Source organism: Nuphar pumila, chromosome 13 (assembly GCF_984573655.1).
Source record: "Nuphar pumila chromosome 13, dmNupPumi1.hap1.1, whole genome shotgun sequence".
NCBI lineage: Eukaryota > Viridiplantae > Streptophyta > Magnoliopsida > Nymphaeales > Nymphaeaceae > Nuphar > Nuphar pumila.
In genome coordinates, this window is record NC_143261.1 from 6,313,247 (window position 1) to 6,385,335 (window position 72,089).

Here is a 72,089-nt window from a genome sequence, read left to right on the forward strand (position 1 = left end):
ATGTACCCAACTAATTATCTTTTTATTTTTCATGAAATTAATGTAACTAATTAGGTAAATAATAATAGTTATCAAGTTATTTTGCAATTAATTAATTTTAAAATTTTTATATTATTAAAATTAATAAATAACTCAGACCAGTCAAGCCGATTCAGTAGCCGGCAGGCCGACCGAAACCTGGTCCACGTATATAACGGGCTGAGTGCCAGTAGCTAATGAACCCAAACCTAAAACCTTGACCCAAACCCGGCCCATGACACATCGAGTTGTCTTGGCCCATCGAGTTGTCCAGCCGGTTGCCCACCCCTACTTTGAAGAAACAATGGCACCAACTTTTCTCAAATGATATTATAGTATTGACTTAGTGCACATATGCCATAAAAAAACCTCTATACATAATAATTTCCTAATGTGGCATTGTAGTGAAGAAAAAAAAAGTATTTTAGTGGCATGAAACTCTGGACCTCAAGGGGTTTACCAATTGGAGGCTTGCCAATTTGCAATGGGTGCCGATTTTTTTTTTTTTGGAGTAGCCCAAAAAATCTTACATGACTAATTGCTTGCCTCAATGATAAAAGTCCAAATTTCTTTTGTTTTATTTATTGATGTGGCCCTAATAATTTTTCAAACGATAAATAGCTTTGGCTAGTGCACATGATTGTCATGAAAACCGACTATGGAAACTTTTTGTATATCATAATCTCCAAGAGTGTGAAGTCTTACGAGGGTGAATGCAAGCCTCATAATCATAAAAGACCAAATCTCTTATGTATTCATACTGACGTGTTTGGATTTGATCAATTGGTTGCCTGCCTTAAGATAATGACAAAAGGCTGAGTAGAGATGGCAGTGGATCAGGGGAAAATGGGGGTCTGCCCCGCCCCGCCTTGGACCGAGGATATGAAACGGGGATGGAGGTTAAAATCAAAACCCATGCAGGGATATAGGCAAGGGATGGACTTACGCTTTTTCTCGACCTGTCTCACCCCGTTTGGACCAAGGATGGAGGGTATGAAACATGGATGGAGGTTAAAATCAAAACCCATGAGAGGATGGAGGGGGGGATAAACTTACGCTTTTCCTGTCCTGCCCTGCCCCACCCCACCCGTCCCCGTCCCCGTCCTCGATCGCTGCCTTGCCCCACGCCGCCCCATCCTTGATCCTTCTTTAAAAATGGCAGTGGACCGAGAAAAAATAGGCCCTGCCCCGCTTGAACCGAGAATGAAGGACATGAAACGGGGATGGAGGTTAAAATCAGAACCCGTGCGGGGATGGAAGCAGGGATGAAGTGTAAGATTTTGAGACAGGACTTCTTGGTTCCATCAAGGTTGTTAAATGCGATGAGGCGAAGCAAGGCGTTGAGCTTGCGCTTCGCCTCTGAGGCGTACGCCTCAGGTACTGAGGCGTACGCCTCTCACAACTGGTATGAAAGTGAAGTGGTGGGAGGGGAGGCAGGGAGCGGCGGTGGAGCAGCTGGCCGGCACGTGGCGGTGGATCCACCGGCACTTGGGGTTAGCACAGCCGACGAATCGGGCGGAGGAGGAAGACTTGGGGATGAAGGAGGGGGTTCTGGAGGTTGATGAAGGGCAATTTGCGCATCACAGCACGCCTCAATACCTTGAGCGTGCGCCTCGCCTCTGAGGCGTACGCGTACCCCTCTCACAACACTGGGTTCCATCTTATAGACAATTTTTTCTTCCATTGTCTACCCATTCCTAGAAAATATTTTGACACTCTTCCATTGAGAATAAAGTACCTGAAAAGACGATGAAGGTTTCACTGGTGCAATCAGTATTTGGACCTGCAACAGATGAGAGATAAGTTGATGAAAGACCGAATAAGCACCTCAAGATGAGAACTAACATGAGACTAGAAAGCAAGAAAGGTGGGAGTTGAAACCTTTGACTTTGTTCTAGTTTGAAGGAAAACTCAGAGAGATAGAAACCCTTTCACGTTTATGATAAGAGGTTGGGGCGAACAAAGATTAAGGCCGTACCCAGGACTTGAAACACTTAGAACTTGCAAACGACTTTTCAGTGCACTCAGTCACTTTTTCTATGACGCTACTTCTCTACATCCAATTTGTTTGATTTCAGGACAAGATGGTTGTCGTCTGAGGCAATGCATGACAATCTCCTGGCACAAGCATCTGGGAACATGATCTCCAGTTAGTGTTAGAGAAGAATCTTTAGATGTTCTGAACAAGGCCCAACCTACAGTTACTCCAGGTCAAATTCCATGCCACCTTTTTTAGGTCAATAAGGCAACATTGTTTAACCACTTTTCAGATTTCTTTCCTATTGTATCTATTTCTTCTCGTTATTGCCCTCTTTTTTCTTCAGCAAAGGCCGTGGCATTGAAGGAAGTAGCCAGTAATGAGTCAGGAGAGATGGACGATCCTCCGCTATTTCGCCAAGGCAGACCACAAGCTTTTTCTATGGCAGTTTCTCCTAAACTCCAGTAAGGATCTAGAGAGGGGCCTGGGTGTCTGCTACAAAAGCAATGCCCATGGTAAAGAATTTTCAATTCCATGGCATTTCAGCAAGTTCCTAGCTTGATTGATGGTTTTTTCCATCATCACCGCTAAAGACAATGTCTTCTGCATACACTAGAAGAAGAGTTGTTCCTTCGGCCCTTCGTTCGATGAACACGAAGTAGTCTGCATGGCACTGCATGAACCCAATCTCTACCATAGCCCCATGAAATCTCTCAAACCGCACTCTAGGAGACTATTTGAGACCAACTTTCCTGAGTTTGCACATTTTGCCTTCCTCCCCCTTATGTGTTGTCGCCAACTTTAATGTTTGTTGAATCATCAATAAGGCATTTTGTCTTTCATCTATAACTCCTTTCAATCTAAATTCTCCATATTGGTCGATAGTGAAATGAGAGTTGGGGTGACCATGCCATCAACAAGGCATTCTATTGATTTACTCTGGCACCTTCCTTATACTATTGATTAATCGTAGACAAGATCGATAATTCATCTGCAGCCCAAGTCCTATAAGCAAGGTTTGCAAGAGAATTTGTCCACCCTATTCTTTCTAAGACCCCCTTTCTACTACTATTGTAGGGATCATTGGATTACAGCCTCTAGCTAGATTCCTAACAGCTTCCCTTTATGAATAGGAAAGAATTATTGCCTTTTTTATAACACAAGTACAAGTCTGGTGCGCATAATTGATACCTGCCATCCATACTCGGAGAAAGGGACCGAAAGAGCCTATTTATTCTATGTTGGTGGATATCTTCTACTGGCACAACCAAGATAATAATTAGCCTTATTCCAAATTCTAAACACAAAGTAGCATCTAGTGTTGCAGACAATGTTGTTAAAATCAGATCACTAGGTGATCAGTTTTTCAAAAAAAAAAATTGATAAAATCAGTTCAAATTGAAATGAAGTGGATCTTTTGTAATTGAACAATTTCAAAGGTTAACTTTTTCTTTAACTTTACTTTTTATAAATATATTTTTAAAACTATATCACTAAATTGATTTAGGGCAGAAGCGGCACACTCGAGTCGATTTTTCTTATGCAACAAAAAAATGGCTGATTTTTGAAGGGGCCAAATCAACTCTTGTATTGATTATTTGAAAGACCAATTTGATCTGATTGGGCCAATTCAGATCCATTTCAGTAACAACAACAACAAAGACATCCCAACTTTATCACTTTTGGGATTCTCTTAGGTTATCTTTCAGTTCATGCAGTGACTGCAATATCCTGAAATTTTACTTTGTAGACTATCCAATATGATGCTAATCTTTCCTAGCTTGGTCACATGGTACCAAAATTTTAAAATTTAAAATTTTCTTGAACCAAGTAAACTTAATGCAATTATAAGACAGATACCAAGGAATTAAATGGTGAAAAAAAGGGACATCATATATTCCTAACACTATGGTTACATTTGGCATCACTACCCTTTGGGCATAATTAGATTGTGCTAAAAGCATTAAGCTGCTAACTCCAATAGAGAAATTGAATTTGGTGAACTTCCCAATTTTTTAGTACCCCAAATTGTGAGAACTTCCTGAATTTTCAGTATTCCAAATCTAACCCCAAGTTCACATTTTATTTTTTCTTAATATTTAACAAGGGGAAGCCACGTGTCAGAAGTGGGCTCGGGAAAGATTATCATTCTGTCATATGGCTCACCCTTCGGCCACCCTCTTCCTACACGTTGATCTTAAAGGCAAGGAATATGCATCCAAGTATTGAACTCTTGATGTCTTTTAACTTGAATGCTTTAAGCCAGTCCACCTAATTAGGTGTGCCGAACACTTCTAATAATAGCACCTTCCACTATTGGCCATGGGTCTTTCAGCCAATGATACTAGAAAGCACTTGATTGCACTATGAGAACCTTTTATCAATGTTGTCATAATCATATCAGATCCTGAATTGATTTTCAAAAGGATTCAGTAAATTAGCCGATTTCAATTCTAAACCGAAACGAATTGAACCCATTTTTTATCCAGCAAGCAAATGATGTGTCACAAAACATTAATCTAACGTTTACAAATATTTTAAAATACGATGAATTAGCTTTGTTTTATATCATTTTTTGGCCAATACAAGTCAATTTACAACTGACAACATTGCCTTTTAGACCAAAAGTGTCAATACGAACAATATGACCAAATGCTGCCAAATGTATATTTTTGCTCTATGTAGATGATATGATAATTTTTTAGGATAGACAAGATCATGATTGAAAATGTGAAAACTCGCACTGACAAAAACCTTTGAGATGAAGATTTTAAAAAATTTAAAATACTTTTTGGGACTAGAGGTTGCATACTCAACAAAAGGTTAATTGTTAACTCGCGGAAGCTTGTAATCAGAGTGCAAGAGAGCAAGAGAGAATTGAGGGAGAGAAATTGCAATAACAAGAAGCAATCACAACGAGGTTGAACAAAAGAAAGCTCAATGCATTTACTTCATTCACAATTTTGCCCGCAGGCTATTACAATTCAAGTATACGGGCTGCCCCTTCCGAGTATTGATTCACCTGAACCGGGCAGCTTACATTAGACTCAACAAAAGCAAAACAGACTCTAAGCGCAACTGTACACTGTAAGTTGCAAGGGAACACACTCCCCCCTTCAAATCATGCGCCGTCCTCGGCGCCATCTGTTTCGTGGTAAGCCCTGACTTCAGTCGGGTAGTGGTTGTTCATTCGGAATGCAGGCTCCCACGTTGGTTCCGCTGTTTCCTCCCACTGCACCAAGTATTTCTTCGCTTGTCCCAAGTAGTTGACCTTGTGGCGAAGGATCTGACTGAGGTGCTTCTCGGCCGGTTGTGCTGCCGGGGCCCTCTGCATGATGGGAGCGCGTTGTGGTGCACTGCGTTTCGGGTCTTCATCATCTGGATGGAACTGCTTGAGGTTGCACACGTGGAACATCGGGTGCACCTTGAAGTATGGGGGCAACTCTAGCTTATACGCCAACTTACCCACCTACTTTGTGATGGTGAAAAGTCCCTCATACTTTCTGAGTAGTCTGCGGTGCCGCCCGCGGAAGATGCTTGTGCGACCAGGATATAACTTCACCAACACCTGGTCCCCAACTTGGAACTCTGCGGGCCGACGGTGTTTGTCCGCCCACTTCTTCATTCTCTTTGCCGCTTTGTGTAAGAATGCCTTCGCCAACTCATATGGCTCGTGCCAGTCGCAAACAAATTGATAGGCAAAGGATGGCCTTCCCTTTTCTTGTGCGGCAAGAGTATGCGGGGTCAGTGGCTGCTGCCCCGTAGCTATCTCAAATAGGTTGTGGCCAGAAGACTCGCTCTTCTGCAGATTATAACAAAACTGTGTCACATCAAGGAGCTTCACCCAATTTTTCTGATTGGCACTAACAAAGTGCCTAAGGTACTGCTCCAGTATCCCGTTGATGCGCTCTGTCTGCTCATCTGTCTGCGGATGGAAGCTTGTTGAAAACAACAAATCAGAGCCAAGTAGCCGAAATACTTCACGTCAGAACTTGCCCGTGAAGCGAGCATCGTGATCACTCACAATGCTCTTTGGTATGCCCCAATGCTTCACCACATGCTTTACGAACAACTCTGCAGTCTTCTCTGCAGGGCACTCCTTGGAAGCTGGGATGAAGGTGGCATACTTTGAGAAACGATCCACCACGACCAAAATAGAACCGAGGCCTTCTACCTTCGGCAAACTAACAATAAAGTCCATAAAGATGCTATCCCAAGGACGTTCTGGAATTGGTAGAGGATCAAGGAGACCGGCAGCCTTTTGATTTGTCCTCTTATCTTGCTGGCAGATGAGGCATGTCCGCACATACCCCCTCAACGTCGTCTCTCATCTGCGGCCAATAGTAGCCGCGCTCAAGGAGTGCTAAGGTTCGCTTCTGACCAGGATGGTCGACCCATAATGTATCATGACACTCCTTAAGTAGTTCTCGGCGAAGGCTTCCCCATCGCGGCACGAAGATGCATCTCTCTTTTGTTACGAGGATGTCATCCTATAGCCAAAATCGTCGAGTCTTCCCTGCTTGCGCCAGAGACACAAGGTGTTGTGCAGTCGGATCCTTCTGCATACCTTCGCGGATGCGACTCAACAATGCGCCCTTCAAGTGCACTTCAGAAGGTTCCGCGCGCGCAGCTGCCAGTTCAACCCTACGGCTCAAAGCATCCACCACAACATTGGTCTTTCCGACCTTGTACTCCAAGGCAAAGTCGAACTCAACAAAAAACATCTGCCATCGAGCTTGTTTAGGCGTCAACTTCTTCTGCGTCTGAAAATAGCTCGTGGACACATTATCAGTCTTGATGACAAACTCAGCACCCAAGAGTTAGTGCCGCCATGTCCTAAGGCAATACACAATAGCGGTCATCTCACATTCATGCACTGTGTAACGCCTTTCTGCATCTTTCAACTTTCGACTCTCATATGCGATCGGATGACCATCTTGCATAATAACTCTGCCAATGGCAAAGTCTGAGGCATCTATGTGGACTTCAAAGAGTCTCGAATGATCAGGCAGTCGCAACACTGACTCCCTCACCAAGGCTTTCTTTAAGTCATCAAAGGCATCTTGGCATGCTCCTGTCGAGAGCCATACCCGATTCTTCTTTAACAAATCTGTGAGGAGCGCAACAATGAGGGTATAGCCTTCGATGAAATGTCGATAATAGTTTGCTAAACCAAGGAATAACCACAATTCTGACACTTTGTTTGGCGAAACCCATTCTTGGATGACCCTTATCTTCTGCCCATCTATACGCAGCACACCACGCTTCACAACGTGGCCAAGAAAGCTAATCTCCTCTTGCCCGAAGAGACACTTCTCTCGTTTGACATAAAGGTCATTCTCCTTTAGCACCTGAAACATTGTTCGCAAGTGCCCGACATGTTCCTCCATGTTGCTGTTGTAAACCACGATATCATCCAGATCGACTACCACGAACTTGTCTAAGTAAGGGTAGAAGATCTGGTTCATCAAAGTCGTGAACATGGATGGAGCATTCGTCAGCCCGAATGGCATTACTAAGAATTCGTAAGCACCATAGCGGGTGACGCAAGTTGTCTTCGGCTCATCACCTTCAGCAATCCTCACCTGCCAGTAACCCGATCGCAGATCTAGCTTCGAAAAGATACGGGCACTGCCTAGCTGATTGAACACGTCCGCTATCAATGACAATGGGTACTTGCTCTTCACCGTGACCTTGTTCAAAGCACGATAATCCACACATAACCGTTTATAGCCATCTTGTTTAATCTGAAAGAGGACTGGGGCACCAAATGGGGCTTTTGATGGACAAACAATGCCTGCATCCAACATCTCATCTAGCTGTCTGCACAACTCCTTCAGCTCAGCTAGCCCCATATGATATGGAACCATTGCGGAAGGATTCACTCCTGTGGTCAGCTCAATCTTGTGGTCGACCTCACGTCTTGGCAGAAGACGCTTTGATAATTCCGGAGGCATCACCCCCGAAACTCCTCCAATAGTGGGGCTAGGGTCAGCGACACTGCTGCTTCTACCTTCCCTTCTTCTGCACGCACTGCAACTAAGAATGTCTGCTCCCCATGCTTGACACCCTTCTTCAGTTGCATTGCCGATAACACTGAAGACTTGCCTTTCTGTGTAAGGCACTGCACTGTGTGGGACAAGTCTAACCCCATGATCGTCAACGTGTTAAACTTTGGCAACATCATAACATTCTGGCTTCGCAGAAACTCCATACCCAAAATCACCTTGAAATCGTTCAGAGGCACCATAGAGAAGTTGTCTTTGCTGACCCAACTCCCCACTTGAGTAGCCACATCTCTTGCTTCACCAAGGATGGGCTTGGCCTCAGAGTTTACTATTTTGATGGTCCTCTGCTTTGGCCCAGTTTTCAAGCCCAATTGTTTTGCCTCTTCCCGCGAGACAAAGTTGTGTGTGGCCCCAGAGTCTATCATTGCTGAAGTAGACTTTCCATTCATAATGACTTCTACGTATATAAGTTCCTTACTGACCTGCATGTTCTTAGCCGTGCAGCTTCTAGTTACGTTAATCAATCGCATGACCCCCATCCTTGGTTGCATTGATTCAGCGTCACTGCATTCAGTATTGCTGCATTCTTTCTGTGCAACATTGGCTTGCCTGTCATCCTTTACGAGGTGCTTTGGGCACTGCCTGACGATATGTCTATCACCGCAGAACCAGCATGTCACAACTGCACCCTTGTTGTTGTTGTTATGCTTTGTGAAGTTTGGTTTATTTTCGGATTGATGGCGTGTCAATGCCTCACCGTTATCATTGCGCTGCTCACCCTTCTTGCCCCTGTGGTCAGGCTTCTTCTCGACTTTGGTTGATGGGGTGAAAGGCTTACGCTGAGTGTCAACTAAGCGCTCGACCACCACATTTGCATCTTCCAAAATACGGGGGTTGTTCCTTTCCACTTCAGACTGTGCCCATGGCTGAAGTCCCGCAATGAACCAGTTGAGCATGTTGTCTTCTAGCATATTGGGTAACTCCAGCATAGGCTTCTGGAGCGTTCTGATATATTATTGCAACAAACCAGAGTGTTTGAGCTCACAAACCATCCGGTATGCCTGTCTTTGCGCATTTCTTGGCATGAAGTAGTTACACAACTTCATTTTGAAGTCATCAAAGGTGTCTATCACACATTGACCCCTCTCCATGTCATTGCGCTTCCGCCTCCACCACGCAATAGCATCTTCATCAAGTAATGTTGTTGCAGCCTTAATCCTCAAATCTTCAAAGGTCACATTCTGGATATCCAAGTAGTCTTCTACTTGGAACAAGAAGTTCTCAATGGCCTTGCTGTCATGAGAACCATTGAATTTTGTGGGTCTTGGCATATCAATCCTTGATGGCCTCTCACCACTTCCGCCATTTAGGGTCACCGTTCGCTGCAACGTACGGTTCTTCAACTGAAGCTCCCCTACTTTAGTCTGCAAATCGGACATTGTAGTCATCAACGAAGTGACCTGCCCCATTAATAAGGTTACCTGCTCTTGCAGGCTCGCCACCACATCATTCAGTCCATTGATTGATTCACATGTGCATGAAATCGCTTCCTCATGCGAATTCACCTCTTCCACTAGCTTGTTAACAGTTGCAACCAACTCTTTTTGGCCCCGAGGTGAACCCATCTCTTCAGCTTCGGCAACTGCCTTGCCTTTGGTATTGCGCAAGTTTTGATAAGGTGCCATGATGTCTTGCTCACAAATTACAGTCTGTCGGTGTGTCTGTCGACACCGACCCCAGAGTCCCTTCCCCAGTACGAGAACGAGATCTGGTACCACTTGTCACAGGCCTATTTCCTTCAATGAGCCAGCACGACGTGACGGTCCCTCCTCACCGCCGCAAGCCTACTTGTTAGCTCGCTTGCCGGTAACAGAAGCTTGTAATCAGAGTGCAAGAGAGCAAGAGAGAATTGATGGAGAGAAATTGCAATCACAAGAAGCAATCACAACGAGGGTGAACAAAAGAAAGCTCAACGCATTTACTTCATTCACGATTTTGCCCACGGGCTATTACAATTTAAGTATACGGGCTGCCCCTTCGGGGTATTGATTCATCTAAACCGGACAATTTATATCAGACTCAACAAAAGCAAAACAGACTCTAAGCGCAACTGTACACTGTAAGTCGCAAAAGAACAATTGGGGTGGTGAGCTTAATGATGACCCTGTAGTGTACATAAAAGGTTAATTGTTAACTCAACATAAGTATGCAACTGATCTGATTAACAAGGCAATGCTAGCATAAGATAAGAAACATATTGACACACTCATGAAAGCCAATTATAAGTTCGAGCATTGGAATGGTGAGCTTCATGATGACCCTATAGTATACATGCTGTTGGTAGGAAGTTTGTTTCAAGGATAAACATCACTTTCGTTGTGCATGTGGTAAGCTAATTTATAAGTGCTCCTAGGTCATTAGATATATTAGTGGCACAATGCATTATGTTCTATTCTTTTCAGTTTCATTTGCTTTGAAGTTAAAAGTATATTATAATTCAGTTTTTTTAGGAGTTTCTCAATTTCATGGAAAGGCAATGATAACCCTTGTGTTTACAACTATACTCAAGAAATGCATATATAGATTATTTGAAATCTGATTTGTGTGCACGATACAAATGAAGGCATGGGTGACAACCACACTAAAAAATTTTTAATAGGTGGTTTGGACAATAGTTCAAATGGGGTTTCCATGTTGATGGTGGTTGAACTTGAAGGTAACTGATTCATGAGGTAAATAGCAGTTTGGACAGCATACGGGGCAGTATATTTGAGGCACCTTGGATTGAGCAAGAAGAAGGCTGTGTTAATTATGTGGCGATGCTCAGCACTACCATTTTGCTCATGCGTGTGTGGACGAGATTCTATGTACCACCGAGGTGGTATCCCATGTGGTAAGCGGTGTCCAATGCCAAGTTGAAGACCCACGATCGAATACCTCTACCACATTGGGGCATAAGAGATATTTGGTAGGGGTCTGCCTAATTAACCCCAGCTTGCCTTTCAAAAAAAAAAAAATCCAATCCCACACGAATTGAGATATTGGGACTCAATTTAGTTGCAACAAGAACACATCAACAAGAAGAAAATTCCCTAACCTCCAAAAGCAGCAAAGTCTGTTAAAATGGTTGTCATTTCCAACCTCCCACTAGCAAAAAAAAAATTGAAGTTTTCAACCTCCCACAAAAGTGTGCTTCGACTTAACCACAACGATTTGCCATTGTTTGTCACATAAGTGGCAATTCAACACCAGTTTTCCTTTCTCCCTTTCAATATTAATCGCCAATAGTCATGGGGCCCATATCATTATTAATGCACCAAAATTTCTATGATTTAAAAAGCAATTTTTTTGGTAAAAAAACACAATTAAAGGGTCTATTTGTAGCAAATTGAGTTGAGTATGTCAAATACATGTAATTGAGTAGAAACAATTTTCACCTGTACTTTGTCGGGTAGCAGAAGCACGTCACCTCGTGTTGTTACGTTGCAAGTAGTGGTCTCCTTAACCCCAGTTCAAAACATTTTTCGTGTACCTATGCCTCTTTAGGTTGGCCACGTGTTCCTTGACACTTGCAACTATACGTGTGTGAGTGTTTTTTCATTTAGTTGACCATTCAAATGGCGATCTATATGCTTGATTTTATAGAAAACACTAACACACACACAAATGGCGATCTATATGCTCTGGCGATCCAAACAGATTCAGTTGATTTCATCCAAACATAACTCTTGGGCATGTTTTTTGACAGCATGAAATCAACTGAGTTATGTTTGGATCTTAATTTATAGTCTTGTTTTGGATCTTATTTTATATCGGATCTATCTCATATCTATATTAGTTCTTGAGTCATGTTTGGATCATAGTTTAAGATTGGATCTATCTTAGATTAGTAGCAAGATTAGGATTTTTAGGGTTTTCCTCTCTTTATTATAAATATTTATTGTAGAGAGAGACTGAAAGACATAAATGAATGATTTATAAAAGATTTTTTGTTATTTTCTAGAGTTTTATGTTATTTTTCAGGTTTTTCTAGTTCTAATTTCGTAGGTATGCTAGAGTACTGATTCTTACGGAGACCAGAAGTGTTTCACTTGTCCGCTACATCAATTTGGTATTAGAGCATCAGTTGTTTCTCTCGATCATCGCTTTATTGTAAAGTTCGAGGGAAGATCTTGTTAGAAAAAAATGACGATTCATCTCGATTTGTTTTATCGAATGATTTGAGGGCATAATCCCGACAGATTTTGGAAGATTAAGAAAAGATCCATGGAAGATCATCAAATATGTATGGAGCGTCTTAAGGATGATTGACAAGAAATGCATAAGGCTCTTGATCAAGTGAAGAAAGACATGAGCGAGATATAAGATCACCTGATGTCATGGACATACTTCTTTAATAGATCTGCGCGGCACGACGGTCCTTCCTTACCGTCGCAAGCCTTTCGGTCGTTCACTTGTCGTTGCAGAAGCTTTAATAATTGAAAGTGTAAGAAAGTGAGAGAATAGAGAGGGAAATAAATCACAATCACTCAAAAGCAATCACAACGAGGGTGAACAAAAGAAAGCTCTTCGCATTTGCATTCATTCACATTTTTGTCCGAAGGCTCGTTACAATTCAGATCTACGGGCTGACCCTTCAGGATATTTTTTTCAACCTGAACCAAAGTACATGGCTGGCCTGAAGAAAGTTGCAAGTGACTCAACACTTTACATCAAGACTAAACCAAAGCAAAATAGACTTTAAACACAACTATACAAAGTAGGTCGCAGGGGAATAGACTCCCCCCTTTAAGTCATGTGCCACCCTCGGTGCCATCTGTTTTATGGTAAGCCTTGACTTTGGCCGGATAATGACTCTTCATCTGGAATGTTGACTCCCATGTCGGCTTCGCTGTCTCCTCTAACTACACCAGATACTTCATGGCTTTGCCCAAGTAATTGACCTTTTGGCAAAGGATCTTGCTAAGATGCTTTTCAACCCGTTGTGTTGTAAGGGCGTTCTATAGAATAAGAGCTTATTGTGGCATGCTACATTTCAGATCTTCCTCGTCCGTACAAAACAATTTCAGGTTACACACATAGAACACCAGGTGCACCTTGAAGTTTGGAGGCAGGTCCAGCTTGTACGCTAGGTTGCCCACTTTCTTGGTGATGGTGAATGGTCCCTCATACTTTTTGATCAGTCTGCAGTGTCGTCAATAGAAGATGCCTATGTGATTCGGGTAGAGTTTCACCAATACCTGGTCTCCAACACGAAACCCAACAGGACAATGGCGCTTGTCTGCCCACTTCTTCATCCTCTTGGCCGCTTTGTGCAGAAATGCCTTTGCCAGCTCGGTCTGCTCATGTTAATCCTGAACAAACTGATAAGCAAAGGATGACCTTTCATTCTCCTACACAACTAGAGTTTGCGGGGTCAACGACTGCTGTTCCGTGGCTATCTCGAACAGGTTGTGGCCTGAAGCCTCGCTCTTCTAAAGATTGTAGCAGAATTGGGCCACGTCTGGGAGCTTTACCTAGTCCTTCAGATTGACACTAACAAAGTGCTTGAGGTATTACTCCAATAGTCTATTGATACACTCCGTCTGCTCATCGGTCTCTAGATGGAAACTTGTTGAAAATAGCAGATCAGAGCCGAGTAGCAGAAACACTTTATGGCAAAATTTGCCCATAAAGTGAGCATCACAATTGCTCAAAATGCTTTTTGATACACCTCAGTGCTTCACCACATGTTTGACGAGCAACTCTATCATCTTCTCTGCAAGGTACTCTTTAAAAACTTGGATGAAGGTGATGTATTTAGAGAAACGGTCCACCAACGCCAAGATGGAGTTAAAGCCATCTACTTTTGGCAATCTAACAATAAAGTCCATGAAAATGTTTTCTCAAGGACGTTTTGGGATAGATAGAGGCTCAAGGAGGCCGGCAGTCTTTGAGTTGGTCTCCTTGTCTTGCTGTTAGATGAGGCACGTTCACATATATCCCTCTGCATCATCTTTTATTTACGGCCAATAGTAACCGTACTCAAGGAGTGCTAAGGTCTGCTCCTAACCTGGATGACCTGTCAATAAAGTATCATGACACTCCTTAAGTAGTTCACGGTGAAGGCTTCCCCACCGCGACACAAAGATGTGTCCCTCTTTAGTCACAAGGAGGTTGTCCCGTAGCTAGAATCGTTGAGTCTTTTCCGCCTGCACCAGAGAGACAATGTGTTACACTGTTGTGTCGTGTTGCATTCATTCGTGAATGTGGTCCAACAATGTGCCTTTCAAGTGAACTTCGAAAGGTTTCACCAGCACATTCGCCAGTTTTGCCTTGCTACTCAGGGCGCCAGCAACAACGTTGGTCTTCCCCACCTTATACTCTAAAGAGAAGTTGAACTCAGCTAGAAATATTTGTCATCGAGCTTGCTTGGGTGTCAGCGTCTGTAAATATCTCGTGGCGACATTGTCCGCCTTGACAATGAACTCAGCACCCAGAAGATAGTGCTGCTAGGTCCTGAGGTAGTGCACGATGGCCATCATTTTACACTCGTGCACTGTGTAGTGTCTCTCCGCATCCTTTAGCTTTCGACTCTTATAGGTAATTGAATGGTCCTTTTGAAAGAGTACTGGGGCGCCAAAGAGTGTTTTAGCATGATGAATAATGTTTGCCTCCAACATCTTGTCCAGCTGTCTACACAGCTCCTTCAATTTAGATGGCCCCATACGATAAGAGACCATGGTAGGGGGCTTTGCTCTAAGGGTCAATTCTAACTTTTGATTGACTTCACGTCTTGGCGGCAGACACTTTGGCAGTTTCAGAGGCATCACTCCCCGAAACTCAGCCAATAGTGGGGCAAGGGTCGGTGACACTGTTGCTTCCACATTTCCTTCTTCAGTGCGTACGATGACTAAGAATGATTGATCTCCACGCTTGATACCCTTCTTCAATTATATAGCAGATAGCATTGAAGACTTACCTGCAAGAGTAAGGCACTGCACCATGTGTAAAAAGTTTGGCCTCATAATTGTCAATGAGTTGAACTTCGACAACATCATCACATTTTGGCTGCGAACAAACTCAATGCCCAAAATCATTTTGAAGTCTTTCAGGGACACCACTGAGAAGTTGGCTTTGCTAGCCCAACTCCCAATTTGGATAGCTACATCCCTTGCTTCACCAAGGATTGGCTTGGCCTCAAAGTTCATCGTCTTGATGGTCCTCTTCTTTGGCCCAAGCTTCAAGCCCAACTACTCTGCCTCTTTTTGTGAGACAAAGTTATGTGTGGGCCAAGAGTCTAGCATTATCGTACTAGACTTTCCATTCGTAATGACTTTCAGATACATGAGTTCTTTGCTAACCAGCATGCTCTCGGCTACACAACTTCTAACTATGTTGATCGTATGCATGTCTCTCATCCTTAGTTGCACGACCTCAGTGTCACTACTCTCTGTCTGCACTACATTAGCCTGTTCATCATCTTTCACGAGGTGCTTTTGACATTGCCTGACAATATGTCTCTCACCACAGAACCAACAAGTCACAACCAACCCTTTGTTATCGTTATTGTCGTGCTTTCTATAATTCTATTTCTTGTCGGAATGGTGTTGGGTCAACGACTCACCTTTATTATCGCGTTGATCCTTTTTCTTGCCTTTGTGGTCCAGTATCTTCTCAACCTTAGTTGACAGAGTGAAGAACTTGCGTTGTGTATCCACTAGTCACTCTATCGTCACATACACATCTTTCAAAGTTTGAGGATTGCTCATTTCCACTTCGTACTGTGTCTAAAGTTGTAATCCCACAATAAACCAGTTGAGTTTGTCTTTATCCGGCATATTGGGTACGTCTAGCATGAGCTTCTAGAACATCCTGTTGTAGTCGTGCAAAGCTCCAATGTACTTGAGTTCTGCCACCATCTGATAAGCTTGGCGCTGTGCATTCCTTGACATAAAATATTTTTGTAGCTCACTTTTGAAGGCTTCAAAGGTATCAATCACACAGTGCCCCCTTCTCATGTCGCTATGCTTCTGTCTCCACCATGCTAGCATTTTCGTCGAGTAGAGTTGCTGCCGCCTTCACCCTAAAGTCTTCGACCAATATATTCTAAATGTCTAAATAGTCTTTCACTTGGAACAAATTTTTTTTTGGCCTGGCTATCCCTGAAACCATTGAATTTAGCTATCCTCGGCACATCTATCTTTGATGGCCTATCGCCATTTCTGCCATTGAAGATAGTTGTCCGCTACAGAGTGTGATTCTTTAACTGAAGCTCCTCAACTTCAGTCTGCAGGGTGGTCACTGTCGTAGTCAGCGAAGTAACCTGTCCCATATCAGCATGTTTACTTGCTCTTGCAGGCTCGTCACCTCGTCGTCCAATCCTCTGAACAACTCAACTACGTGTAAAATCACTTTGTCGTGCAAAAATATTTTACTAAATATGCATGGTTAATCAATATAACATTAAAAAAAAAGTGAAGAAAGAGAGTCATGGTAGAGTTCTGGCCATGGAGGCGAGGCATTGAGCACAATGAAAAGGCATCATCACAAGATAGAGGAAAGGGATTAACATTAACAACTTTTAATCTATTAAAATGACCAAAACACTATCAAAAGTGGCGACGTTAAAGATTCATAATGTTAACTCTAAATTAACTAGAGGTCCACACATTTCAAAGGGGTCAGTTGCACTATAGTCCACATGAAGCACTTAAAGTCTAAATAGTTTAACAGCCAGTGGACGACTCTCTCTGTTGTACTTTAGCAGTGATGGAAAGAAAATGAACTCAAGAGACGATAGCTAATTAAACAATGGTGTTAGAGTGAAAGTTGCCTCCGAGAAGGTACTCAAAAGGCATGAAGCGGGCTGTATCGAATCAGGCTTGTATCGATTGGTATAGGTCAGTTTCAAAAAACAAATTTAATTCAGAATTGATGAAAAAATAGGAAAAACTTTAAATTTTCAAAAAATTCCAAAAAAAAATCTTAAAAATAAGAAAAATCAGAGGGATATAAGTTTTAAACTAAAATTCATAAAAAATAAAAAAACTTAAATCTTTAAAAATAAGAAAAAATCAGAGAGAGATAAGTTTTAAATTAAAATTCATAAAAATAAGAAAAAACAGAGAGAGAAGAGCAGGATGAGGGCACCTCTATTGATCGGCGGCACCTTCTCTGCCGCGGTGAGAGTGCCTCGCAGCCCTCACCAGCCACCGAGAGGCATACCACCACCTCGTCCTCACCGATCAAGATGGAATCATTTCGGCCTGAATCATAATTTTCAAAATTTGTTTGCTTAATTACCTATGTGTTTTAATTTGTGAAAAAAAATTGTTATGAGACTTCTTAACTGCCTATGTGTTTTAATTTCTGAAAATTCTTCCTGTGAGGTTGCTTAATTGCCTGTGTTTTAATTTGTGAAAAAAAATATTGTTATGATACTTTTGAACTGCCTACGTGTTTTAAATTTCTGGAAATTCTTTTTATGAGGTTGTTTAATTGCCTATGTGTTTTAATTTGTGAAAAAAAAATCTGTTATGAGATTTCTTAATTGATTATGTATTGTAAATTTTTTGAAAAAGCTATTATGAGATTGCTTAGCTGCATAGGTGTTTTAAATTTTTAGAAAAAATTTTGTTGTTAGGTTGCTTAACTACTTATGTGTCTTGATTTTCTGGAAAAAAAAAATTATTATGTAATGCTTAATGCCTATGTGTATTGATTGTTGACAAAAAACTGTTTTATGAAAATGCTTAGTACCTATGTGAGTTGAATTTTGAAAAAAAATCTGTAATGAATGCTTAACTGACCATGTATCTTGATTTTGAAAAAAAAAACTGTTATTAGATTGCTTAATTGCCCATGTGTCTTGATTTTCTGCAAAAAAAAAATGTTATGTAATGCTTAATGCCTATGTATATTGATGGTTGAAAAAAAAAACTTTGTTAGGAGGATGCTTAGTACCTATGTGTGTTGAATTTTGAGAAAAATCTGTAATGAATCCTTAACTGCCCATGTGTCTTGATTTTGGAAAAAAAATTCATTAGATTGCTTAACTGCCCATGTTGTTCTAAACTGGGAATATACCCTATTCTTAGAAAACATATATGAAATTTATAATTTAAATATTGGACAGTTCCTTTATTTTGGCGGACATTAATGAAACTAAAGGCCCAAAGGTTGTAGCATTAAATGAATAACGAACACATTTCTTATGTTTTGAATGAGTATTGAACTTAGTTTAAAGTTTTTGTGATTTTGTTACTTGTTTTTGTGATTGTGGATGGATTTGGTTGATCTTTTGATACCTGGTCCTTAGTTGGTCACATATTTTGTATTGGGATTCATGAACTTGAGTTTTAGGAGGTTTCCCAAGTTTTCTCTTATAGCATATTTGGTTGCATCCTTTAGAATCACTTTCTTATGGGCATGAGAGTGATTCTAATTTTTAAGGAGCAACCAAACTGTGAAAACATATGGCAAGAATGTCATTTAAAAAAAAAAGTTTTGAAGCATCTAATTTTTTGTTACCTATTAGGTTCACTTTTCTTTTATAATATTTAGGATTTTTTTCAATTGCATGAAAAAGTATTTTCAATTGCATGAAAAAGTATTTTCAATCATAAATACTTATTACACTGACTAGGCAGCGACAATAGGTATGACAGGCAGAGCCAGCGTGACTAGGACAGACTATGATACTGGGGCAGTTTTTCCAAGGTTGTTAAATGCGATGAGGCGAAGCGAGGGGTTGAGCCTGGGCTTCGCCTCTGAGGCGTACGCCTCTCACAACATGAGACTCTCAAGTATCTGTGGTATATCTAAAATATCGTAAAAATATGTGGCATTTTTGTAGGGATGTTAATGGATTGAATTTAATGCGTATTCCACTGCATCAGAACGACCTTTGTTTAATGATCAGATTTGGAAAGCTGAAACCCCATCTGCTAATAATCAGATTTCTTTTTTTATATTTACCTTAGGCACATCACTGCAACGCCTCAGTACCTTCAGCGTGCGCTTCGCCCCTGAAGCGTACGCTACACCTCTCACAACACTGAGTTTTTCTGTGTAGTGCATGCGTGCAATGCTATGAAAATCGAATCAAATCAGCTGGTTTGAATTGAATCAATGGCCCAATTTTGCTTTGTTGCAGGGCTTGATTGGGGTACTTGCAAAAATTGCCTGATTTTCGGTCAGAATCAATTTTCGGCATGCAAAAGGAGAATATGCACAATTTTACTGAAGAAAGTCTTCTCCCTTTTTCGTTTTCAGTTTTTTGCATTTTTTCATTCTTTATAAAATTCTATTTTTTTTATTTTTTTCTTATTGTGAATAAAATTTTGTTAAATAGATCATTCTATTCAATACCGGCCAATTTTCTGAGTTTTCTCTTAAAATGAATTGGATTCAGAAACCGTTGCTAACCACTTTGGAAGTTTGTTTGACAATGGTGCTGCTATTCCATGCCCAAACTCACCCAGCAGGCTGCGAACAGATATCAAGCAATCAGGGGTTCACCAAGTACAGGGTCGAGTTTGGTTCACGCACGCCCGTGCGTGTGTGTGTGCGAAGCTTGACCTTGGTGCATGCATGCCTGTGTGGTTTTTACTTTGTGTAAACGATTTATAACGAAAAGTAGCTGACACACAGCATGCTCGACTGAGCATCAAAATATATAATGAAACCACAACAGAAAATACAACAATTATTAGAAGCTTCTTGCTGCATGGGGAAGCTCGCTTCAGAAGCGGGAAGCTCTTCACTTCCCCCCAAAAGAAAGAAGGTTTTGATAAACCCACTTCTAAAATATGGAAACTGCCAATTGGTGGCAGCTAAGGATGCAAGTCCAGAATCTCCAAAATGTATGGTTTTAGCAAATCCACATGGTTATTTGGGATAAGTGAAACGGTTCAGCTGAGGATCTACCACTACTTTCACTTGTGCAGCTGATTGGAATGCAGCTGAAAAGCTGAAATTAAAACTGGAAGAACATTGGCAAAGGTCGTAGAAGCATTCACAAGTGTAGAAATTGGTAACTACCACCTCATCCAGGTGGAAAGTGAAACTGGAGTCATAGTGGAAAGCTTGCTTCCTCGTTTGTAAATCAATTATCTTTCAATTCTTTAATGTTTTGTTCTCGCTTCTTATTACTTCTCACTCACTTCCCCCGCCCTTCTTACGAATTTTATATTAAAAAATACTATGTTTTTAAAACAAGCTAGCATGTTGGTTTTATACCATTTTATACTTGTGTTTATGTTGTTTTTTATTTGCTTTCTGTTCGAGATTCATATTGCTTTTTATGTGTTTTGTTTTTGTTTTTTATGCACTTGCATATTCGCTTCACAACCGTATCTTGCTTCCCCGCTTCTCGCATCCATTTCGTTTTCTGGTAACTATGAAAAATATATATCAAATGAACAGGCACTGTGAAGGCCACCATCATTGCAGAAGGAACAAAAACTTGAGATTAATTTATACATGTTGTTTCAAGCAAACAAAAAATGAAAAAAAACGAATAGACACAAGAGTTCAAGAATTGACATCATTCCCTAACTTGCAATAAACTCGGGAATATTGCTCTAAGCAATTTGAATGATTAACTACACTGTAGCAATCCAAATCTGATTATTCTCATCATTATTATCACAAAATTTCTTTTTTTTTTCTTTTTTGATCGAACGTATATGGTAGCAATTCCACTCGGGATCGTTTGTGATTTCAGTGCGGCACCCACATTCAAGAGCTAAACAACTCAATCGATTTTCTCCGAAACTCTATGTTTAATATCAACAACAATGTCTATTTAGGACAATCACGGCCACTCTTGCTCAAAACCAACTTGGTGTCCAACTACTCTTGTATTCATCACTTAGAACTACAATCAAACAACACCCCACTTACCAAAAACCACATCTTTGATCTTTCTAGCAGACACCCACATCCCCAATTCCAGAGAAGATGAAGCAAAAAGGCTGAAATTTTGCAATCATTTACCGAAAAGAACGTTCAGAACGCTTCGGAATACCTGTCCCCTTTTGCTCAACTGCTCCCTGGCGGCCGCCTCGTCCAGCTGGAACCCCTTGGCCTTCATCCGCTCCAGCAGCTCCCGCGCCTCCTCGACCTTCTCCATCCGACAGAACGACTCGAAAACCGCCACGTACGTCGCCGGACCCGGCCGGATCCCCTGATCCAGCATCTCCACGACGTACTTCCCGGCATCGCCCGGGCGGTTCGCCGCCGCGAGCCCCCGGACGAGGACGTGGTAGGTGTAGGCGTTGGGGCGGACGCCGGCGGCGAGCATCCGCAGGTAGACCTTGAGGGCCTCCTTGGGCTGGCCAGCGTTGGCGTAGGCCTCGATCACGGCCGTGTGGGCGACGACGTCCGGCATGTTCCCCTTGTCCTTGATCACGGCGAAGAGCTCCAGCGCCTCGTGGGTCCGGCCGTCCCTGGAGAGGAAATCGAACATCTTGATGGCGTTCGGGGTGAGGCCCTCGGTGCGCATCCTGTGGAAGACCTCCTGAAGGTTCTTGGGGTCGTCGGGCTCCTCCACGACGGGCTTCTTGCTGAAGGGGTCGTAGGGCGGGGGGAGCTTGCCCTTGTCGATCGCCTTCGTCTTCGCCGATCGATCGCTGCCGGATTCGTCGTCGGAATCGGAATCGGAGAATTCGATGCGCTTGCTCGGGTTTCTCCGGGATGCCTCCGTTGAGAACCGCCTGAAATTGGGGGAAAACCCTAAACCTAACCCTAGGAGGGGTTTTCCAAGGAGGAGGGGACGGGGAGAGGGAAGGAGGCAGGCAGAAGGAGAGTGACGGAGGAAGAGGAGTTTGCAGAGGCAGAGGGAGAGGAGGGAGGGTTTAGGGTTTTGGAGGAGAGCCATGGTCGTTCTTTCTTTGCAGGAGACGACCGGTTCGGTGTTGGGTAGAGAGGGTTTGTAGGGAGGGAGTGTTGCTGTGACAAATATCCCGAGATTTATGAAAATATCGCGATAAACTAATCAGTCTTAAATCTTTATTTTTGGCAATATTTTTAAAAAAATATCGAGTTTTTTCCTAAAAAAACTAAACAACGTGTTTTAAACGTGTTATTTTATATTTTTATTGGATCCCACTCCCTCCTCCGCCAATGCCCACCTCATTTGAGAAAAAGTTGTACATCAAGCATGGCTCACAGGACCGCTCGGTGCTGCCTGCTCACTCTACCCCCTACAAATATTGGATTGTTCACCCACCAACAGGAAACAGGGAACGTGAGCTGGGTTTAAACCCTCACGAGATAAGCTAGTTTTTACCCTGGTGATCGCACCATGATAGTAATCGAACTTAGTACGATAAGAACCGTTGATTCACACAATTGGCAATCATGATGCTTAGTTGAAAAGCCGGTGAAGCGAAGCTACAGTGTGCCAGATTATGACTGAACGTCTCTAAGTCAAAATCCAAGTCAAGAAGCGGCGATTGTTCCTATCGTCCGTATGCCGACCCGCAGTAAGGGCCTCATGCTTCCAAAGGCTGTCATTGGTATGCTCCTATGTGGCTGATGAGCCTTGCAGGTAGCCTTGAAATGTAATTCCTCTTGGTCGGCGGACCGAGTCATTTGCAGGCAACTTAAATAAGCTATGGGTATTGTAAGCGACAGAGTGACCTTGCTGCCACAATCAATTGATATTTAGCTTCTTGTCGTATCGATTTGTCCCTCCCTCCCTTCTTTTTACCACGCGAAACAAACTCTTCTCTAGTACTAGAGGAGGTTTTTGAGAACTTAAAGAGTGCCTTAGTTGGGGCATAACAACGGCTAAAGTCTCGTCAATGTGAAGTTTTCGGGTAATAGAGTCTAGCCCACTTGGTGTGAGCTAAGTAATATCCACCCTTTTGGCACATGTTGCATGATCGCAACACTTGCTTGTCCCTTGTATTTTTAGTCTAGGTCATGGTTTGCTGGTCTGCAATACTTGTGCGCACAATTATAACACATGTTACATAGTCGCAACACTTGTTCGTTCCTTACGTCGGTAGGTAAGATCATGGTTTCTATCAAGTTAGTTTTCAATCATATTACCAGAAATAAAACAGGCCCTGGATCCGAAATCCACGAGCGAGCAGCAAACTATTTGTGAATTATCGGGTGAAGCAGTCCCGGGTCTGGATATTGTCCGATCCAAAATCCAACACAATCTCACAGTCATAACGGGTGTGGGCCATAGACGTCACAGCTGCTTCACTACTACGCAATGGTCAAGGTCCAAAATAACCCTTAGCTTTCTATCAAATTACAAAATATTGCCCTTCACTGGATGCAAACGTTTTTGAATCAGGAACAGCTAAGTTAAATACATAGCTTCAGATTGAAATCGGATCCGGAAGAGCAACCATAATTAATCCGGCCCATTTGCATCCCTACTCACAGAGTAGCCCGTTTTCCTAGCATGGTTGCACCTCGGTTACAAATATCGCGAGATTTATAAAAATCTCGCTATAATATCGCGACAAATTGCCCAAAAGTTTAAAAGGGCAATTTCTCGCAAGATTTAATAAAAAACATAAATATCATGATTTAAACGTGATATTTACGTTTTAAACAGCTATTTATCATGAAAAAACCATGTATTTTTTTTTAAATATTTTTTTATTGCCAAGCTTTTGCTGAAAATGCGAGATTTATGAAAATTTTCCAATTTCTCAGGATTTTTTGAAAAAAGAGATTTTTCCATTTTTAACGTTTGTCACTACCGTTGCATTCAGAATTGGATCATGGATTAGGTAGGATTCAAATCCCGGCCCACACGGGTCTAAAGTTGAAATGAGGTGGATGTGGCTCGGACCCATGGTTGAATGGAGTCCTTATCCACTTTCATTAAAGTGGATTAATAGTGACAAACTTAAAAAAAAGGAAAAAATAACGACGACCAAAATTCCACGAGAAACTGAAAATCTGCATATTCGTTAGTTTTTATGGTAAAGAAATATAAAAATAAAATTCTCAGAGTATTTAAAAGAACAAATAAAATACAACAACAACAATCCATAAGAACAAATAAAATACAATATAAAAAATAGATTCACCAATTTTTAGCAAACGCTAGCTGATAAAAAACATACATTTGTATGTTTTGTATGAATTTTTTTGTGATAACGTGAACATATCGTAATATTTAGTGGTTTAAAACTACAACCTAAAATATTGCATTTTTTCACAATATTTTTAAAAAACATCACCCTATTTATCATTGCGAGGTGCATTCAGTTTTCGATGAGAATGGATGGCATCATCTAACATATGATGGGATCCATCTTACAATCAATCTTGGCCATTCAATCAATGACTAGGATTAGTCCAAATTTTCACCTAAAAACGACTGCTTGTTATTTGGAGGGGTCCAAAACTTAGAGTTGTCAAGGGGTCAGGTACCTGACCCATCAAGGTGTACTAAAAAACCCATCCAAATAACAATTTGTCGAGTTTTTTCGGGTCGAGAAAATGAGATGCTAAACCTAGATCCGCATAATTTCAGATGTCCCTATTCCTAAACTTACATGTAAAACATTCGGGTCGGGTCGGGTCGGATACCCGATACAAACTTGACCCATTGACAGCTCTAAGTTGGATCTGATCATCTGACGTGCGATTCGCTCTGACCTTCAAAGCCCGTTGGAAGAAGGAACCATCTCCGTAAACATAATCAAGATCGCGAACCCTCTTTGGTAAATTCGCATTTTCCGCATCACCTACACATCAAAATGCTTATTCGTTGGGTTGTCGATGAGAAGGGGCTGACTGAGAGAGGCAGAGCAGGGGAAGAAGGTAGGAGGAGGAATTTTCGGAAATTGCCGAGATGGGCCTGCTCTCCAACAAAATACAAAGAGGCCGCCTCCAACCGGGAGACCACATTTACTCTTGGAGGCGCGCCTACATCTACGCCCATCACGGTATACATCTCGTTTTCTTGTTCCCTTTTCCTTCTTCTCAGCGATCTTTCATCGTCGTCTCGATTTTTTTTCTTTGATTTCTTATTTTTAATTTAAATTTGTTGGGATCTAACTTTGTTTTTGAGAATAAGGGAAGATTAGAAACGATGGATTTTTTTTCGAATTTTTCTGTTATATAGTCAGCATGCGGTTGGGCAATTAGGGTTTCACGTGATTTTGTTTGGTTTTGTTATTTTATGAAAGTTTTGGATCCACCCGCTTAGACAGAAGACTGGGATAAGTTGGGATATCACATTATGGAGCACAATGCAATGTCCCCAACTTATCCCCATTTATCCGGATATGTTGGTGCATCCGAAGATCTCCTCTTAAATAAACCTCATTTTGATTGGGATAGAACTTAATGCATTGATGGTTAATGCAAGAACGCGGGTGGGGTCTTTTTTTTTCTGATAATTTTTTGATATGCTATTTGGCTTTGAATGGTTTTGATATTTATTGGTTGGCTGCATAAAGATATATTGCTTTGTTTTGTATTTATTATCATCTTCCGTGAATCTATACACCATTGGCTGAAATGCTGGATTCTTTTCCTTCCCCCCCAAAGAAATGAAGAAGATATGATTCTTTGTTATGTCCTTTCCTTCTAGTGCATATAAATTTAGCAGCAAATTTTCAGATATTGGAGTTACCTTGAAAACATCACAATATGGTCATATTTTCAAACTATTGCCGTGTTGAAAGAAAAAAAAAAACTCAAAAGTAACAAGAAACTATCTCGATATTATTGTCACATTTGTCATGTTACTTAAGAAAAAGCCATGCAATTAAACATGGCTATTTTCTCATTTTCTTTTTGTTATGGTTGAAATAAATGTCGGTTAACAAAAATTTGGTGGTAAAAGAAATAGGACTCACCTGGATTTCACAAAACCCTTTCCAAATTAGTTTAAAAGATGTGGGATGTGTTTTGAGCCTTGGCCGCCTTATCCATGAGAAGGTAAAGCAGAGCCAGATTTTTCAGTCTCCGAAGCATGAAGCTTACTGCCGAGCTAGTTCAGATTCGGGATTTCCACCCTGCAGAATGGATTATTCAATAAAAAAATGTGTATAAATTTTTATGCAGTAAACAATGGAAAGGGGCGTAACAAACACTAAAAACAGAAGAACAAACTCTCAAATCGAGATAGGAAAATCACTTTTTCAGACTTTGGGGTCCGTTTTATCTTTTAGGCTCCTTCGGTCTAACAACACTTCCTCGTAGGTACGATGGTTGTTGCAATGACTCCGACAACACCTCCACATGGGTATGGCAGTTTAGGGATTGAGTCGAGAGAAGGACAAAGTGAGGAAAAGGCTAGGGTAGGCATTTTCTCTAGGGTCAGCACTCAGACAAGGGATTTTCAGATCCTCAAGGCTCTAGGGGTCAGCCCCTATTTATAAGAATCATGGTTTTTTTTGTTGTTGAGAAAATCAGTTTTTTCTTTTTCCTTGTAGTATATTTTTGATATATCATAGGATAACATATGATGACCTGAATTTTTTTCTATATATGTATGTATGTGCATAAATAAAATGAAGAAACTTCCCTGTAGTTCTTATCCCCTGAAATGAACTTAATGTTGATCAAATGTATTTGTCCAAGTGAATTTTAAACATGTTTTGACTATGGTGATGTTGGGGGTACTTTGCAACCAATCACTGTTGTGAAAAAACAACATTGAGACAATAATGAGATCTTTTGCATCCTTTGTAGCACACAACTATCGACCAATTTAATCTGATCTGGATGATGCACTTGACTCTTTTTAGTGCACAATATCATCATGCTTTGATTTGTAGGGACATCACTAAAAACTTCATTGTCTGCCGTCAACCCAGTTATTCTAAAATAGAGCTGCTTTTCTGACCCAAGTTGACTCGGTCAAGGCTTTTGGTAGGGTCTGTTAGACATCCTTCTTTGTCACGGATCATCTTGTGGTGAATGACATAATATTGCATGGTATTTCTTGGAAGCTCAGCTGCAGAAACTACTTGCCATTACAGGGTCTTAACATTTGATGTCGCATCATCGATGGTGGCTCTCCACTTTAATGTGTCAAGCATGAATCATTTATGAAACCTAAGAGGGAGCAGGTAAGAAGTGGCATTGAAAGAAAATGGAAAAGCATAAAACCTTATTATTCCGACCCCAATTGTTTTGGGATGAAGGCGTAGTTGTTGTTGTATAAAACCTTATTATTACTTAAGTATATATTGAGGTGTTTTTCCCACAAAAATACCCAATATATGCAGGTTTTACGAGAAAAAATATTTTCAAAAGGGAAAAAAAGAGTTCTGCATTTCAACATCAATGAAATTATGATTTTATATTGGTGGCAGAGAGCTTCTCGTAAAGTTTCAAAGGCATGAAAGAAGTGCATGGTTTCATGCTTCTCAAGCGAGTTTCCTAGGTAGCGAGCTTCTGGGTTTTTTAGAAATTTTCAGTAACTATGCTATTGGCATTTGCCAGCTAATGTGAGCGAGCATTAGCTTCCAGCTATGTCACAGGGACTCGGCAAACTGGGTGTCGCACTCGCGTCGATGCGACACGACGTGGGTGCGCATGCGGGTGCAGCACCCAGTGCGGTCAACGGGACCCTGGGTGCGGTCAACACACCCAGGGTCATCACTGGATCCTCTAGGAAGTCCACTCAAAGATAGCAGAATCGAAATAGCGAAATTCTTGGGTTATATATATATATATATATATTGCCGCACCCCCGCACCCAAGTTTTTTGAAAGTGCCGCACACATGCACCCGCACCCATGTGACATAGGCTTCCAGTTATTAATGCTGGATATAAATGTGGCAGATTTGTGAACAGTGCTGAATAAGTAACAATTCAATCTAGCCTTATTTGTTAGTGTGCCTTCATCCCATTGCATTGTGAACTTCATGTAAGAAGAATGATTTGGATATAATGTTCCTCTTAGGAGGATTAAATCCAGATTTGATTCGTGGATAAATGATCTTAAGATATGTGAACAATCAATTCAATTCCGGCTAGAAGGTTGGATACAACATGTGTTTGTAGACTGGCTCTTCTTTTGTTCTCAATACAACAGTACTTCCTATTGGGTTGTCATTACCCCCTTCCCCTTGATATCATGATCCTTACTGCTACAAATTTTACAGTTTGTTTTGCAAGGTGGTGGCTCAGTTTGTTTTGCAAGGTGTTGGCTTTTCGAGTGCATCTTTTCTGAGTTCTTGATTGTTGATCTAATCCAGGCCATGATTCTCTCAAAAAAAGGAAAAAATGAGGGCATGATAAAGTAAATGAAATGAGATAGATTCTTGACTGATCAGATTGTTAGAGTATTTGCAGTGTAATAGTGACATAAATCAATTTTTTTTTTGAAAATATTGTCAAAATATCACTACTTTCTTAGTCATTTAAAATGGTTAAAATATCACAAATTTGTGAAATTATCTTCATGATTTATTATTGCACATTCTCTTAAAGTTATACTACCACCGCTTTTTGTTATGCTTGTTTCTTTATGTGGTTTAGAAATCACCATGCTGATGATACATTGATGACCCCTTTAATAGCTTTTTTTAGGGATCCTACTACTATGTCTTTTTTACCTTATATTCTTTTTTATCTTATCACTATAGACATAGAAAACAGTAGAATTAAAGGGTTTAAAAGCAAGCTGCAAATGAAAATCCGTGCTCATAAATATTTGTAAAGAAGGTGCCACCCTTTATTATGCTATTAGGGGTGGGCCAGGCCTGGGCCACCTTTTCGGGAGCCAGCTTGGCCTGAGCTGGGCTTAGACTTGTCCTGTTTATGGACTATGGCTTGAACTGTCAACCGGCTGGCTGACCCAGTGAAAAATTGAGACAGGCTGTGTATCTTTCCCTTTTGATGAAGGGCCAGACCTGCGAGCAGCCTATTGATGAGCTTTAATTAATAATAGTCAAGATGAAGAAGTATTCCTCTTCATGATTTAAACAGTATTCTTTTGTACAATGGACTTTACCATTCCTGACAATTCATGAATAGGACATGTCATATGCCTTGTATGGAAAATGCGAGATTATCTGGTAAACTTTACAGAGATGATTTCAAGAAATTTTAAAGCAAGAAATGTGAATGATGCATAATCTTTTAAGGGATGGAATCCTAGACAGAAAAAAGGGGGTTCTAAAGTTAAGATTGTCTATGTTAATTGGTTGCTCCTTACCAAGTTAGGAGTGGGAGACCTTATGACCTTAGTTTTTGTTTTGTCTTTGCTGTTGGTCACCCTTGAACTTTTACAAGTTATCTCCACTATGCTTTCAATTGCATTTTGAAGTTTCTTGTCATGGCTCCAGTTTTAAACAACAAAGAAAGCAGCAATATGTTATTTGTGCAGAGGCGCTTCTCAACTTCTTCCATCAGCCCCATTGGGTTGAAACCCTAAGAGTTTGAAATCCCTTCGGTTAAACCACGACAACTGGTTCCTTCATCATTTTGATTTCTATTCCTAATCTTATTTTCTAGAAAATTTTCATTTTTTCTACTGGTTAAATTGATATATAATGTCTGCCTATTGCCAGGACTTACGGTTCCCTCGTGGATACTGGGTAGACTGTCAATTACACATATATTGGACATCAGAAACCTCTATTATTTTCTTGCAATAATTTTCATTTTTTATGCCTCTATATATATATATTGATTGTGTAATCTTTTGGCAACTTTTTCATATATACTTTTCATGGAAATTCACATTTGTTTTACTTCATTTCTCATCCAATGTTAATTCTTAAAACTTTAGGCAGACGTCTAACAATATTAACATAAAGCTGTTGGGATGTTAGCATCTGCAAGAATCTCTCTCTCTCAAACCTATTATCTTTGTTAGATGTTGGTATTTTCAGGAATATACACTGGTGATGGTAAAGTCGTTCACTTTACCAGAGGAGCAGGCCAAGAGGTTGGGACAGGAACTGTCTTAGACCGCATCCTCCTCAGCTCTTCTCCCGCACACACCGACACCCCTTGTGAAAAATGTGGTGATCTTAGTGCTGCTAGCGGTGTCATTATTTCATGCATTGATTGTTTCCTCGCTGGTGGTGAACTCTACCGCTTCGAATATGAGGTAACCTCTGCTTTCTTTGTTGCAAAAGCCCGTGGTGGCACATGCACACTAGCCAAATCCGACCCTCCAGAAGAAGTCCTCCATCGTGCTACTTATCTCCTGCAAAATGGTTTTGGGGCCTATGACATCTTCAAAAACAACTGTGAGGATTTTGCTATCTACTGCAAGACTGGGTTGTTGGTGATCACAAGCTTAAGCGTCGGTCGGAGCGGGCAAGCATCGGCATTTTTGGCTGCTGCTACTACTATTGTATCATCACCGCTTCGATTCATGACTACCAGTTTCAGCGGGCTTGCTGTGGTTGCAGGTAGCATGTATTGCGTGAGCAGGTTTGTAGCTGATATTGGAATTCGACGAGATGTTGAGAAAGTTCCAGTTGAGAGGTTGGTCGCATTGCCCACAAGTGATGCAGAGCCAGAGCGCGCAGGGCAAACTGATGCTGATGAAATCTGCCAAGTGACTAACTGAGCTTTTCTTAATTGTGATAAACTTGTCGAAGATACTTGTGTGTTAGCTGTGCAATGATTTTGGTCCTTGAATGCCTGTTTGTTGCATGGGATGTGCTGTAAAAAAAAAAGTGTGTACAATTAATGGGAAACACCTTCCTCAGGGGGGGAGGTGTTAATGGATTTACCCATGAAATGGGTATGGAGTGGAAAACACGGGCCTACACCTGCCAGTGTGTACAATTCCTTGGTGCTTGTTTCACCTGTAGTGGGAAAAGGACCCCTTGGAAAAGGGTTATCTTCCCATGACAAACGGGTCTTATGTTAAAGTGTGCATGCGGTCAACAATTGTAAATTGTTGATTTAAATTTAAAGAACGTCTTTTATGCAGTTCTGTACTTCACATTTGTTCGTTAATAATCTATAATCAATAGAATTGATGGACATAATGTCACAACCATAAAGTGAAGGTTTACTGCACTCTGTTAGTGTTCTCTCTCTGAGTTATTGCCAAGCCCCAAGTTTCACAGAACATGCTTGCGAAGTATGGAACAAAATGGTTCTTGCATCCACCATTTCTTCAAGAATAACTGTGAAGAATTTGCAATCTAATGCAACACTGATTTGTTTGTGACTACGAATTTACCACAGCAAGCCCAGCGAAACATACATCCACAGCAACCACAATGGTTTGTTGATGTATCTTCACCCCTTTGATCACGCTTCTTTTTTTTATGTAATTTAAACATTTCATCAGATTTTTTATTTTGTTAAGTTTTTTTTAAATCTTTTTGGTTTTTTTAATACCTTGAGCATTTCCCTTGCCAAATAAAGTTCGAGAACAAGACATGTGCTATGGGAGTCACTAGAATAAGAGAACTGAAATAGGAGAACTAAAAATATGGGCATTTTCAACTTTTTTGCAAATCCAACCATGTGGATGCGCTTGGCATGTTGAATTTTATAGGAAACAACCATTGTATTGTGTATTTTCAATGAAAAAATGTGATTTTTGAATGCTTGAATGTTTATGAAGATGATGAGCCATTGATTTTAAAGCTTTAAAATAATCTAGTTTATGCATCAAAATAGGATGATTCAGGAGCAGGTTCTTATAAAAGCATTCATGTAGATCACATGGGTATGGTTAGATTCAAGAGAGAAAAAAAACAAAAAACAAAAAACAAAAAAAGAAATCCATAAAAATCGTGGTTTCCACATTAGTTCTCATATTACCAGTTCTCATCTTCTAGCTACTATGTAGTTTTTGACCAACAAATTGTTGATAAAGTTTAGAGCTATATTAATCATATTGGCAGAGAGAGAGAGAGAGAGAGAGAGAGAGAGAGAGAGAGAGAGAGAGAGAGGCATGAGAAATATGTCTATATATATATTTATCTGTACGAGCCGATCATGAACGAGCTTGTGACGAGCCCCCGAGTAATGAACTGTTACGTAGATGGTTCAAAGGCACAACTAAGAAGTGCCACACAAATCCACAATATTTTGAAAAGGTGACATGGGGGCGTTTGTTTGTCACGGAAAACTCATTTTCCACAGAAACTCATCGACCGGAGTGCGTTTTCGTAGGGCCAAAAATGTTGAAACAAATATGAGACCACCGATTTGCATCAACGGACGAGCTAAAATGCACGCTAAACCCCCCTTTTCTGCGGAAAGCATTCCCATGGAGGATCCGATTCTGTGTGACAAGCAAACGCACCCCTACTCCACGTTGAACGACAGTTTGTAAAGATCTTGAATTATCGTTTAGATTTAAAAAACGTGTTATTTACATTTTGGCACAACGTCCTTAAAATATCAACTACATCTGTGTATATATTATTATTAATTATGAATTTAAGTGCATTTATTTTTGCTGATATTTTAAAACGTCCGATAAAACTGCCGTTTAAAACGTCCTTCCCCACGCTTCCAAGCTAAAAGCCAGCGCAGAGCCGAGGGGGAGCGGCTGAACCGCGTTGGTATAACTTTAAAAAATCGTTTTATTCGACAGCGTGTTTCCACGTAACCGGTCCGTTCACGTAAACGGTACGCAAACAAGGGCATCCAAATCAAACAGCCATTAATTTACTATAAATTACTCAAACACCATCATCCTAACGTGAGTCGCTGTCCATGGCGGCCGGCTTCTGCTTACGGAAACTGACCAATCGAACCATTCGGGAATATGGCGTTGCCGAAAGGTTTCAAACGATCCAGGGGTAAAATTAGAATATTCGTATCTATCCAACCTTCTCTGGTTGGCGCTCCATCATTTCCCTTTTTCTCACTCTTCATACTCCGTCTGGTGACTGAATCTCTCTCTCTTTCTTTGTTTGCCCACTTTTTTTCTTATCGGGAAAAGTCATTCCAATTCTCGCCTTTCCCCGAAAACGGCGAGAATTTCGTTCGTGTTCTCGCGGAATTCTCGATTTTACTTGGGAAACTTGCTCCAAGGCTGCAGTGAAAAACTGCGCTTCGCGTTTTCTTCGGGAAATTAGGGTTAGGGCTTTTGTTCTTTTTGAAAATCGGGGTTTTCTCTCGCTTTCGTCTCTGAATTAGGGTTCCCTCCTAACGCATTCTGCCCTATTAAGGCTCGGTTTCGGTGTTTTTAGGTACTGTGGACGTTGATGCGATCGATTTGGGCGGAGAGTTGAGAGATCGGATCAGTGGCGAAGTGGCGGAACCTCTTATTTCCCTTCCTAACTGGAATTTCGATCTCCGATGCGCGTTGATGAGGTTTCTGGTTGTTTCTGATGATCGGAAACGATTCTGTTGTCGGGGCCGTGGTCTTTGGCGCCAATCGGCTGAAGGGATTCCGCGTGAAATAGAGGAGTTGTGATCGTTGTGGTGATTCTTCGAATTTTCTGGGGCAAATTTGTTGATGGTTTGCCGCTAAGAGGGTTAAAATGGGTCCGATTTACTACATTTTGGTGGCGTTCCCCTGTGCAATTGGGGCAATTGGGTTGGCGGTTTGGCACATATACAGGCACCTCTTGAATTACACTGAACCTACGTACCAACGCTACATTGTTCGCATCATCTTCATGGTTCCGGTAAGTCGTTGCTGCCGCTTTTTCCGTTTATCTGAATGATTTCTTGAGAGCTATTCTTTCTTATATTCCTTTATCACAATGTTTCTTCCATATATGTGTTGGTCGATTATGCCGTATGTGTGTCGCTTGATATAGGTTGTCAAGAAGATTAACAAGGGGTGAATAATGTTTTTTTTTCTTTTAACGAGTGACAAGTGTTCAACTGGATAAGATAGAGAATGGGGAATGCCTAAAAGTCTCCGGTCATTGGAGATACTAGTTCCCAATATTGGAATTGGTAGTATATTCCATTCATCAGGTGTGCGCTTAATGTTACATGAGTATATGCATTGCATATCATGAAGCTACTAACCACCTAAGATATTTTCATGATCACTGGCATCACTAGGAGATTGCTTCTGTCATTTCACATTGTTACAGTATTTTTTCGATCATATATGTGTATTCTGTGATATTGAGCACTTAGCCTTGAACATGCTAGGGTGTCAGACTGACCCTCAGTGCAGTGTCAATTCTCTTATGTAGTTCTAATAGGAATATGGGTAATCAAATCTCAACTTGTTTACAAGAATTTTTAGCAAGACAGATGCACCATGGACCTAGTCAAGATAATCTATTTAAAACATTTTAATTGGAAAGAAATCACCATGCAAGCCATGAATGCGCTATGCATATACTCGTGAGACACCAACAAACAAAAATTTAGCTGTCCGTGATCTGAGAAGAAACTGATGAATTTAACAGATCAGTGACTTGAGTGGGTTTTGCAATTTCCAATTGTTTAGTATGAAAATTGCTGAAAAAAGAACTAGTATTTTTCTGATAAAGAAAGTACCTTTTTGTTTTTCACAAGGTAGAAAAAAGAAATTGAAAAGCCAAGGCACTCAAATAGACTATTGCAGCTAGATGTGGAAAAAATGGGGACATGGGGTTCTGAGAGATACAGTTTGAGAGCCATCATTTAGTGATTGTGGACCCTAGGAGATGCACCTTGAATCGGGAAAGCGGTTTTCTGGTTGCCTACTAAGCTAGATTGCAAATGCTGCCAACCAGTTGAGTGTGTTTGCAGTGGGGGTGTATACCTACAATTGGTCATTCTCATCATACCTGTTTAATATGTCAAAGTTATGCTTTGCCTGAAATTTATTCTTCAGTATTTCATTTCATGAAGTGATTGGAATGAAGAAAGGAACAAGAGAAGAGGGGAATAAGAGGAAACACAAAATTTTGAGTTGACATCCAATAACTGCTTCATTTGGGATATCTCAAACATTTATATTCAAAGGAATCTAATGACCCTGGGGTATTTTACTATTTAACCCCTGATACAATACATTTAGTTACATTCATATAGTATTTGAGAAGGGGTTATCCGGATATGACTTTCCTTTTTAAAGTCACTTGCAGCAGAATGCATGCTGTTTCTGTCTGAAAAGGATGATGTAGTTATTAGATTTTTGAAGCCATCATGCTTGAGGTGCTTGTGAGTCAATACTGTCCTATTCTAATCATAAAAAGTATGAACAGGCTGCTACTCTTTTCCCCCTGAATTTTGTCTTGCTCCTATTTGTTTGTTTTATTAAGGTTTTTTCTTTTGTTTCTTTGTTTTTTTCTAAACATTTATCATTTGTTTCTTTCTTTTTTTTTTTACTTCCAATTGTTGCTTTTTGTTGTTTGATTCTTGCTTGTCTGTTTTTTTTATCTTAATAACTTATTGTTATTGTTCACAGGTTTATGCATTGATGTCCTTTATGTCTCTTGTGCTCAATGAAAAGTCAATCTATTTTAATTCAATTCGGGAAGTGTAAGTGTATATTTTCATTATGCAGTGTCAGGTTGCAAAATGTTTGTCTGAATACTTTTTAGCTATGTTCCTTCACTTCAACAATGTGAACTTGCTGTTTTGACATTGCTCCATATACAGTCCATGTCATAGTTCCTGCAGTGATCAATCGAAGGTTCTGATTTTGCTTTGTAGTCAAAATGGTTGATACTGATTAAATATGGAACAGAACAGAACTAGAGTCATAATGTGACATGTCTTCAGGAATCATAATGATGTATATCTTTGAAGTTATCTTTCTGTTATTTCAGTAGATGGCCATGCCAAATTTGCAAGGCTAATTACATGGATTTTCTATTAGGTCTTAAGTTAGTGACTTGTTTTCAGGGGTTAAGTTCTCGAGTATTAATTGCACAAGCTGGTTTGAACGTTCATCAGCTTCTCACATAACCTATGTCATATGGATGCTTCATTAGTATGTGTATCCTGTGTTGATGCGGCATGACACCAGGTTCACCATGACACTTTATGGACAAAATCAAACTAGTGTTGGACACAGTGAACACCATGTTCTTAAGTTTATCTGTTTCCTTTATGATCTTCATTGCTCATTGTATGCTCACTTCTTTTTTTGGGTCATTGATTACATTATATTTCAGATGTTCAACTTAATTTTATTATTTGATGTTTTTAATCATAATGGTTTAGAATTGCTATTTAAGAATTTGCATTTTAGATGATATTCATGCTTTATTACTGTAGATTAAGAATTTAGCATGCATATACTCACACACAGACACTTATAATGTACAGATGTTTCCATATGTCCTAGTTATACAAAACTCTCATCATACTAAGCATATATGGACCTGTGTTTATGTGACATAGCATATAACTGCAAATATTAGTGATGGATTTTTGGAATAAAAATGTTTCCGGCTTCTTATTTTGTTCAATGGATTTTTATCTTACTTTAAATCTTCAATGATGCCAATGACAATGCATATATTGTTCAAGATTTGAATTTAAAAATCATAATCCTAGCAGAATGCTGCCACATGTACGAGCTTGTGTTTTGGGAACTGATGTCATCATCACCATTGCATGCCTCGGTCCATCTGCATGGACCCAGCTTTCCAAGTCCTGTTTTTTCATATAATAGCTAAACCATGAGTTACTCCACAAATTTCATGTCTGCATCTGTCGTGTTGCTGTCACAACCCAAGTCTTTAGGGTCCCCCACTTTTGCTAGTTCCTTCCACCTTTAACATTGCATTCTTTGACAACAATGCTGTTTCATGTCCTTGTATTGCATTCCTATTCTGCATAATGTCCCTCTTTTTTATGTTTATTTTGCTACAATAAACTTCTAATTATGGTACTTGCTCATATTGTGCTTGACATTCATCTTCACATATGTATCTCAATCGCAATGAATTTTGACATCTGTTTTTTATCTGATACTCTGCATCCTTAATGATGTGGGCTTTCTTGCAGCCTCGTAAAAGTGTCATGAATCAGAGAGGTGTTAAGTTGTACATGTTAAACAAATATATATATATATATATATATATATATTTGTTTATACATGTACAACTTAACAAGAGGCACCCTCTTATCATATGATATACTTCACTAATTAATGTCATCCCTCTTGACATTGTGCTGCAGGCATGTTATGTGCTCTATCTTATTGTTACTACTTTGTTTTCCAACACTCTACAACATATGATGGTGAAAATTTTATTGTAGTCTTCTAAATATATGTACTCAGTCATTGGCATATCTACACCACTAGACTTTCCCCATACCCCTCTGTTAACAATTCTATTAGAAGTTTCTTTTGGAGATAGATTATATTGTAAGTAGAGCATACAGGTCGAAGCTTCGTGCCTCTCTCTCTCTCTCTCTCTCTCTCTCTCTCTCTATATATATATATATATATATATATATATATATATATATATATATAGAGAGAGAGAGAGAGAGAGAGAGAGAGAGAGAGAGAGAGAGAGAGAGAGAGAGAGAGAGAGAGAGATTTTGTTGCCACTTGTTTAAAATGCCCAAGCAATTGATGCAATTTGTGCTATTAGCACAATTTCAGTTCCTTCTGGCACACATCAAAATATATTCCTTCAGCAATGAGTGATGTAATAGCGATCTTCATTTGTGGAAATTCGTTCTGAAATTCTAAGTGGAATGTTCTTTGATGTGCTTCCAGGTATGAAGCATGGGTCATTTACAATTTCCTTTCGCTGTGCCTTGCATGGGTGGGCGGCCCTGGTGCTGTTGTATTGAGTTTAAGCGGTAGGGTCTTGAAACCATCGTGGTCTCTCATGACTTGCTGCTTGCCTGCCATACCTCTTGATGGGTGTGTATCTAACTGGAGAATATCATAGGTTATTGTTCTTGGTTTGTCAATGTTTCTTGAATTGTTGTAGTTCTTTTATGTTTTTTTCCTAGTATTCTGGAAATCTTGGAAGCAAATTATTTTTCTATGTTTTCTTTTTATTTTATCCATGTGCTGATGTGGTTAATTGTTTAACAGCCGTTTTATTCGGAGGTGCAAACAGGGTGGTTTGCAATTTGTGATCCTTAAGCCTATTTTGGTTTCAGTCACTTTTGTGCTTTATGCAAAAGGAAAATATGAAGATGGAAATTTCAATCCAATGCAAGCCTATTTGTATGTCACAATCATTTACATTGCCTCTTATTCAATGGCTTTGTACGCTTTGGCCTTGTTCTACGTGGCATGTAGAGATCTGCTTCATCCATTCAATCCTGTTCCAAAGTTCATCCTGATCAAATCAGTTATTTTCCTTACCTATTGGCAGGTAAATCTTTTAAAATTCTAATTCTATGTTTTGCAAGTTATCATATATTTGTGCTTATTACACTATCGCTTTTTCTGCCCATTTTGGTATGCTGAGGGAAAAAAATTTGAAGGACCACATATGGGCTAAACGATTACAAATACCCTCTGAACCATCACTGCAATAAATCATCCATAGATTCCCGTGATTCTCATTCTAGCAAGTTCATGAATCCTGTCTTACTGTAGCTTTTGATGGAATTTAACTGTCTTCATGATTAACAAATAACAGATGCATAAGTAGGTATGTAGATAGGGAAACCTCTCTCTCTCTCTCTCTCTCTCCTAAAACAATGATTGAGCCCTTACTGTTTCTCTGACACAGCATACACATAATTTCAATCGGTTCTTTCATGGACAACTAAAACGTTAGACATGATAGTTGGTTTAAAAAACATATGATGTGGATGATCATTTTTGGAGATTGATCAAATGTGCAAACTCTAATATAGTGAAGCCCAGTGGAGGAGTAAGCATTTCTAATAATAATAAAGGAGCATCCTTGAGGTAAAAGATTTTTCCAACCCTCATCAGGGTGAGAAGAAAAAGAGAGCATTCTTAAATATTTACTTGGGATTTTGAATTTAGGATGATGTTTGAAAGATGCATGTCAAAGTTCAAAGTAGTTTTATGGATTTCAGTTGATATCTGTTGAGATACTCCCATAATTTTAGAAAGAGAATTTATCTTCAAATTCCTTTTCCCCCCTTTAAACTTTCTGAGATTTCCTGAAGACAAACTTTTTTTTTCTGGTGAGAGAAAACACTTTCTTTTCTAACTCCTACTTATGTGTAGAGAGAGAGAGAGAGAGAGAGAGAGAGAGAGAGAGAGAGAGAGAGAGAGAGAGAGAGAGAGAGAGAAGTTCTTTATGTCAACATGCAACAATAAGAATAATTCATATCTTATTCTGCTGGATCAAGAAAGTTCCTTCATACATGCCCACATATTCCTCGTGTAAGTTTTGTGCACAGCATAGCAAGTCAAGCTACTAGCTTGTTGGAGATTGTTATTCATTTAAGGGTGATTGAACATGTAGGAACAACTGAAACAGTGAACCATGGTGATCATTTAAGGGTGATGGAACATGTAGGTACAACTGAAACAGTGAAGCATGGTGATCATTTAAGGGTGATGGAACATGTAGGGAACAGCTGAAATTGTGAAGCATGGTGCAAGTATTAGCAATGTTGGATTCAGATTTTTGTTTGGTTTAACTGGGAGGATATGATTTATGAGGCATGAGTAGTGAGTTCAGCAATTGGGCCAAAATTTTGATTAATGGTTATTTATAGTCATTTAAAGCAATATAATTATAAGAATGTTTAATTTTTTAAGATCTAAATTGTAGGAAAAGATGTTATAAAGGTTGCATTGTATCATGATTCAGGTCTAGGATACATATAAGTATCTTACTATGCATATAAAAGTAATACATAAACATAAACATATTGGAGAAATGTAAAAAAGTAGGATGAATCGACAGACATATAAGAATAATAACTAAGAAAACTTATGTGCTAATCATTCAAATTTGAGGTCATTGTTCAGTATATATACAGTTTCCTACTAATGATGTTATTATGTAAGATGAATGGTTATACATTAATTGGGATGACAATTATAATAAACAAGTGTTGGTGAAAAGTTTATCAACTCATAATCATTTGTGTCAAATTCCAAGCTACATAAAGTATAAACAGATACTTGAGCTTCAAGGTATTAAAAATATTCAACTTAGAGATTTGAGTCAATGAATTTCTTTCTTCTTCTTCTTCTTCTTTTAATAAATGCATCCTATCACATAATAAAAGGTAGAAACACATAATTTTTTAATAAGCATATGGTATTCACAGCCATTTCTGATGTTCATGCAAAATCAGTTTCTAAGCAAACCTTTTGGCCCTGTGGGCCCGAACCAGCCTGTATAATTTCCAGGCCAGGTTTAAGCCGTATTCGGTCAGGGCCTTGGTCTAAATCCTATACCCAAGCCGGACCCTTCCCCAGTATGATGTGCTACAAAGCATGTATTTCTCCAGCCACTTAGGGATTCCTCCATCCCTTCAATTTAATCTTAAGAAGTGCACATGAACGGAGTTATTGGGCTTTCATCAATTACACCATGGTTCTTAAGAGTGGGAGCCAATAAAGACGAACATATCCAAGTTGAAGGAAGCTCTTGGACTGCCATCAATTACGCTATGGTTCTTAAGGGTGGGAACCAATAAAGATGCACACAAATGATGTATATGAAGGTGCTAATGGTTTCAAATTGAGCAACATTTTTCTCAAATTAGAGAACTGGGTCCATGGTTGACTCATGAGTTTGGAGCTTGGGACAATATTGTAATTAATAAGTTTTGTTGGTTTACAGTAAGTAGTTTAATTTAGGAATGTAAAATTGTTAATATCTAATGGAGTAGGAATTAGGTTGTGACATGAAAGGGAAGGACGAAGGCAGAATGTACTATTTGAGTAATTTTTGTGAGGTTTTCAACATTGTCTTCACTGTGGTCTAACTGTAGAGGAAATTGTGAAAGCAATGAGGTAGGGGGTAGCTTTCAGTAACTTTTGACCTCGTTTCTTGTTGATTAGTCCTTTGAGACAGATTATCTAAAGTTATATTTAAGAAAAGAAAAGAACATTTCCTTAAACTTTTTTGCTCTGTTATTATCGTTTACTACTCCAGGGTTGTGTGACTCTCCATTGCCATGTGAGATTTTCTTTGTCAAATAACCAACTCATGGTAATTACAGACACATCCATTCCCGTTCATTCATCCATTCTCTTCAGTAAGTATTTTTATGCTGAATAAAGGGCAGATTAGTGACATAAAGTCGTAGAGAGGTTAGGGCCGTTAGGCACTGAAAGAGAGTGACTCACATACCCACAATAACTAAATAACATTAAGGGCACATTTGATGCTGGGGGAACTTCCCCCGAGGGAAAAAGTTGCAAGGGGAGCTCATGAGTCATGACTCCCCCACCACCACCACCCCACCTCAATTTTGGGGTGAAACTTCCCCCCAAAATGGTGGAAGAGTTGGGGGGAAGTTCCCCCGTGTTTGATGGGGGAGTGTGGGCCCCACTGAGAGCAAAGATTTCAAGAGAACACCATTTCCTTGAGTCTTTTTGCTCTGTTGATATTGTTTCCTACATCTAGGTTTGTGGACTTTCTATTGTGACATGATTTTCTTTGTCAAATAAACAACTCATGGTATACACACATACCCACACCCATTCCCTTCAGTAACTACTTTTAAGCTGAACAAAGGGCTGTTAGTGACATAAAGCCATACGAAGGAAAGGCACTAAAGAGAGTGACTCACGTACCACAATACTTATTAGATAATAATAAGACTTACCAAGAAATCTTGTGTCCAAATGTGAGGATGTTGATAAGACAATAAGGATGTGGAAATTTTATAAGTCTGTGCGGGATGTTGATAATCATGCTGGCCTCTTGACTTGAATGAGGGCATTTGTTAGTAAAGAAGTGGTTGGAGGTGCTATTTTAACCTTGAAGGCTATGGAAACTCTCAGGAAAATAGTTTGTTCCTGAAAACTTGTTATGGATATAGGTTTTCCATTGTGACCCATGATCTGCCAGGTAGTTCTGACAACAATACAGTTAATGATCATTGTTTCAGCGAGGTTTAATTCTTCTATATGTAAAGACTACTTGCATAAAATGCGAAAACTGTGAATCTTGCTTTCAGGGGGTTTTGGTTTTTCTGGCTGCCAAGTATGGGATCATAAAGACTGCTGAAGAAGCTGCCAATTTTCAAAATTTTATCGTCTGCGTTGAGATGCTTGCCGCTGCAGTGGGGCACTTCTATGCATTTCCATACAAGGAGTATGCTGGTGCAAATATTGGTTCTTCAGGTGGTCTGACAGGAAGCTTGGCTCATGCTTTGAAGATTAATGACTTATATCATGACACCGTTCATCAGGTCAGTTTGATCTATTTCCTTGGTTTGCATTTCATGGTTACTTTGTTAAGGCACATCCACAGGTTCTGTATGTGTGATGCAGTTGATGCTCGGCTGCATTCCTATAAGTGAGCTAAAATTGATGTCCTATACTTCAATGTGGTTATGGTCCTGCGGACCTTATCAGTTGTCAATCTGTCCCTTTCTTCTCTATCCGACTTGAAGAATCACATTCATTAGTTTGAATGGAGACACTGAAGACATGTTCTTCCATGTCAAAAAGGTTGTTCACTAGCCTATGGACAGGCTGGTTTTGTTCATCATGTTTGCTTTGTTTCCTGGGCCCCCATGACACTCGGTTTACGTCTTGGACGACAAGTTGGATTAGATTGTAGGGGTCATTTCTAACAGTCGGATTCCTTAAGAAAACACAGTTTGAACTAGAATTTACTGTTCTTTCATGTGTTTCAGTTTGCTCCTACATATCACGACTATGTGCTTTACAAGAACGAAGGTGATGAGGGAACAACAAAATACCGGTCACGCACATTTGTGCCAATGGGCCAAGAGATGGATACTGTGAGGAAGAACAGACATATTTTTGGTAACAATAAGATCGATGATATACAGCTTTCCAGTGTTTTTTCCTCAGACACCAGCAACCCTGAGGAAAATGCTGGCAATCAGCAGAAATCAGCTGATCCAGAATCTATGAAATCTTCATTGCTGGTAGACACCTCAAGTTCCTACGTCCAGCCATATGAGCTCTCGCTCATAGATCTGGACTTGGCTAACTTCCCTTCAGAGGTGCCTGCTGTCAAAGATTCTGGTTCACGGTGACACAAATAGATGCTGCTGCCGTCAGCTATCAGTTGAATATTTGGAGATCCTGGCCTCGGGCAAACATTACCATTCAAGATTACAAAAGTGAGCTCCTCAGGTTCTGTGCTGATTTGTTCTGTGGACTGTATGCCTGAGATTGTATCCTTCTTTTTGTCCAGCTTTGATTCGTGTAACCCCTCTGCATTTAAGAGTTGAATGTGCGCCATTTACTATTCAAGGCACATTTTAGCCTAATATATGCAAACATTTTAGTAGTGACGCACACGGAGAGAGAGAGAGAGAGAGAGAGAGAGAGTTCACCGTTCAACATTACCAAAATACATCCAAACAGATTATTGGATGAGAGAGGAACATAAGAGTAAGACAGCTGCAATCTAAAGGGTGACCGTGCACAGTTCAGAGTACAAGCAGATCCCACCTCCTGTCTCTACTATGTAATTTAAGAGTCAGATATACATCAGACATAACCCTGGCGAAGCCTTCCAAAATCTAATTTGATGCCCTTGAAAAAGATGTCGTTTCTTTCAGTCCAGATCAGCCACCATGCTGAAACCAACCATACCCGCTACAATAATCTCTATTTTTTTTTGTCGTAAAATCATGGGACCAAGCAAGAGGTCCCGAATAACGAAACTCAAACGAGTTTGAACAGACGGTGCACCCTAAGTTTGAAAAAATAGATCTAGAACGATCGGGTAAAACCAAAATAGGTGAGTTGTGTCCTCTACTGCCTTCTCGCAAAGAACACACATGTTTTGAAGCTCCCGTTTTCTGACATTAATTTGGGTTTGAACACGATCTAGAGTCACTAGGCATGCCAAAGCTTTTGCCCTTGGAGCATGCCCCTTACCCCATATAAAATCAGTGGGAAACCAGTCCATCTTGGATGACAACAAGGAATGATAAACTTGCTTAATGGAGAACCTATCTCTGCTCGTCATAGCTCAGTGAAACCACGAGCGACCATTGCCAGGCATGAGATCCCTACCATTGAAGGAGCGAAGTGTCTTTCCACTCCAACCAGAGGGACGAATGACACACTGAACTGGGCATCGAAAGAAGGGAGTCAGGTAGACTACCATATTTTTGCCTAATAAACGTACCCCAAGGAGATGGAGATGTGGAAGCGACCCAGGCCCACTTCAAGACTAAAACGATGCTCATCTTTCTCAGAGCTGGAATTTCCAAGCCGCCTCGCTGCCTCGGGAGAACGATCTGCTGTCAAGAAACAAGTGGGTATTTTTTGTGAGATGCATTCCCAGACCAAAGGAAGTGCGAAAACAAACTGTTAATCATCCGTTCTACTGTCGTTGGTATAATGGACATGCTCATACAAAAATCTGGTAATCAGGCCAAAACATGGTGAATTAGCGTCAATCATCCCGCAAAAGATAAATATCGGGCCTTCCAAGACTGCAATCTTCCTTGCACCCACTCTATAGTAGACATCCAAGATGAAGTTTTCGATGACTGCAGTGAGTGCAACGATAGACCTAAAAAATTAGCATGAAGGTCGGATATCAGGCAATTGAAGATCCTTGCAGCAGCTGATTGGAGAAGAGGGTCAGCATTGAGTAAGACTAGAGCACACTTACTCTCGTTCAGGCGAAGGCCTGAAATTGCAACGAATACTTTAATACTGAAGCACAACCTAGACATTTGATTAATATTCGTATGACCAAATATTATAGTATCATTTGCATATTGAATTGTGTGACCAACAAAACCAAGAATGCCCAAGGAATCCAAGAAGCCTATTTTTTCTGCCCTTTTTATGAGAATAGGTAAACCCTCTGCTGCGATATTAAAAAGGATAGGGGCTAGGGGACAACCTTGACGCACACCTCTAGCCAACTTGAATTCTTTCCCTCTCAGTCCGTTAATGCAAACCGATGACACAGATTTCGTGACCAGCTCCTTAACCCATGCTATAAACCGGCAGCCAAACCCCATATTTGTTAGAGATTTAAACAGAAAATCCCATGCCAGACTATCATAAGCCTTATGAAAATCCAATTTTAACAAGAAAAACGGTGCTCCAGTCGGCTGTAAAGAGTGAAGAAGCTCAATTGTACAAATAAAAGACCCTTGCACACTTCGACCTAGAATAAAAGTCTCCTGGTTCGGAGAGACAAGTTAATCAATGACAGCGCGCAACCGATTAACCAACACCTTAGATATAATGCGATACAAAGCACCCATCACCGAAATTGGCCTGAAGTTGGATATGTTTGACACCCCTTGCCTTTTAGGAATCAAAGAGATGACTATCACATGGTATGGTTTAAGCAACCTTGCATTACGATAGAATTCATCGAACAAGTGGAGCAGGTCAGCTTTAACAATTGACCAAAAAGCTTTAAAGAAGTCTACGTGGAAACCATCAAGGCCTGGGGCCTTCCATCCCAAAAGGTCGCTAATAGCATTAGAAATCTCATCTTCGGTGAATCGAGCATGCAGAGGAACAAATTGGTTTGTCGCCAACCGCTTATAACCCATATCGCTGATGACCCTGCCAACGCCTACGTTGATCGAATACAACCTGGAGAAATAAGAAGTAATAAATGACAAACAATTTTGCTAACCAAACTGGCATCCATCGATCTCGATCGAGAGGAACCGACTCTTACTGTACTTATTTGATGCGTTCATATACAAAAATTGTGTATTATCATCGTCATTAGCCAACCATGCAACTCTGGCCCTCAACTTCCATCTAAGCTCATCTCGCGCTCTCCATTCTGCAACGAGGGCAGAGAGGACAACGATACACTCCTGCAATTGAAGCACTTGACCCTCTGGCACACCAACAAGATCGACCTGACGTTGGGCCAGAGAGGAGAGCTCAGCTTTCCACTGGCCGATGAACCTAAACTTGTTCAGGTTATTAAAGTTGAGTCATTCCTTAATACGTTGCCGAAGACGAAGAAGCTTTGCATGGATGCGGATGGCCTCCCAAGATCCTGTAGCAGGTTGAGCCCACGATTGTCTAACCAGCTGCTAAAGGTCTGGCACACGAAGCCACCACTCCTTAAAGAAGAACCTACAGCACACTTTGAAGCCTGCGCCCCAAGAAACAGTCAGTTGTCCATGATCAGATAGGGTCTGCGGTAACAGGCATGTAGTGACATCCGGGACTACGTGAAATAAATCTGGTGAGAGAAATACACGATCAAGTATTTGCAAGCAAGGGCGAGACCTCATATTTGACCACGAGAATTGTTCCCCCATATGAGGTACCGAGTAAAGCTAGTTTCACCGAACAAACTCCTGAAACCCCCTAATGAAGGAGTTGAGAAGAACTGGTAGACTAGAATCCTGCATGGACAACAGGCAATTGAAATCTCTTCCTAAACACTGAAGAGATCCAAAAGTAACCAAAACTCGATCCAAGTCAACCCAGAAAGTTGGTCGCGAGGCCGACACGACAGGGTCATACACAAAGGTGAATACGACATCTTGTAGCGATGACAACAAGTTTGCAGAAAGAGAGATGGAATAATGACCAATATCCACTATCATCACCTTAAGAGAAGCTTTCCAAAGAACCAGGATGCCCCCAGCAAACCCAACACGCACGCAGTGTTTCTCTCAGCCATGCCCTCAAACACTTGGTGAGCTTCCTTCAGAAGCCCACACTTCCCGTACATGATGATCATGCTAGTCCCAACAAACACATTCTGATCAACCCCAACCATAACAGCCCCTGCATGAACTTGCATTCCTGTTCGGCCATCGCCAATTTCGGCAAAAGCACGAAGAACAGTTGAAAAGGTGAAATGCTTTCCCTTCTTTCCGGCTCTTCTCATCTCATTGAAAGTCCTGATAACCTCATTGAAATTCTGTTATAGCATACCATAATTCCAGTCCATAGCACAATATCTCTTTTCACTATTTCATTGAACAATCTGCACAGGTCCTCCAAACAACCATTGTTCCCATAAAGTCGACCAACGAGCTGGTGACGAACGGATGCTTTGCCATTCTCATCTTCAATGCCAGCCCATGAAGTTGCTTCCCTATTCTCAAACCGTATATTTGAATCGATCGGCAATCTCTAAGGATGCCAACTAGGATCACTTCATTTGGCACAATGCCTTGCTCTTGCATTTGAACGAATAACCTAACAGCTTTGTTGAGAATTAGAGTTATCTCGGGACACCTTTGTGATTCTTGGCAACACCCTGGTACCGCATGGCTATACCATTTGGATCAATCGAAACCAATTCATCATTATTTATTGAGGACAACTGGCATACTGATCGTCTTGTAGGCACCGCATGTATTTATCCCCAATAATCCTATAATCTCTGTGTAAAAAGCATCAAGAATATCAAAGGTGTTTCCTTCTCATGGATGTAGGCCAGACTTGGCCGAACCACATAAACATGCTCTTGTTGCCTTCTCGATTACTCAATTCCTTATGAACTTGGTGTAGCTCCCTCACTGGTTCAACTCTTCATGGTATCAGAGCAAGCATATTACTCACACCCGAGCAATCACCATTAAGCTCCCACCAACACGATAGAGAACCAAAGCGGTGGTGGAGGCTCAACGAGCACAGAAAACCCCATGCATCGAGTAATAGTCCATGAACAGGTAACTCCAAAAGCACTGTACTAAATGGTACCAACTACTTATCCTGGTCGAAGGTTGCAACTCTATACTTGAGCGTAAAATCGAAGCTTGGATTTATAAACGAAAAAAACCCCAAACCTGAGATTACCAATTCCAAATACGAAGAATGTGAATCCGACAATCACCTAGTGATGTCCTGGCTCCTAATCTCCATGGAGTCTCGCATTGCCGACGGGTTTTTATTCCTTGAGACCGCCAATAACATATAGAAAGTAGCCAAAGAACTCTATGGAGAGCAATATAATATAACCTGCATGTATTAGCTCTCCCAAGAGATTCGAGATACAAAGAAATCAGAAGCTTCATTCAACGAATTTCTCAGACGTATGAGGAGCTTATGGGACGAACTGGATTCTTACCAGATCATTTCGAACGACCCGAGAGATGTCACTAAACTAAAAGAACAGGAAAGGATCTTTCAGATCCTGGTTGCCCTAGGTCCTGATTTAGAAAACTTGACGACCTTCCTTCCCTAAATACAATATGTGACATCATAATGAGAGAGGAAGTCCATCGTAAGGTCATGAATCCGACTAGCAAACTCGACGAGACACTAAAAAAAGCAGCATTCTTGACAGATTCTAAAGCCGCAAAGTCTCATATCAAAGAAAGTGAGACTGGATACACCCAATTCAGCCGTGACAAATCCAAGAGGCCCCAATGTTCTCACTGTAAAAAGCCAGACCAATCCCATGAAACATGTTGGTTCCTTCACGGTAGACCCGACCGAACTCAAGGAAAAACTGAACATGAACAGAAATCACCACAAGCTCACTCAGCAGGCACCCCGTTAACAGTTGAAGCAATGACGAAACTCCTTATGGGTTGCGGTCTCTACAAATCAAATGACACAAAGAAGACTGCTGGGATGGCCTCTGCTATACACAGAACTAAAGTCGACAACGAATCAGGTATGCACAACTCTTGCCCCTTTAAAACTCAGCCATGGATAGTGGATTCGGGAGCCACGCATCATATGACAAATGATGAGAGCAATTTGAGCATGAAAAACAAAGGGGAAGATGAACCCATATCCACTGCCAACGGGTCACTTATGAACCTCAAAGGAATCAGCTGCACCAATTTCTTTAATTCCTCAATTCCTAGCAAAGCCTTGTTTGTTCCTGCTCTAACGTCTAACCTCCTATCTATGGGCACTATCACTGATGAACTTAACTGCAGAGTAGTTTTCTCTCAAACTAACATGGAATTTCAGGATCTAACTACAGGGAAGATGATTGGTAAAGGGCAGCGAATCAATGGACTCTATCATATACAACAAGGTCAAAGAGCAATGACAACCTGAGCTAACGAAGGCCGATACTGGCACCACAGGCTCGGACATTCGTCTAGTCACACCTTACACTCTCTATTTCCTGCATTAGTTTTCAATGTAAATACTTGTGATGTGTGCTGATATGCCAAACTCACTCGCACACACTACCCAACTTCTGAAAGTTCTTCCACTACTCCTTTTGAACTCGTGCACTCAAACGTCTGGGGGCTAGCACCCTCATAATCGATATAGAATTTCAAATACTTTGTTTCCTTCATTGATGACTTCTCAAAGACCACATGGGTATATTTTTTGAAATCCAAAGAAGAAGTTTTCACAAACTTCAAAGTTTTTTGCAAAATGGTAGAAACTCAATTTGGCCAAAAACTCAAAGCAATTTGAACATACAATGGAAAGGAGTACATCAATCAGGCTTTTAAGAACTTCTGCAAAGACCAAGGAATAGACCATTAAACCACCTGTGTTGACACCTCACAACAAAATAGGGTAGCTAAAAGAAAAAAAACGGCACCTCCTTGAAGTCACCAGAGCCATCATGTTTCAAACAAATGTACCAACAAACTTCTAAAGCGACGTCATTGCCGCGATGTGCTACATTATAAATAGGTTTCCTAAGAAGAGACTTCAAAATAAGTCTCCTCTTGAAAAACTCAAAGGAAAAAGATCAAAATTAAACATCTTCGAACATTTGGATGCACCGTCTATGTTTGGATCTCACCTCACAAATGGGACAAACTCAGAAAAAGGGCCACCAAATGCCTATTTCTAGGGTATTCCACGTCGAAAAAGGGGTACAAGTGTTATGACTACAATACCAAGAGCTTCCATGTGTCGCAGGATGTCAACTTCAACGAAGAGAGTCCTTACTTCTCAGGCACTGAGCAGGACACCAACAATTAGGGGGAGCAACTCACTCTCAACGACTATGATGAACTAGTTCACTGCACAGTCATTCACGAAACCAGCCTCTCTCTGGTCGTCAACGAGACTGAAAACCACATGGAAACATTCCCCTAAGAAGCCGCAACCTTCCAAGAAATCGTGACTCTGAGAAGGTCAGATCGGGCCTCACGTCCGCCCTCAAGGTTCCAGGACTATGTATCATACACTACTTATCCCATCAGCAAGCAAATTAGCTATGACAATTTAGGACCATCATACACGGCCTATCTCTGTAAAATCAACAAGGAAAGAGAACCCGAGATGTATGAAGACGCCAAAGGAAACAAACTCTAGGTCCATGCCATGGAAGAGGAGTTAGAAGCCCTTAAACGAAACCAAACATGGGAAATAACTGAGCTCCCCAAGGGTCACAAGGCAGTCGGGTGTAGATGGACATACAAAATTAAATATAAGAGCAATGGAGACATCGAAAGATATAAAGCTAGGCTAGTGGCAAAGGGGTACACTCAAACACACATGATAGACTACCACGAGACCTTTGCCCCGGTAGCAAAAATGAACACCGTTCGCACTCTCCCCTCGTTAGCATGCAATCTTGAGTGGGAGCTCCACCAACTAGACGTGAAAAATACATTTCTTCAAGGCGAACTAAAAGAAGAAGTATATATGCAGCTCCCTCCAGGACATCCAAGTTCCAATAAGAACTTGGTGTGCAAATTAAAAAATGCCATATACGGCCTAAAACAGTCTCCCCGAGCTTGGTATGCCAAACTCAGTTACGCTTTAAAAAATAAAAGGTTTCAAAGAAGCCAAGCAGATCACTCCTTGTTCACTAAAAAGGAAGGTGAAGACATCACCATCCTACTTGTTTACGTGGACGATATCATTATAATAGGGAACAACACCAGACACATACAAAATCTCAAAAATTACCTTAATAAGGTGTTTGATATTAAAGATCTTGGCAAGCTGAGGTATTTTATCAGAATAGAGGTAGCATATTAAAAAGGGGGGATATTTCTATCTCAATGAAAGTATGCCATTGACATCCTCAAAGAAATTGAAAAACTGGGATCAAAGCCAGCTAGCACGCCCATGGATCCAAATGTCAAAATCACCAACAGTGAAAAGAAATTGTCCACTGACAAAGGCAGGTACCAATGTCTGATTGGAAAGCTTGTCTATCTCACAATCACTCGTCCCAATATATCCTATGTTGTCAACACCCTAAGCAAATACATGCACAATCTCAAGGTATCCCATATGCAAGCAGTCGATAGGGTGTTAAAGTACATCAAGAAGGCACCAGGACAGGGCATCTGGTTCAAAAAACATGATCATATAAACATAGAAGGGCACTTAGATGCCGACTGGGCAGGAGATGCTGATGACAGAAGATCAACTACCAGATATTGTATCTTCGTCGGTGGTAACATTGTGGTGTGGAGAAGCAAGAAGCAAAATGTAGTAGCAAGGTCGAGTGCAGAAGCAAAATATCGAGCCATGGCTTCCACCACTAGAGAATTACTATGGATCAAGAGTTTAATTCAAGAAATGGGGGTAAATCACGCAGTTTCGATGAACCTGTACCGTGACAACAAAGCAGCCATACACATAGCAACCAATCCAGTTTTTCATGAGAGAACAAAGCACATAGAGATCTACTGTCACTTCGTCAGAGAGAAGGTCACTAGCGGGGAGATACAAACTCCATACATCAAAAGTTTTGAACAGCTGGCAGATGCCCTCACAAAAGGAACAAATTCAATCCAGTTTCAATACTGTATCAGCAAGTGGGGATGCTTCAACATATACACCTCACTTGAGGGGGAGTGTTGAGAATTAGAGTTATCTCGAAACACCTTTGTGATTCAACTGGCATAATGATCGTAACAAACCTTGTAGGCACCACATGTATTTATCCTTAATAATTCTGTGCTCTGTAATCTGTATGTAAAAAACATCAAGAATATCAAAGGTGTTCCCTTCTCATGGATGTAGGCCAGACTTGGCCGAACCACGTAAACATGCTCTTGATGCCTTCTCGATTACTCAATTCCTCGTGAACCTGGTGTATCCCCCTCACGGGTTCAACTCTTCACGCTTCTTGGCACCTATTGCGCTCCACGCTGTCCATTATGATGGCAACCCACGAGATGGAATCTCGGTTCGGCGTCGAACACTTGCTGGGCATCGTCGAAGCAGCCGCAGGCTAAAAATATGACAATCAATCGGTTTGCCAGTCGGATTCCGGGCTCGAAACAGGTCTGGTTTATGTGGGCATGGACCTCTGCACCGTCGAGCAAGGATCTGGTTAGGGTGCACTCGTGCAAGAGTGAAGAGTAGATGTCTAAGTTGATGGGGAGGTGGAGGCTGTCCATGAGACGCAGAACATCTGATGCAGTGGAGGTTGAGGCCTGCAGTTGTGAGGATGGTGGTTTCTTGGTGTTGGTTTTTAGCTTGTAATTTGAGGTGGGTGATCGAATAAGAGGGACGTCTGGGTTGGGTTTGTAGATGAGAGAGCTTGACAGATGCTGGCTTGGTGAAATTGAACTCACCATTTCAAGTTAACCACAATGCACAACCGTTCTGTTGGACTTGGCTGCTGAGAGAGAGAGAGAGAGAGAGAGAGAGAGAGAGAGAGAGAGAGAGAGAGAGAGAGAGAGAGAGAGATTATGGAAACTGATCTGGTGATTACTTTGTCTTTTTTTTTTATCCAAAGATTTAAAAGTAAAAAAAACTCATAGAATCTGGATCTATATAAATTTATGGGTCCATGATTCCTAAAAGTAGATACAAAAAGAAGTCTAGTCCCTCTCTATTAGGGATGTAAATGGTTCAGATTACGGGTTAGATGTGATCAATACCAGAGTAGACTAATCAGATGTTGGCTGACGGGAGTCGATTTCAGATTTGAATCTGGATGGTGAAAAGCTCATACCATATCCAGTTTTTTAGTTTTTTACATGTAACTGGATTTAGATATCCATCAGGCTCACTAACAAAAAATGAAAACCATATTTGCATCTGATTATAGTTGGATATGGTTTTGGCTTACTAAGTCCAACTAAATGGAATCGGCTTGGATGGATATCAAATAAAATCCAATCTGTTAACCTCTCTCTATATATAATTAGGGGTGGGCAACGGGCTGGGCAGCCCGATGGATCAATCTGACCCTTTCTGCCATGGTTCGGGTTTGGGCCAAGGTTTAAGGTCTGAGTCCACTAGGTACCGGGCCGAAACCCGTCCCATTATACACGGCGGCTGGCTCGATGACTCATGGGCCTGAGTTATTTATTATTTTTTTAATAATATAAAAATTTAAAAAATTAAATATTGCATAGTTACTTGATAACTATTATTATTTACCTAATTAGTTACATTAATTTTATGAAAACTAAAAAAATAATTAATTGGGCGAATGGGAAGTTGGGGACTTGTTAATTATTACTATTTATAAATGGTTTTGGATCAGGACAGTTCAGACTCAGCCCACTTCACATTGGCCTGTTGGGCCAATGGACCAAGCCATGGGTTGGTCTTCAAATCCTAGCCGATTAAGAACCGGGCTACACTTAAAGCCCGGTAGGCTGAGCTCTAAACGGGCCCGAGCCAGCCAGATGCCCACTCCTATATATAATATATAGAAAATTGTAGCTGCTTAATTCATAGGGGCTTAAATGGAGCACAATCACACTGACCGTCCATCGTGCACACGTGATGGACGGTCAGTGGGCAAAAACGGCCAAAAAATATGAAATGCGCTTTAAAATGCAGAAACGAGGCTTTAACATGCTTCTAAAGTGCCACTAAAGCCTCATAGGAATGCGCCCAGTATTTATAAAAGGGGATTTAGTGGTGTTTTGAAGTGCTGTTAAAGCCTCATAGAGACGTGCCTAATATTTATAAAAAGGGTTTTTAGTGGTGCTTTAAAAGCGCCCCTAAAGCCATTTTTCGCTGTTTTTGCATGCTTTTGCACAAAAAAAATGCTGAGCATCATGCATGCACGATGGACGCGCACCTATGGATCAAGCAACTACTAGTTACTATATATATATATATATATATATACTTCCCCTGGTTCCCTCTCTTAACACACCCTCAGTCGCCGAGGCTCAGTGGCACTCTGTATATTGCGTTTGAAGCAAGCCCCTACTAGCTCAGGGCCACCCCACCCAAGTGTTTCTCTTTTTCGAGTTGTATCAAAGTTTGCTACCATCATGGGTAAGGAACCCCTAGTTAAAAACATTAATATTTTTGGCATAACCCTTTAGATGTATTCTATGTGTTTGATATAGTAGAAAATGACCTTTGAATCATGTTTTTATGAAGTATATGCGACTTTTTTTGCCAACTTATAATGTACCAAATTTTCAACTCTCAAAAAATTGTATCTTTATGTCAAAAAAAATTGATCCAATGGTCTATTCCTACTATATTGACCATGTTGAACACATCTATGATGCCGGATTTGATCAAAACAACTTCCCTAATGAGTCTAGTTAGGGAGTTCCTTAGTTCTCCCTTGAACTTTCTAGGACTACTACATGGGCAAACAGGTGTTGTGGGCTACACAATACTGTCATGTCATGTGATTTGTCATTATAATATGCTTACCGATAAAGATGTAGATGGCACTATCATTTAGTCACACTACCCAGATTGGCTGTGAATTAGAAAATATAACAATCTGCCAACTATAAGTTCTCATCTAAAAAAAAAAGCACCTTGATTGAAAAAATTCAAATGACATGATTTCGACTAAGGTGCCTGATTTTTTTTAAGTGACAAAAAGCAAAAACTATAGAGTAAAAAGTAAATTAGTTAGATGTATCATATTTTCTAGTTTGTGCAAAAAAGTTGAGTCCGGATGGGGTGCAATATGATTGTACAAAAATTTGTGCATTAAGCACCCATTGGCCTCCATCAGATCTTCGATCCACAGACTCTGTCCCAAAGATGGAAAGTGATCAGGTGCTTAATGCACAAATATTTCTGCAATCATATTACACCTGATCTTTTCTCTAAAAAGTTAGTGTCATCTAGTCATTGTCCATTTAGAGTATGTTTGATGGCTCGTCTCGTGCGTTGCACGGGACGAAAAAGACGTCTAGAATATGATTTTTGACAAACATGGATGCGGCGGACAGCATTCCGCGCATCCGCCGCATTCATTAACATCTGTAATTTTTGATCCACCTCTCCCCCGTTACAAAAGGAACATGAACGGAAAGAACAATTAAAAAAAAAACATCGACGGGCTCACCGCGCTCGTTGATGCGTCTCTCTCTCTCCACCGATTCTTTTTAACAGCGGGCGACCTCTGCAAGCGATCGGAGGAGTGGCGAGCTGTGCTCCCTCCCTGGTGTTGGGGAACCAGGAAGCTTCTCCTTCGGCCATCGGATGATGCAAGTTGTGGTGGTGGTGGTTGGGCCACCGCCGCTTCTGCTGCACAGGGGGATGGCGACTCTATCGCGCATGGTGACATAGATGTTTGGGTTCCCCACGATCTGATGGGAAGAGGAACAGGGGCCGTAGCAGAGCAGAGGGGAGCGGCTGCGGTCAGAGAAAGATTCGTGTGAGAGCACTGAGTTTTTTACGTTTTTTTGATGTGGGTATTTAACCAAAATGGTTTTTGAAAATATTGGTGGCCACAGTTTGGGTTCTGGGATGTGAACTGACGAGTTTTAAATTGTGGGTTTTATTTGTTATTGGTTATTTTTCACAATAGTGAGAGAAAACAGATGTTTACTTTCTTCATGTTTTGTTTGGTGTAGATGGGCAACTAGAATGATAGTGAAGATTACGGTGGCTTTGTTCATGTTTGTCGTTTGGAGAAGTCTTAATCTTGTATCCTTTTCTTCTTAAGTTATTTGTGTTTGTTTGGGTGTAATGGGTTTGTGCCAGAATTTGAACCATCAATTTTGTAAAATTCAGTTTCTAAAGACTTGTTGTTTAGTTCTGGTGCAAAATTATTTTAAATAGATGACTCATGGGATTTGAGTTTCGAGTAAAGAACCATGGAGTGTATTTACTGAATATTGTTGCAAAGAATCATTTGTTGCAGTTTGTGAAAATCTAAATCTTAACCCCATCCATTTTACTAGATCTCTTTACTGTGTCTCTTCATTCTAGTGCAGATACTTGTTGCCATGTAGCAATGGTTTCTCTCCTGCATCACACTAATTTTGAGTGATGGGCAGTCCGTTTCTTTGCTATATTGGATGCCTTGTATTTCATGTCTCTCTGTTGGAGATACCCACTCTTAGTATTTTTGGTTAAGAAGTTTGTTCCTTTCTTTGTGAATCTGTTGTCCCATCTTGGTAGAATGCTAAAAAACTCTAATATATTAAAGAACTGAAAAAAATATGTAGCAGTTTATGGTGAAAAATTCACAGCTAAAATAACATAAATTCAGAGGTGAAGTTAATCACATCATAATGGTAGTGTAAGATGACCATGTGCAGTGCGATGGAGCTCAGGATGATAAAACACCTTCAGTTTCTGAAGTTAAAAAGGATCTGACCACCTCCACATCTTATGATGATTCCGACAAGGAAGCACCGTTGAAAATTTGTCGTGTTTGTCAATGTGTTGAGCCTGATAGAAGGGAGGATGCTACATTGGTTTTCCTTGACATCATTCTCCCAATAAATATTAATTCACAAAGTAGTAAGGAGAATAGGATGCCTTGAGGAATGTTCATGATAGCGTTGATGATCTTAAAGTGTGTGAAAAGGAGCTTGGTTTTATCCAGTTTGTGAGCCCTGAAGGTGAGATGTTTATTTGTAGTGTTGATTTAGAAGCAGGGACATATCATTATCAAGATGCACTGATCAATCTTGGATGTTCATGTAAGAACGATCTTGCTCTTGCACATTATGCTTGCGCCCTTAGGTGGTTCATCAGCCATGGATCCACTGTCTGTGAAATTTGTGGTAGTGTAGCAACAAAGATCACGGCCGCAAACTTCAAGAAGGTCATGGTGTCTTTGAAGGATTGTGAAACTTTAAGAGAAAGAACTACTGCAGGAGAACCAACACCTGCACATGTATATGAGATTTCAGGTGTAGATCCTGATGTTGTTGCTGCAATTCAAAGACAAAAGCTTACTGAAATCTCTTTGTGGTTTAATCCACAAAATCATTTCACTACAATGTCACAAGGTGCTACTGATCAAGTTTCCATTGCACCTGCTGAGGGTGCTACCCCCAGTGAGAATCCTACTTCCAAAACCCTTCACCATGTACTCAGAGACATTGAATTAAGAGATAAGAGAAGTTGGTGCTTCGTTTAGAAGGCAGCATGCTATCTTTTGTGTGTGACACTTGTGAATTGATTATTTATCTGCAAAAGATGATTATTTATATGAAATTCATTTTCTTAATTATATGTGAGATAGTTGTATTAAACAGAATCATAACCATCAATTTCTGATAAAAATCAAATTACACAGAAAATCTCCGTAAGAAAATCCACCTTGAAAATCTTCACAGTTTATAAAGCCACCCCATAAAATATCTGATAAAAACTATATGAAGTTTGAATTGCCACCAAATTTGCATATAAATGAAATCTCAGTAAAAATTGAACTTTTAGCGATATCTTCATGCATATTATTTCCTCTGCAAATTCTAAACTCACATTTCAGTCTTGCAATTTCATAATCACATATGCAAGTAAAATAAACCTTTGCTTTCTAAAAGATAAGAAATGCAGCTTCACTTGATGGTTATTTTGTTCCTCAAATTCTAACATGCATTTTAGAAGTGAAACAAATTACAATAGATGAATTGCAATAAAAGATAAGACAAATTAGAATGATAATCAAATTGCAATAGATGAATTAGAACAATAACATAAGAGGATGGCGAATATGAATTTACAAGGATCACCACAATGTATGGCTTATTGATGCAAGATAAAAAAAGAATTTAGTTTCTTATTAGTGTCAAGGACAAAAAGACCCTGAGTGAATGATTTTCTCCTTGTGAAAAGCTTAGAGTTGCTGCTGAATCCATATTTGGGGCAAAATTCAATTAGGGATCCATATTCAGGGCAAAAATTCAATTTGAGATTTATATTCGAGGCAAAAATCCAATTTGAGATCCATATTCTAGGCAAAAATTCATATTTAAGGAAAATATCTAATTCGAGATCTATATTTGTGGCAAAAATCCATATTTGGGGCAAAAATCCAATTCGATATCTATATTTGGGGCAAAAATTCATATTCGGGCAAAAATCCAATTTGAGATCCATATTCAGAGCAAAAATCTATATTCGGGGCAAAAATCCAATTCGAGATCCATATTTGGGGCAAAAATCTAATTCAAAATTCATATTCAGGGCAAAAATTCATGATTTTAGACATAATTTCGTAATTGGATTCATATCCGAACAAAAAACCATAATAAACTTGTTAAAACATGTAAAATGGTGGACGGATCGAGTCATAAGATCCAAAATGAAATAATTTGACCCATTATCCCTGTCCAAGTTATCCGTACATCGTCATCAAACAACATCAAACAACAGACATTTAGAACATTGCATCTGAGTATGGTTCAAACAAACGTTGAACTTGAAGCAGCAAAACCAATGTTGTGTTTCATCTTTTTTGTTCATCTCATCCAACCCGGGAGAAGCCATAAGATACCACATTGTTGATGATTAAACCTTGCCATGAAATCCTTTTTTTTTTTGTTAATTTTTAAAACAATCCTTGCTTTAGTGCCATTGGTGTCTCGTCAATAAGACTTTATTTTTTATATATTTACAAGGAGAAACAGCTCCCAAGAATAGAGACCTAGATGCGCTGGCTCTACCTACCTTTCTTATGATGACTGTCTTGACAGCTAAAACTCAGTGGGCTTACCCCTTGCCCATAGGGAATCACAGCATTATGAAAACTTGAGATTTGGTTTCTGCCTTATTGTTGCTCATCGACTTTACTTTTGGATCCCATTTCTTTAGCGTAATCAAGCAGGAAAAGGACACATTTTCTTATGAAAATGGTCGGTTTTCCTGTAATGGGTGAAATAAATACCGCCGCTATAAGTCCCAGTGCAGCCCATATGAAAACCCTCTCGTACAGCACTCCGTGGGGAAGTACTATCCTGCAGAACCATATCTATTTTTTTTAAAGGAAATGCGATCCAGCCATCCCTAACATCATACCCACCTTGAGATTTTATCATTGCAACTTGTTTTGATTAAATTTGATCCCATAAATAGATTCAGTGTGGATAATTTGAAACTAATTGTGTTTTGGTCATGGTTTTTTTTTTATGAAAAACATGATTTTTTAAGTAATAAAACTTTAGTGATTTTACAATCATCATGGTTATTCAAATGCTGATCTTCACTAAACAGACCATGTAAGTCACATCTTTTCGGGTTAGGCAGACCCCTACCAGATATCTCTTAAGCCCCAATGTGGCAGAGAGATTAGAACCGGAGTCTTCAGCTTGGCACAGGACCCCACTTACCACATGGGAAACAACCTCGGTCAGACTTGATCAAAACAAATTGCAAAAAATGAGATCTCATTTGTGTTTGGTTCAAATGAAAGGGGCTTCCCTTCCCAACCCTTGAGACTAATTGGTCCTTATTGATTTCCAAATTGTTACCATTTTACAATCAGTGCATCATCTGCACAACATGTCACAGGCCCAACTTTAACGTTGGGCATTTGTAGGTAGGGGTGTCATTGGGTCGCAATTTGACCCGGACCTGACTCATACCAAACCCTATAAGGTTAAGGTTTGGTGACAAATAAGAAGGTCTGATTAGAATCCGGGTCAGACCCAAAGAGTCCAATTAATATATGAAGTTGAGTTTGGTTTGTGAAATATCATACCAGACCTTAGTTCGACTAATTAAGATCCAGAAATTTTTAATGTAAAAATTATAAAAAATATTCAACGAACAACACCGTCATGACTGCATGAAAAATGAGAATCGGCCTTGCTGGCCTCTTCCACAAACTTACCACAATCAGCACCTGTTTTTTGGGCAAGAGTGATCCTGTCCAAAATCTTTGGCCTAGCGACTAGATTCGAACACAAAATATGGCTTAAACTCTCTACAAACGACTGGCGATCGATGAAACTATGTAAAAGATCCCAATCTTGGCTAATAAATCAATAAATTGAAGCCTTCTTGCTCAACGCATATGCAACCACATTGGCCTTTCCTAGATGGTACGGTATAAAAAAATTATAATCTTTCAGGAACTCTAATAATCTCATCTACCTTAAATTTCACTCTTTCTACGAAAAGATGTACTTAAGACTCTTTTGGTTAGAGAAAACCTCAAAAGTCTCGACGTACAAATAATGTCTCCATAACTTTACTGCAAAAATGATGGCAGCTAACTTCAAATCATATGTCAGGTAATTATGCTCATGGGTCATCATTTGTCTCGAGGCATAAGTGATCACCCTACCATGCTTCATCAACACACAACCCAAGTCAACACCTGAGACATTACTATAAACAATGAAGCCTCCTGAACCACTAGGTAAGGCTAACACTGGGGCTGAAGTTAGCTTCTCCTTGAGAATCCTGAAGCTCTCATCACATTGCAAGGTCCACATATACTTGGCTTTCTTCCTCAATAACTTCGTCATTTGGGTTGCTTTTCTAGCTAAGTCCTGAATGAATCGCCTATAGTAGCCTGCTAGATACAAGAAATTAACTATGAACTTTCATAATGCTCTTTGGTTGTTCCCAAGTTATCATTGCTGCAACCTTCGCTGGATCCACTTTGATGCCACTACCAAAAATAATGTGGCTCAAAAACATCACTCGATCAAGCCAAAATTCACACTTTGAGAACTTAGCATAATGTGTATGTTCTCACAGTATCTCCAACACAATACAAAGATAAGTTTTGTGTTGTCCCTCATCATTAGAATACACCAATATATCATTAATGAATATAATCACAAACTGATTCAGGTATTGACAAAAAACATGATTCATCAGATCCATAAAAACTGTCGGAGCATTCATCAACTTGAACGACATCACTAAGAATTTATAATGCCCATATCGAGTATAAAATGTTGACTTTGGCACATCCTCTACCTTGATCATCAACTGATAATATCCAGTCCTCAAATCTATATTATAGAACACCTTAGTAGTCTTAAGTTGGTTGAATAAATCATCGATCCTTGGCAACGGGTACTTATTTTTTATCGTCACTTCATTAAGCATCTTATAGTTGATTCACAATCGCAAAGAGTCACCCAATCAGAATAGGAGCTCCCCATGATGAAACACTCGGCCGGATGAAACCTTTCTCCAACAACTTCTTCAACTGCTACTTTAGCTCTGCTAACTCTACTTGTGCCATACAATATGGCGCTTTGGATACATGGATTGTACCAAGCACCAAATCGATAAAAAACTCCATGTTTCTAGGTGGTGATAATCCTGACAAGTCTTCAAGAAAAACATCCGCGAACTTGCGAATAATCTCCATATCGTAGATCGATGCCTCCTTGTGGTTCAAGGCGACCACACTAGTGAGAAACATCTGACTTTCGCAACACATGAATCTCGAAGCCTTTAACGAAAAGATCCACTCTCCCATCACTAAAAGGTTGAACCATGCAAAATTCCACTAAGGGCGGACCAAGTCTCTCCAACAGAACCCTATGCTCATGACACTTCAAACTAGAGAAGTGTTTGCAAAGTCAATCCATCTCGAGAATGACATCAAAGCAAGATCTCGAGGAGGATAAGGTTTGCTGAAAACACTTCACCCCCTGTCGAAATAGTAACCCTCGAAAGATGCAACACATAATAGGTCTTCGCCCTAATGGTGTGGCTATCAACACACAAATATCCATTTTGACTGTTGGAATATCCAACAACTGAGTGAACTCCATTGACATGCACCCGAATCAAATAACACACGGGCAGAAAAATCAGCAATGTCTAAATTCTATCAAAGTAACCAATACCATACATAGTGAATCAAAACAATTATATATTGATTTTCAAGCTCAGTTTACAAAATTTGGTGAACTACAAATACTCTTTTACAAAAAATTTAAGTCATATAACATAAGTGATTGTCCTAAAACACACATAAGTCCCAAGACTAGAATGGGTCCATGCTCCAATTTAATGGGAAAATTACACTTTTATTGCAAACGTTTCTGATGTGGTGCACACACATAGAACACCATATTCATCCATGTCAAACTTGGTTCATCATAATCATTCTGCGTAAAAGAATGAATAGCCATCTAGCCTGCCCTTGTGTTGGTGTACTCGAGGCGAAACCAGAGATGATTAGTGGAGGGCACTCACAACAGGGAAGATGAGAAGTAATGGGCCAAACCCCCTTGTTCTGGAACAAGGAGATCGAACTCTAGCCATCTAGGAAGTCTACTTTATTTACTGGTGCAAAATTTGATGTTCGAAATTGGGAACTCAGGGTAGGTTTTTCTGAGGGGAGAACTGGATTTAGGTAGAGGGTTTCAGCGAAACTCCACCTGCCTAGGGATGGGAAACGCAGTGAGCAGCATGTGATTTGGCTTGGTTTGGATTGTCACTTGTCACTTTTTTGTGATTGGTTTATGTAGATGGGGAGCCGAGACAAGCAGCTTGTTTATCTAAATGTTGAGCATGAACAGAAGGTGCTCGGCTTGACTCTGTTGAGCTTGTGTAGGTTACAAAAAGCAATGTGGTACAATTGATTAGAGTACATGGCTTACCAAGGAGACACAGGGTTCAAATCACACTGGTCCCACTCCTTATAATGCACATGGCCTTTTTTGCATGAACCAGCAGCTTGGCTCATCTGGCTTGGGCTCGAGCTCGGCTTGGCTACTTGTTTACCAGTCCTATGCCTGCGTTACTTTTCCCTGTTCTCTAAAAAGGATCAAGGGAATGGAAGGAGTAAGCTGGAGACTCAATACTTTTTCAATGCCTTTCCACTAGCTGTACTGCAGTAATTCCATGTCAAAGTGTAATCTTTGCGTAAACATGAGGCTATCAGAATTGTTTGGGAACGATGCTTCGACATACCGATGGATCAAAGAAACAAGAACGACAAAACAAAAGGATAGCCACACACAAAAACAAAGATTTTACGTGGTTCGACGAGAATTGCCTATGTCCACAACTGCAACGAGTCTTCTTCTCTATTCGATTGAGATACACAATCCAGAGAAGGATGCCTCGTTAAATAGGAGTCTGAATTTTATATAAAGTCTGTTGCTGGATACAACAAGGAGTCTAAGATAAAATTATACAACTATCCTAAAAAAAATTTGCTTGGAGGACTAACGCCCCCGAACTCCCACCTTATGGGCAGATGGCCGACTCCCTGCAACCCCCGTCAGCTTACAGCTTACCGCAAAGTTAGATCTGCAAAAATTTGACATTTATATCCATGTAGGACTCCTCCAACAAGAATGCCACTTAAAAATAAAAAAAATCAGAATAAATTAACCCTTACATAATTCATATCTTAACAGATTGTTCGTGAACCCCATCTGCCTTTATAACAGCCTCATTTCTTCTTCTGTGAATAAGTAGAATGCTTCTATCAGCAAAGTATTCATTAGGGAAGTATGGTAAAAGGCCACTGCATCGTTTTCAATGTCTTTATCAGGATAAAATATCAATAATATCCTCCAAAATCTCTTCATATTCAAGCAATATATGAGGTGATGTAGGCATCTTTTTTTTTTTTTTAATTCTATGATGCCAAATTTCAATTTTCAAAGATACGACTGCCTACCATTTTTGACATCACCTCACTCGACTGTTGATAGCAACTCTTTTGTTTTGAAGTTTATATAATTTTGTGTATGCAATATTCTCTATGATGTTTTTAAATTGCTAATGTCATTGTTTGTTGTTACAGTGTGTCTGAATATTTGCCTCCTTCATTCTCTTGGATGAGACTCATGCTTCACCCGTATAACTTGATAAGCATGCCAGTTGGCATGCTTTCTTGTATTCTTCTGTTCATACGGTTGTTTAGTTTCATTTCATCGATATGGTTGACCTTATTCTCGTCACCAGTGTTGTCATTATTGAAGGGGGGCATTATCAAAGAAATATCTACGAAAATATCCAGTCATACAAATAATGAAATGATAAGGTGCTCCCGGAGTACCTACTCCCACCTAATAAAAGCTTTAGATTTTTCAAATTTCTTAGACTTTATTTTGTTGATCAGACCCTATAGATATAATCTATAAGCATTATTTAGTAGAAAACAAGTTTTGGAACATGCGATTATAACATATATGTATGTTTTTTTGGCTCAAAATGTATCAAAATTTCACGAGTTAAAAAATCCTATTTTTATGTCCAATAAACATGATCCAAAGCATGATTCCTATCAAATAAACTATGTTGAGTAGGTCCATAAGGTTTAATTGAGAAGATACAACCTACAACCATGATTTCTAGTATATGGGAGTAGGTACTCCTGGAGCACCAATACATTACTCAATAATAAATAGCACCGCTTTTATGGAGGGAGAGAGAGTTTCTTCATTTTATGCCTATTCAAAAGGAGGAGAGAGAGCCGCTTGTTTGGTAGGAGCTTTTAGTGCATGTCACTATGTGTTGGGACGTTGCAAGTTCAAAACCCTATGTTGTGCAACTCATGGGGGTCTGCCTAACCCCAACTTGCCTTTCAAAAAAAAGAGAGACGTTTTGGAGAGGGAGTGAGGTTATAAATAGTAATGTTTAAAAAATTTACAATGATGTGTCATGTAACACTGTATGAAAACCAAGGTTGTTAAATGCTATGAGGCGAAGCGAGGCGTGAGCTTCGCCTCTGAGGCGTACGCCTCTCACAACTGGTATGGAAGTGAAGCGGTGGGAGGGGAGGCAGTAGGAGAAGGACCACGCACCCAGCTGGTACGGAAGTGAGGGATATGCCGGTCGTCCGGTGGTCGGAGAAGACTGAACAGCACAGCAACTCCAGTGGTCGGTGGTCACAACTGGTCGGAGGTTGATGAGGGGCAATTTGCGCATCACAACAACGCCTCAGTACCTTGAGCGTGCGCCTCACCTCTGAGGCGTACACTTCAGGTACTGAGGCGTACGCCTCTCACAACACTGATGAAAACTCTATGCAAATGCCTATACAAAATTTTAATCACATTCTCAACTCATTAAGAAAAAAGAGAAATGCTATGGCCACCCATGGGGCTGGCTGTAGTGGACACCACCAATGGCATGGTGCCATGTGGGAGGGCACTATTGCCTCTTTTTGCCATTTTTTCTGTTTAACTGTATGAAATCTCTCTTGTATCGTTTAAAAAAAAACACTTTATTTTGATCTTTATTTTATGCTAATATAGAAATTGATGCATAGAACATGAGTTCAAATTTAGGGAAGACCTTATGCCTAACATCAAATCTAGACATGGGTTTGTAGATGGATCCCAAGACAAACTTCCATTTTGCTCCATCTTGAACCCAAACATCCATTGAAAGTTGTAGGACAGTTCGAACTCAATACTCGACTAATTGTGGCTCAAATCAAAGTCTAAAAAGTGCTCCAACTCTAAGGTCCCAAGTTTGAATCCAACATTGAGTCCAAAATCTAACTCAAATTTTAAACGAGTTCAGCATGAATCAAATGCCAAGAGAGAGAGAGAGAGAGAGAGTTTTGATAATCTATAACGACTTTTACTGTGGTAAATAGGAAAAGGGCAGGAAGAGGCAACGGTTGGTATTGTTCAAACAAGAAAAAAAGAAAAAGAAAAAAACAGTGGGAGAGATGGCCTCTACTGGTAGTATCGGTTTCATTGATAGAACCCTTCCACATGGCTCCAAGGCATTGATGGTGTCCATTTTGGCCACCCTAAGGGGTCGCCATAGCATTTCTCTTAAGAAAAAGTTAGACCTCCAATTTTTTTGCACTTGATACCCTTGCTTATGCTTTTATAATATTTATGGTAAGTTTCTATCAATAAACAGTCATCCAATAAACAAATAATAAGACCCACTTTAATTGGCTATCAAGTAGTCTAAAAAATTTAAATGGTTGTCTTTATAAATTTTGTGCCAATAATTGATTAACCAATATTCAATTTTGAATCTTTGGATCTTGGTGTGGATATAAGACTTGGGATTGCGTATTAACAGGCTTTCTTTGTTCTAACATACTTTGTCGTGTATATATAGTAGATAGGTCGTTACCAGTTCATGCCCAAAACTCTAATCCTGCAAACCTGATCTTGATATTCTCAGCTAATGTTACGAACTTGTTTATTAGGTCAGTGTCAGTTTTGCCCAAGTCCTAATCAGATCTGGACCTGCTTGGATATGTTTTAACTGGTTTGAATTCATTTTGCTTGTGGACTTGAATGAGGAAAGAAAAAGAAAAAGTCTAGCATATGGTGAGATCGAAGTGTTCATATGACTCCGGCTGTCGATGGGAAGGCCTGCGAACCCACATGCACTTTGTAACTGACCTTGAGCTGTGACCTGATGAGGGTCCTTCATGGTTGAGTCCAATTCTAAACCCACTTGGGTTGAGCGGGACTAACACAACTTTGCAACCCCAAATAAACGACTGAAATAGAATAAAGTAAAAGATTGGGATACCTGTTATATTAGGCAATTCATTTACTCTTCAATTACATGTTCTTGGCAGTCTTCTTGATTATTATTTTCATGGTCTCACATGTAACGTTTTCCATTTTTTTTTGTTCCTTCTTACAACCAAGATCAATTTTAGTTACCAGAAGGAACTATTGGTTGAATCTGCACTAAAATTGTGTTGTGGTTGCAGATTTTCAGAGGTGTTTCCTAAAGTTTTTTTTTTATGTTTACACGGAGAAACCACACCTCAAGATCAGAGACCTAACCATGCTGGCACTGCCTGCCGTACTTACGATCGCTGGCACCACAAGCTTACCCTTGCCTCCAGGGAGTCACCATGCTTCGGCTTGTGCAAGAGGTGATGCCCATGGGATTTGAACCTAGACCACCTGCCTAGTGGTCTAAGTCCCATCCCATTATGTCAAACCCCTTTGGAGCCTAAAGTTTAGTTTAAACATGAAGATTTTGTTTTCTTACACACCCACCAGGGTCGCCATGATGGCCGCGGGCCTGGGGAGAAGGTGCTGACCCTTTCGTCCCAGGTTCGATTCCCTATGAGTGTGCAGGTCCCTTTAACTGGTAGGCTGTGTAGTGTCGGTTACCCCACCCCGGTTTAGCTCAAAGGGGGCAGACCCATTAAGTGACCTGGTTCCTTTTCATAAGAAAAAAAAATGATTTTTTTACATGGGCCACGTTTTTCAAATGTGTGATGATGTTTTGTATTGAGATACAGGCTTTCATTCAAGAGGGTGGTGTATGTCCCCCCCCCGATGATTCACTGAATCCCACGTCTGTGTTCGGGGGTCTGAATGAGCACCACGTATACAAGCACATGAGGCTCGTATTCCTGTGTATGTTGACATCACTTAGCATTGAAGTCTGGTGTGGTTGCAAAGACTTCAGTACCCTTTCTTGCTATTCTTCTCATAAAGCGATGGTTTGAGAAAATGACAAAAATGCTCTTCATTCAAAAAAGAAAAAAACAAACAGTTCAAAAAAAGGACAAACATGTCCTCCATCCAGAAAGTCGAGGATGATGTTGACTCTTCAAAGTCTTCTTCTTTTTTCTCCGTAAAATACTGTAAAACCCTCTCTCTCTCTAGAGAAGAAATCAAGGGAAGCAAAGAGTTCTCCCTAGAGAAGGCCATGAACATCAACCCTCTCACTCTCTCTCCCTTCTCTCTCTACTTCTGTGCACATCCAACAGACGATCCTACATTGCTCCATCAAACACTGATTGACCTGCACACTGATTGTAGCATCGTTCAACTTGATGAGTTGTGGAGCTTGATTCATAGTTTTTGCCCTTACAGTAAGGGGTTTGAGGGCTCCTCCCAGTGTGGGTAACATCATTCAACTTGATGAGTTGTGGAGCCTGATTTAGAGTTTTTGCCCTTACAGGAGGGGGGTTCGGGGGCTCCCCCCCGGCGCGGATTTCGCTGTGCGGTCAGCGGGCGGGGGTCCAGGGGGGGGCGCACCTGGCAGGGGGCTCGGGGGGCAGCGCTTTCCAGACCAATTTTTTTGGGCCTTCCAACAGCAATTTATAGTATTATCGGCCTTTTCTACAATGATTTGTAGTATTTTTTGATCTCCAATGAGCCCCACAACGATTTATAGTGTTATCCGGCTTTTCAACAACGATTTGTAGTGTCTTCCGTAAATCACTATAGCGATTTATAGTGTTTTTGAGTCTCCAACGAGCCCCACAACGATTTATAGTGTTATTCAGCTTTTCAACAGCGATTTGTAGTGTCTTCTGCAAATCACTATAGCGATTTATAGTGTTTTTGGGTCTCTAACGAGCCCCACAATGATTTATAGTGTTATCCGGCTTTTCAACAACGATTTGTAGTGTCTTTCGCAAATCACTATAGTGATTTATAGTGTTTTTGGGTCTCCAACGAGCCCCATAACGATTTATAGTGTTGTAGGATCTCACTATAGCGATTTGTAGTGTCTTCTGCAAATCACTATAGCGATTTATAGTGTTATTCAGTAAGCAAATCGCTGTAAATCGCTACCCAAATTAGGATCAACTTGTCAGGGCCATATCTCCCTAACCGAAGATCATATTCTAAATCTGTAAAAAGTGATATCTTCGTTATTGAGTCTAGTTTATTTCTGTAAATTTTCAGCGATTTCTATTGTCATTTCATTCTCCATTTTAACTAAAAACCAGACCCCTATTATTCTGTGTTATTTGAGTTGCACAATACCATTCTCGCTTGACATCCACATCTTGATTCTGGCATGCTCCTTGTTAGATTTTCCATTGAGTTCTTCCAACCTTTCTTGGAACAAACATATGTCTTTCTCACCATGACACCCTGTGCATTTTTTGACCACGACACCCAAGACCCGTGCCGGAGGAGCCCCCGGACCACCCTTCCTGTAAGGGCAAAAACTCTAAATCAGACTCCATAACGAATCAAGTTGAACGATGCTACCCACGCTAAGAGGAGCCCCCAAACCCCCCTCCTGTAAGGGCAAAAACTCTGAATCAGGCTCCACAAATGAATCAAGTTGAACAATGCTATCCACGTTGGGAGGAGCCCCCAAACCCTCCTTCTATAAGGGCAAAAACTCTAAATCAAGCTCCACAACTCATCAAGTTGAATGATGCTACCCACGCTGGGAGGAGCCCTCAGACCCCCCTTCTGTAAGGGTAAAAAGTCTTGTAAGGGTAAAAAGTCTGAATCAGACTCCACAACTCTTCAAGTTGAATGATGCTACCCACGCTGGGAGGAGCCCCCAAACCCCTCGCCTGTAAGGGTAAAAACTCTGAATCAGGATCTACAACTCATTTAGTTGAATGATGCTACCTACGCTGAGCTGAACCCCCAAACCCTCCTTCTGTAAGGGTAAAAATTCTGAATCAGGCTCCACAACAGTCAATGTGCAGGTCAGTTGGTGCTTGATGGAGCAATGTAGGATCTTCTACTGGATGTGCACAGAAGCAGAAAGAGAAGGGAGAGAGAGAGAGGGTTGATGTTCATGGCCTCCTCCAGGAGAGATTTCTTTCTCGGATAATCCTGCAGTGCAAAGACTGGGTCTTAAATAATCATTTTCGGGGTACTTAAGTCTTTACAACCACTCATTTTCAAGAATCGTCATGTTTTTTTGCACCAATGGAGGAGAGGGTACTTAAGTCTTTGCAATCGCATCAAACTCCAACGCTAATTAATGCTAACAAACATGGGGATACGAGACGTACATGCTTATATACATGGTGCTCTTTGAGACCCCCGAAAATAAGATGTAGCTAACTCCCCTGTTCGGGGGGAACATATAACCTGCTTTCCTTTCATTCCTACTGCTGATGCAGTCTCCACCACTTTCATCTCTCTTCCACTTGTTTGTACCCTTTAGCAACTGCACCAATGCCACCTTCATCACCACATTCTGCTTAAAATCGATACCTCTTATAGCTGTCATGCCATTGTGACCATTTCGGCCAGCATCATTTCTCCAGCATTTCGTTTTACCTTTACTACCACTGTCTACAAGCACATCTTGCAACCAGGACCACCATTACTGCCACCACCTCTACCACCAACATCAGTCTAGCATCTGTCTGCATCGGCACATCAAATTATCACCATCAATCAGTTTGACCACTTGGCATTTTTTTTATTATCATCAGTGATATCATAATCACAATTGTGAATGAATGCTGTTGTACTCGCCAGTGAGAAATGATACAGTTTCTGGTGAAAATAAGCACATTTTCTTTTAATTTATAACCCTAAGAAGCCGCACCCGACACGAAAACCTGGTCGCGCTGGCTCAACCTACCATACCCACGGTCGTCGTTTGCCCCCGGGGCCTATGCTACACATTGACTTGTGCAGAGGGGTGACCTCCATGAGAATCGGACCTTGACTGCCCATCTAGCAGCCAAGGCTCCACCCCACTAGGCCAACCCCCCCTTGGGGCCCAAAGGTGAAATAAACACTTTGATTTTGATTTCTATTTTGTGTTTTGTATTTTTTCTCTCCCCCCTCCAACAACCACCACCCAAGAAAAAAACTTTGGGGTAAGCATGCCTAGGTGTGAAGCCAAGAGTCTCGTGCTATAATGAGTTGGTAATCACAAGTTGCCTACCTTTGTTTCGGTGGTTATGACATTTTGTTTTAGATCTATATATTTTGGCTATTCTATATAGCTCGTGTAGAAGATCTTTGAAAATCATGATTGTTTGCTCTGCTTCTGTCTTCCATGATATGGACGCGTGGGGACCGAAATACAATCCGCAAAACTGTGACAAAAACATTAGCAAATTTAGGGTTTGGTGGGATATTTAGTGGATTATATCATTTGTTTGTGTTAGATGTAGACTAACCTCTTGTTTTTTAGTTGGTATTAGACAAAAACTTTTAGCAAAGGTTTGTAAATGCAACGACAAATACATGTTGCTACTGTGCGTAGGGTTCTTAATTTTCTTAATTCAAGTCAGTGAAGTGAGATAGATATCCTTTGGAGCTGGATCAAGAAACTCACTGGACTATCCAAAAAAAAAAAGTATACTTTTATTACCCTTCAAATTATGTGGCTTGGGTTTGAGCTTCTGTTTTCTTGAATAACATAACTGAAACCCTAACCGGACTGCGTGTTATTTAGGCGGTATTGGGTGTGCACTGACGGGTCGGATACCCCACTAATTGACATCCCCTAGGTTCATCCAAGTAACATGAGCTCTATTCTTCGTATTGATATTATTAGTGTGCTCCACATGTAGATCATTAGCTTGCCTTCAAGTTTGATAATATGTTTGGACCCGTTAAAGATGCATAGGAATCACCCTAATAAGAGAAAACTTTTGCTTTCTTCAAGCCCCAAATGGATATTTGTTACCTAGTTGTCGTGGGCATCAGTTTTAATTTTTCTTTTCCTAATTAATATTAATAAGACTTCTTGTTTACCTGTTATAATGGAAATGTTAAAGATGGTCTTGAAGTATTCTAAAATTTTAGCCCTGAACTTTTTCTCTCACTAGCGATGTGTGTGGGAGAGGGTGTTGCGTGTGCACCCCCGGAACATGCACTGTAGCTACAATGCATATTTCGGGGTCTCCACTGAGCGCCGTGTGGCACTCAGTGGGGTATGCGGGGGAGCCGTACATCAGCCTGCAGGATGTACTGGGGTGTACAGCTCCCCCGTACACCCCACTAAGCGCCACGCAGCGCTCAGTGGGGACCCAGGAACACGCACTGTAGCTACAGTGAGTGTTCCTGGGGGGAACATATAATCTGCCCGCTGTGTGGGGGGTACATTTGCTTTACACAATTTGGAATCATTTTCCTCCTTTTAGCTGCAGAATGTCTAAGAGCGTATGTGTTAATATTTAACTAGATCTTAACTTGTAAGAGCAATCATCTATAGGGAAAACTATAATTTTTAATCCAACAAACCAGTAGTCTTCAAGCATAAATTTGTTCAAATTTGCAGTTTTATTTTTATTTTTTGATAATTCAAGGGAAAGTCACCCCATCACCAACCGCACATTGACTGGCTTTCAGTTGCTAAAACCCTTGAGGTCCCCCTGCCCACAAGGGATCACACCCAGTTTCAACCTTGCGGCAAGGGACACCACTTGTAGGTTTCAAACTTGTGACATCAGGTCAATTTGGTGACATTCACAAGTCGCCCCTACCAGATGAAAGGAGCCCT

General features: G+C 40.5%; 3 protein-coding genes and 1 pseudogene across 4 annotated transcripts; 3 read left to right on the forward strand and 1 right to left on the reverse strand.

Annotated features, from left to right (window-relative positions):
- Positions 1-20,770: 20,770 nt before the first annotated feature.
- Positions 20,771-21,916, reverse strand: LOC149817622 (uncharacterized). The gene has a single exon (XM_089985255.1). It carries the CDS (start codon positions 21,866-21,868, stop codon positions 20,978-20,980), a length of 891 nt encoding a protein of 296 aa, XP_089841381.1. The 5' UTR covers positions 21,869-21,916; the 3' UTR covers positions 20,771-20,977.
- A 2,832-nt stretch (positions 21,917-24,748) lies between these two features.
- LOC149817623 (protein LEAD-SENSITIVE 1-like) lies at positions 24,749-30,948 on the forward strand. The gene is made up of 2 exons (XM_089985084.1): positions 24,749-24,914; positions 29,827-30,948. Exons 1-2 carry the CDS (start codon positions 24,821-24,823, stop codon positions 30,513-30,515), a joined length of 783 nt encoding a protein of 260 aa, XP_089841210.1. The 5' UTR covers positions 24,749-24,820; the 3' UTR covers positions 30,516-30,948.
- Positions 30,949-32,820: 1,872 nt separating this feature from the next.
- On the forward strand, positions 32,821-43,237 carry LOC149817624 (uncharacterized). 2 transcript variants are annotated; one of them, XM_089985156.1, is made up of 7 exons: positions 32,821-32,998; positions 33,112-33,552; positions 35,283-35,356; positions 37,557-37,706; positions 37,884-38,169; positions 41,924-42,157; positions 42,608-43,237. In XM_089985156.1, the coding sequence occupies exons 2-7, from the start codon at positions 33,406-33,408 to the stop codon at positions 42,974-42,976; spliced, it is 1,260 nt and encodes a 419-aa protein (XP_089841282.1). In that variant the 5' UTR covers positions 32,821-32,998; positions 33,112-33,405; the 3' UTR covers positions 42,977-43,237. The 2 variants fall into 2 exon arrangements, with proteins under 2 accessions (XP_089841282.1, XP_089841283.1); XM_089985157.1 differs by lacking the exons at positions 32,821-32,998; positions 37,557-37,706 and having other exon boundaries at positions 33,264-33,552; positions 42,608-43,118.
- Positions 43,238-50,912: 7,675 nt separating this feature from the next.
- On the forward strand, positions 50,913-51,656 carry LOC149817625 (secreted RxLR effector protein 161 pseudogene; annotated as a pseudogene).
- The last annotated feature ends 20,433 nt before the right edge of the window (positions 51,657-72,089 follow it).

Coding starts and splice junctions, on each gene's coding strand:
- LOC149817622 (XM_089985255.1), bottom strand. CDS start 21,868: ATGGCTCTCCTCCAAAACCCTAAACCCTCCCTCCTCTCCCTCTGCCTC.
- LOC149817623 (XM_089985084.1), top strand. CDS start 24,821: ATGGGCCTGCTCTCCAACAAAATACAAAGAGGCCGCCTCCAACCGGGA. Junction 24,915..29,826: donor CTACATCTACGCCCATCACG/GTATACATCTCG, acceptor TGGTATTTTCAG/GAATATACACTGGTGATGGT.
- LOC149817624 (XM_089985156.1), top strand. CDS start 33,406: ATGGGTCCGATTTACTACATTTTGGTGGCGTTCCCCTGTGCAATTGGG. Junction 35,357..37,556: donor TTTAATTCAATTCGGGAAGT/GTAAGTGTATAT, acceptor ATGTGCTTCCAG/GTATGAAGCATGGGTCATTT. Junction 42,158..42,607: donor ATCATGACACCGTTCATCAG/GTCAGTTTGATC, acceptor CATGTGTTTCAG/TTTGCTCCTACATATCACGA.